At 39.2% G+C, this 72,089-nt stretch overlaps 3 pseudogenes across 3 annotated transcripts; 1 reads left to right on the forward strand and 2 right to left on the reverse strand.

Moving 5' to 3' along the window:
- The first annotated feature begins 6,258 nt into the window (after window positions 1–6,258).
- LOC308649392 (HLA class II histocompatibility antigen, DQ alpha 2 chain-like) lies at window positions 6,259–11,461 on the forward strand (annotated as a pseudogene). The gene is made up of 4 exons: window positions 6,259–6,345; window positions 10,031–10,248; window positions 10,784–11,065; window positions 11,299–11,461. The product of its transcript is annotated as an HLA class II histocompatibility antigen, DQ alpha 2 chain-like (transcript).
- Window positions 11,462–22,145: 10,684 nt separating this feature from the next.
- Window positions 22,146–22,842, reverse strand: LOC308649393 (eukaryotic translation initiation factor 4E-like; annotated as a pseudogene). Its single transcript has one exon. The product of its transcript is annotated as a eukaryotic translation initiation factor 4E-like (transcript).
- Window positions 22,843–28,954: 6,112 nt separating this feature from the next.
- Window positions 28,955–45,749, reverse strand: LOC308649394 (rano class II histocompatibility antigen, A beta chain-like; annotated as a pseudogene). The gene is made up of 7 exons: window positions 45,728–45,749; window positions 43,168–43,488; window positions 38,009–38,278; window positions 36,779–37,059; window positions 36,107–36,217; window positions 29,188–29,282; window positions 28,955–29,071 (listed from the first exon to the last, which is right to left on the reverse strand). The product of its transcript is annotated as a rano class II histocompatibility antigen, A beta chain-like (transcript).
- Between the last annotated feature and the right edge of the window lie 26,340 nt (window positions 45,750–72,089).

Raw genomic sequence — 72,089 nt, forward strand, 5'->3', positions numbered from 1 at the left:
CTTCAGATTGTCAATATCCTAGGCACCTTGAACTTCTCCCAGCAAATCAATGTATTTTAGCACAACTTTTAAAAAGAAAGACCAAACATAACTCAAAAAAATGTTTACTGTAATTTGAATCTCTGAGAGTGTGACGAGAATTTTGAATCTGCCACGCAAGGAAAGTTTTGAAATAACGCTCTCCTTAGCAATACTTTTCCCCACTATTTCCCATGGTTGTTGCTCAGTTTTTCTTCTTTCAGAAAAGAAATAGTTTCTGTCTGGTTCTTATCCTTTTACAAATAATTATTGGCCTATTTCCTTTCTGAAAGTTTGTAAAACATTTTAAATATTTATTTTCCTTTTTCATTTGTTTCTGATCTTGTAGTCAAAAGAATTCATCACTACCTATGAATATGCAGCTTTTCATTATTACTGTTTAATTCCTGTAAATTATGAATTAATCTGTTCCATCCAAAGACTTTACTCAGGAAAAGTTTTCTATTATTTTTTTTCTATTTTATTCCTAGTGTCTTTTTCTAGAATACCTGTTACACAGCAATATATTTTCTTAATTGTATGTGTTTCAGTATAGATGGAACAGGAGTCTAGTTTTTATTTCTTCTTTCTGTCCCATCCTCTGGTTTTTCATGACTGTGACACCATTACCCAAATATTCTAAATTGATAACTGTTTAGTACTTCTGCATCTGCCTTAAAGAGTGCTTCCTTCTTATACTCAAGAATGAAAGCAATTTAGAAATGAAATAACCTTAACACTGTCTTATTCTTTCCTCTCTTCTTTGTAGATTTCACTATGTGAATGCTAATCTTCTTTGGCCTGTCCTCCGTACCAATCACTGCAACACTGTGGCAGATTCACCACAGGAAGATCAAATGGTTAGAGGATTCAGTCACACAGAGGATTCTCTCACCTGTCCTCTCAGCTGTTGTCCCCCAACCACCTCAGCAGAGAGCACACAGAGAAGAGACTGTTTCAAAAAGACTGATGGATGTGGCTTTTCACTCTACTTGAGTGAATCCCCCTGAAATACACTGAAAACACACAAAAGTTTAAGAAATATGTTAGCCTACACTGAATGGGAGAAAGCACAGGTAAAAGCAGCCTTGTGGACTCTCAAAATTCCACTAGCAGGAAGTGAACTGATAAAACTATTCAGTTGCAAACACATGCACCTCCCATGAAAAGAGAAGGATGATTCAGGGCAGACCCAAAATCCAGAGAATACTGCCAAGAGCCACTGAAACCTGGAAGAGTAAGTGGCATTGCCATCCTGCAGGAAGGAAGCTGGCCCTTCCCTTCCACATCTGGGAAAGTGAGGGTGTGGATTAATCCCAGGCCTTAGAACCTAACCAAAGGTGTCTTGTTAGAGTTTTCCCATCTGGAATTCAGAACTGGCATGGACCAGTGACTCCCTTTTAACCTTCTACTTTCTCCCTTTTTGAACAAGAATGCCTGTAGCTATTACCCTATGCCTGCCCCACAAGTATAAACTGGGTATTTTGGAGGTAGATAATTTGTCCCTAGTCACAATTCCACATATGGAGAAGAATCCTATCCCAGGAGTTGTACTGAATTTTTCCCAGGAGCCTCATCTTAAGTTGGACCTGACTTATGTAAAATTTTGGACTGTGGGCTGTTGTTACCATAGAATGAGACATAAAATGAATGTATTTTACACATGAAATATAAGCCATTAGGGCTAGAAGGTAGATGCATGCCAAAGTGACCCCTAATGAGTAACACCCTTGTGTAACCTCCTCCCCTCTATTGCCAATGGAACCTGTGACTTGAATTTAACCAGAATGATGTGGCAAAGGTGATGAGGCTATGCTACATGACAAATGTAATAGGATGTCCTTACTTTAGCTAGAAGTTATAGGGCAAAAGTGATAGAATATTGCTCCATGGTTGTGTTTTGTTATGTGAGACTTTATATTAGCATGCTTATTAGATTTTCTCTTGCTGCCTTTGAAATAAATTTCATGTTGTGTTAGCACGTGTAAAAGTCCATGTGGCCTATAGCAGCTGAGTGTGGACCCTGGTCAGCAGTCTGCATGAAACAGGACCCTCAGTGCTTCACCCCTAAGTAGGTGGATCTTGCCTACTTGAGCTTGGAAGTGGATTCTTCACTAATTGAACCTCCAGTTAGCAATGCAGCCTGGCCTAGCTTGATTGTAGGCTGGGAGACCACAAGTAGAGGACCCAGGGAGTCCTACAAGAATTATGAGGAAATATATTTGTGTTATTTCTAACTGCTGTTCATGGTAATTTGTTTTACAACATTAGGAAACTCAGGCAATCACTGATACTCGTTTACCTATTTATTTCATTATCTATTTCTATACTGTTTTTATGCCATTTTACAATGCCCTTTGTTACGTCTTAATTTCAAAAAATTATTAATTTGTCATTTAGTCTTCATTTTCAATGTGAATTTTATCTTTTTTTTTTCTTTCCTGAGTTAACTCATGTCTTTCTGTATTCTGTTCATTTCATTTCTAATTTGAATTTTCCTTCAATTCATGAATGCTTGATTCCATCTGGGGCCAGGTGTTACAGTTCCCTTGGGCTTCATTACTGGTGTTAAAGTCATTCTTGTTCTTCCCTTCATTCTTGTATTGGAGACACTATATGCTAGCTTACAGAGGCTTTAATAGATCACATCTATTAAAATAGTTTTTGGTTTATTCTGTGAAGTCTATTTTCCTGTGCCATGCACAGTGATTTGTATATTAAGGGAAGGATTTTTGTGGATTGCTGAGTTTCTTAGTTCAAGATCACCCTCTGGTGCTAGTACAGTGCAGTGCAGTTTCAATAATGTATCAGAAGTTAATTGGTCTGATTTTGTGATTCCTTTTTGTTTCTAAAAATACTTCAATCCCTCCACTTACTTCCTTTTTATTTTTACTGCTATGTCTCTTACAGGAGCCCAAATCATTGAAGTCCCCTCTCTACTCCCAAGATCAACACCTTCCCAAGTCTATCACCTCTCATTCTCTCCACATTCAAGCCCCTTTCATTAAATACCACAACAAGTGTGGAATACAGCATCCTGTATTCTAGGTCCAAGGCTAGTTTTCAAAATGTCGTTACTCAGAATAGAAGGTTATTTTCACAAGGTTGATTTACTGTCTATTCTACTGAAGCCCTTCATGCACTACCTTCTTCTCCTGTCAGTCTCCATTAGATTAGTCATTAAACCAGTATCCAATGTGACTTTGATAGATTTGGGTATTTATTTCCCTACTTATACATTGATTCAAAATACATAGTACTTTCTGCCTTTTGGTTATATTGTAACAGTGGGTTACATATGAGTTTCTTGTCTACCTTGGAACATAAATCAGAAAAGGACAGTTAGAACATTGTTAGCAAAGTGAACACATCAGTTGGACCAACACTATATCAAAATATATGAGAATCAGTTAAAGTTAGAGCTAGAAGGGAAATTAATCCCTTTAAAATATGTACACTGGGACTTAAGAAATGTTTAATTAGTGATATGAGTTTCAACCTTGAGAAGGTAGAAAAAAGTCATAGACCTAAAGAAGTATAAGAAAATAAATAAATAAACTAAAAGCAGATACCAATGAAAAATAAAACTGGCAAAAAGCATTATCAAACACTAAAGATGATACTGTATAATGATTAATAAAAATATATAAACTTGCAGGAAAGAAGAGAGAAAGGGAAATTACCAGTGAGAAAATGAAAGTAGGTCTATCATTACAAATTCTACAGACACCAAAATGACAGAAGGAGATTTATGAAGAGCTTATGCCAACTAAATGAACACCGTATTTTTACATATGATTTAGATTACATATCAACTAATTATAAGGTAAGACTTACCATTTCTGTTTTACAGATAAGATCACAGGGCTCAAATTATGTACATCAATTGTCCAAAGCTATGTAGCTGATAAATGAGAGAGAACTTAAATTCCTGTCTTTTTAAAAATACACTTTTAGTTCTAGATGGATTCAATACCTTTATTTTGTTTATTTATTTTATGTGATGCTAAGGATCAAACTCAGTGCCTCATGTGTGCCAGGCAAGCGCTCTACTGCTGAGCCACAACCCCAGCCCCAAATTCCTGTCTTTTTAATATGAAGTCCATGCACTATCCTCAGTCTTGCTCAAGTCTGCTACCATGATGAACTTCGACCTCAGGTGGATGCTGTGACTACAAAGAGGTTATGGAAAAAATACAGATTTTTATTTTATTATACATGTTGACTGATACTAACTTGAGTGCTGTTCAGGGAATCACTCAGAAAACCTGCATTAAAGAAAAGAAGGATGAGCATGGTATACCATTCAGTTTGAGTACAACATTCTATATCAAATAATATTTGCCTATAGTATACTTCTTAATGTTTGAGAATACTAGCAAATTGTTAGAAAATTTTACATGATTTAACCTTCCATCTCCTTTTACTAAATTAGCAAGAGAAACACTTTCTTTCCTCATCAAATAAAAGGGAACCTTGTGTTAGTCATTTTTCAAAATGTTATTCATTCTTTTTACTCAGATGATTATGTTAAGAACTTTGTTTTGCTGGATGTAAAGCTACCACGTTAAACTCAAAACATCGAAGAAGTGGTTACAAGTGTAGTGGATACCTGGTGATGCACACCGATAATCGCATCAATTTGGGAGGCTCAGACAGGAGGATAAAAAGTTTGAGGCCAGCTGTGGCAAATAAGTGACATCCTGTGACAAAATAAAAATTAAAAAGGGCTGGGGGTGTAGATCAGTGGTAGAATTTTCCTGGGTTCAATCCCCAGTACCAAAAAGGGGGAAAAAGTGTAATGGATAAAGGAGACAGAAAAACAGAAAAAGTAACTAATCTCCCCCAACCTTCCTCAAAGTTGCATGCACAATACACACACAAATGCATGCATGCACATACAAATCTGCCATCTATTATTTGGTAGCAGAAATTTGCCTGGATTTTCCTTTATTCTGTCTGAGCTCTGAAACTAGACACTGTTTAATGGTGTTCAGATCTCATGAAATAAAATTTTCAGGCTACTAAACAAAATTTTTTATCAAAAACTAATAGATCAAATTGCAAAAAGTGTTTGGTCTACTACTATAAAATCAAGAGATTTGTAAAGACAGCACGTAAGTTATAATAATAAAAGCAACAATTATGGTGTTTTATACAGAAAGTTAGAAGCTACAAAGTAAACGGAATAGGTTCTCAGTGGATCCAGAAATATCTTCTAATTACAGAGGCATCTATGGAAATAGTGAAGCATAAGATTTTCATTGGCTTTAAAAATCTATGCCAAAAGTTTTAATGCTAACTTTAGATAGATGTGAAACTCCACAAGGGTTCATAGTTTCTGGGAGGCATAATTAATGGAGGCAGTTATCACTAATGAACATATCCACAAACTTCAACTTAAAATATGTAACACCATACACAGACAGACCATAAGGAGCACATAAAGCAGAAAAAAAATCAGGAAGATGTAGAAAAGGACATGTCAGTGTGGGTGGCTCTACTTGATACTACAAATTTTTAAGTATTTGAAAATAGAGATGTTTAAAATTCTGGGGCTTTTGAGACTATGAATGAAGAACTTGCTTAATTGGAAGTACAGAAGTAGGGCAAAATAAAATGTTCCTTGATTCCTACTAATCGAGATCTTTTTGAGAATAAAGCTAACCCAAAATATAGAAAAACACATGGAAAACAAAATTTTGCTTATTTGGTTTCTCTAATGTCCCAGTCACCAAAAACACTAGGAGGAGGGATGTGAAGTGGGGTGGAGTGGGACATGACACAATGAAGATTTCCTGGAGCAGTCATAATTAATATGGACTCAATGGACACCATACAGTGACCATCCATGAGGCTTCCCAGCAACATCCACCTCTAGGCTCCTCCCTAGATCTGCACATTCTGCCAGGGTCCATGGAGGTTTCTGTTCCTCTCCTCCATCTACAGAATGAAAGTTCCCTTTGCTCCATTGTGAATCTGTGCTCCTACAGCATTCAAAACAGGGGAAGTTCACAGGCTCCTTCCAGGTCTCTTTGTAAAAGTACTTCAACTGGCAACTGAGGTGTCAGCTCCAGGGGTTTCTCTAATGGGCTGAAACCCCAGACAGCAAGGGTAGCTCTGGGCTCCTCCTAATGCTTTCTTCCAGGAGTTCTCTTTAGGTCACTTTCTTGGACAGTTATCATCCCTTCCCCCATTCAGAAAAGTGACTTCTGAGGTTTCCCTTGGAGGAGGGTGGACATGAAGAAAGCTCTGATTCTGGGGGCCCTCACCCTGCTGGCCATTGGGAGCCCCTGTGGATGTGAAGACATAGTGGATGAGTACATGGTTGAGGATTAGGACTGGGAAAGAAAATTGAAATAATTTGACTGAATTTGTTGCCCCATAGTAGTATATGAAACCACGGTTCCCCTGAATCTGAATTGTTATACTTATTTTCCCTCCAAGAAACAAAACCCCTAAAACCTAATCTTAGTAGACTAAACTGAATTCTACAATGTCCACCTCTCACTGAGTATTCACGAAGGGCATTATTGTCTTTCTAAAGTCAGAACCAAATGATATACTCAAGCATTATTACAGTATTAATTTATGATTACACCATTAATTTATGATAACTCCTGAAATCAGAGATTTCTCCAAGTATATTGCTTTCCTTTCACAGCACCCGAGTAGGAACCCACAACTCCTCACCCACATTAAAGTCTTTCTCAAAGCAATTGTTGATTTATTCTTTTTTATCCATTTTCTTACCATAACTATGTCCATAAATGTTTCTGCCATACAGAAAATAGTATGTCACTTTTTAGTTTGTTTCCAATATAATTTATATTTTCCAAGTTTGGGCTTTAGAGGCAAGTAGAATAAATTTGTCTGAAGATCATTAGAATGGGAAAAATTAAAATGATTATTAGAATGACATTGAGCAAGTCAATTCCATATGTTGATCTTCAGGTTTACCATGTGTATAATTAATTAACACAATATTTGGAGAAACACACAAATAAAAATAAATAATCAAATATGTATTCTAAGTAATAATGAGCTCTATAAGTGCCAAGATTTGGCATTATTATAATTGTAACATCTTGGGTTTTTTTTTTTTTTGTCTCAGAAAACTTGAATAATGTGTGATGGAAACCCTAGGGACTTAGAAATAAGTTAGTCTCAGCTGGTCAGCCCATACTCCAAGTCCTGTCACACCTAACCATCAAAGCACTAGAAGGAGGGCAAAACAGATTAAATTACATCATTCTTTAACTCTCTCTGATTTCCTGTTCCATTTCCACAATACCTTCTTAATCTATAACTCAGCCCAATACATATCAGCCTCCTTTCTAGCCCTTTATACGGTTATGTCATGGTCACTGAAAGAATCATTAAAGTTTAACCTCCCCCAAAAAAATCCAAGCAAAGAAAAGAATTTTAAAAATGAAACAGAGTGAAATCTTTAAAATATTTCATAATCATCATCTATTTATTTATCTAACAAATGTTACTGAATTCCTACTATGTGCCATGAAGTTTACTAAGTACTCAAGGTACAGAAGGGAATAAGACATAACATACCTATTTCTCATCAAGTATACAATATCATGGAAAAGACAATTTGCATGAAAACAAATATAATTTTGGTTAATTAAAATTTAAAACAGTCAATTTTTAAAACTTGTCTCTCAATAACTTGAAGAGGGAAAAGACAGAAATGGGGACTTTGACATCAGACTATGCAAAATAGGAAACCACATGCTATTAGTCCCTTTACCCAAATTTGTATGTTCAAATCCTACCTTCTGAAGTGATGGTTTAGGAGATTGGGTTATTAGACTGAGACAAGTGCCCTTTTAAGATATTTCTAAGAATTCTCACTGGCTTTTTATTTTTTCTTTCTTTTGTACTAGGGATTAAACTTTGGGGTATTTTACCACTGAGTATATCTCCAATTTTTTCTTTATATTTTTGCTTTGAGACAGGGTCTCATGAAATTTCATAGGCCTTGCTAAATTGCTGAGGCTGCTTTTGAACTTGTAATCCTCCTGCCTCAGCTTCCTGAGTCACTGGGATTACAGGTATTCGCTATTGCACCCAGCCTCACTTGCCCCTTCTGCTACATGAAGTTATAGTGAAAAGATGGCTTTCTAGAGAATAGGCTCTGCAAAAGTGACATCTGTTGGTGTCCTGATCTTGGTTTTTATAAGCCCCAGAATTAAGAGAAAGAAATTTCTGCTATTTATAATTCAACCAGTTTATAGAATGTTGTTAAAACAACCCCAAATGGACTAAGATAGAAAATAGGTACCAGACGAGATCGGGCGCGTTCAGGGTGGTATGGCCATAGACCATATGATTTGTCAAGAGCTTTGTAATGTTGTGAACATCCAATAATAATATATATATATATATATATATATATATATATATATATATATATATATATATAAAAGAAAATAGGTACCAGGAAAAGGGTACAGTACTAGTGTAACCAGTATGGAAAAAGCTTTGGAATTGCAAAATGAATACAGGCTGCAAAGATTTTCTGCTGTGTGCTATAAAAGGTCCACACAATCATGGACAGAATGTGAAGGACGATTCTTCTGGAGGCCCAAAAGAAAAAGAAGAGAGCTATAAAGAGTGAGCCTCAGTCTCCTTAGTGAATACCTAAGAAATACCTAAGAATCAAAGTAATCCTGAAAAATTGCTTGTAGATTTTCAGAAGTAAAGATTAGTCTGATGAGGCCTCACTTGGAAATGAAGAAAATGTTATTAGGAACTGTCTGTGGTAAAGGTGACCCTCATTATGGCAAAGAATGTGATTGAATTGTGTTTGTATCCTAGGGTTTCCTAAAAGGTAGATCTTGTGAGAAATTAAATTGTATGTTTGAGTAAGGAAATTTCTGAGCATAGTGTTGGAGGTGCAACTTGAATATTCTTGGCTATTTGTACTATATGATAAATGACTTAAAATGAAGTTGATAATAAAAAATAAGCAGAACTTCAATATTTGGATAATCCTCAGCCTATACATATTGTTAAAAATGAGAAGGCCTGTTTGGGAAACATCAGGCTATTGCCAAGGGACCATTTGATAAGGAGATTAGTATGGATTAGTCATCTCAACCAAAGCCAGGTGCTACTCTAAAGACAATGGCAAGATTAGTCAGCCATCTAAAGAGAAGCCAGGACCTGTTATCCCAGGCAATGGAAGAGTGACCTCAAATGCATTTCAGAGGTCATTGGCATTGCTACCATCCAGCAAAGGCCTAGAGGGAAAGTGCCCTGGAAACACTGAAGTCACTGCAGAAAGCCCCAATTAGAGTAATGCCCAGAAGATACAGGGTGGTACAACCCAGGCACATAGCCAATACCTAGATAGGGCTGCCATAAAGAACTGGCATAAAGGTGGAGCCTCCCAAAGTCATGGGGTCAGTACCTTCTGGAGCCTTGTAGGCCCAAATACTACCCCGGGAAAGACCCATGAGGTCAAAATGTCAAACCAAAGAAAATTATTTTCTATCTGCAAGGTTTTGGACTTGCTCAAGACCTGCCACTCCTTTCTTTTTTCCTACTTCTTCATTTTGGAACAGGCATGTATATCGGATGTCTGCCCCGCACCCCCACCACCATTGTACTTTGAAAGAACACAACATGTTTGATTTCACAGCTTCACAACTGGAGAATAATTTTCCTCAGAATACCTTGAATCAGTGATATCTAATTTAGATAATATTTAGATGGGAGTTTGGACTTTAGACTTTTATGTTGGTGCCAAAACAAGTCAAAACCCTCTGAGACCCTTGAGATAGAATAAATGCAATTGGGAAAGATGAATTTGAGAGCCCAATAACAGAATAATACAGATTGTTTATGATATTTTGTTATAGCAACCAAATAGAGAAATACACTGCAATATTCACAATATTTCCTATGCCTTCTTGTTTATGAAGTTTTTTTCCTCTCCCTATATCTCACCTGCCCACTCTTATCATCATGCTCTGGAATGGTTATTCTTCAGCACCAGACATATGGTGACTATGGCCAGTTTACCTATGAATTTGATGGAGATGAGCTTTTCTATGTAGACCTGGAAAAAAAGGAGACTGTGTGGAAGCAGCCTGAGTTTAACAATTTTGCGACATTTGAAATTCAGAAGGCCCTGAGAAACCTTGTTGTGGTCAAATAAAAACTTGGACACTTTGATTAAAGATTTCAACTTTACACCTGCCACCAATGGTAAGTGTCCACATTCTGCTTCTCTTCACTGCAACCTACCTCACAGTCCAGGTCTGGTCTCTTCCATTCCTGAGGGTAGCTGTTCTTTCCATTACATAGTAAATTCTTCCCCCTTTTTAGTACACATATTGGTAAATACTTAGTCCACATCATATTTATTTAATATTTAAATATCCCTCTGCTAGGTTCCATGAGATGCTCCTTGAATTCCTACACAAGGATATTCCCAACTTCTTAGCCTAAGAAGTTCTAAGCTGGTCTCTCTCTCTCTCTCTCTCTCCCTCTCTCTCTCTCTCTCTCTCACACACACACACACACACACACACACACACACACCCTGTGGATTCCCAAAGAGAAGAATGTGCTCTATATTTCAGAGGGAAAAAATAGAAGCCGTAACTGGTATAAAAATTATTCTAAAAGGACAAGAAAATATCTCATTAGTATCTGAGGAATACTAGACTCCTCCAAAATGATTAAAAATCTCAAGGCACAGTTATCATAAATACCAATAAGTGTGCTATTTTTGTTGTAGAAATCCCTGAAGTGGTTGTGTTCCCCAAATCTCCTGTGAACCTGGGCATTCCCAACACCCTCATCTGTCTAGTAGATAACATCTTTCCTCCTGTGATCAATATCACTTGGTTTTGCAATGGACATTTAGTTCCAGAAGGTATTGCTGAGATCACCTTCTATCCCAAGAGTGACCACTGCTTCCTCAAGTTCACTTACCTTGCTTTTTTCCCCTCCACTGAGGGTTTCTATGACTGCAAGGTGGAATACTGGTACCTAGAAGAGTTTCTCCTCAAGCACTGGGGTATATTGAAATCCCATCATCATTTGTCTACCTTCCAATTCTATCCCCAAGCTAAATTCTCTTGCCTTAACCCTTTAACCCCCATTGCCACAACTTTATTTCCCACAATTGCAAAGTTGTCCAATAAGTGACTTCACTTTCCCAAAGTCTAGGTGTCTTGTGCATTTTCAAACACATGCACCATTTTCCCCACAGACACACCCTGTCCTTGACTATGTTTCTTTTTTTCTCAGAACCTGAGCTTCCAACCCCTATGGAAGAGCTGATAGAGAGGTCTGTGCTCTGGGGTTGGCTCTTGGCCTCATGGGTGTTGTGGTAGGTACCATCCTCATCATCCAAGTCCTGCACTCCCGCGGAACTTCCAGCCACCAAAGGACCTCATGTGTGATAACCTAGAAAACAGACAAGTAAGGACTCAGATATGTCATATCTGGAACTGGAGATGGGGAGGCTGGGAGTGCAGGGTTTGCATCCTGTATGCCTGAATGTATTTGGAAAACTTCTGGGTAATTGAAGAATGGCTTGACCTTGGGACAGGGGCACAGGCACCATCAACCTCATACTGTCTGCTGTTTCAGATAATCACAATTTACAAGAAAGAAGAGGAATGGTTGGCTGACTCTAGCTCTCTGTGCAGGCCTTGCTATATGACTTAGACCCACTTCCTGCTCTAGTTTATTGTATTGCTCCTTCCATGCCCTCCTCCCTGCCCTGCTTGAGTGGAATTCATGAAACATTTTTTTCCCATAGAGATTCCTTATTCTTATAAAATCTTCCAACTTAGTCTTATATGATTGCCTACCTTTCACAGAGAGAACTGTCCCACCCATTTACCTACTGGTCTTTTGGTCACCCTCATCCAAAATCTGTGTGAAAATTAAATAAATATTTTTCTGTGGTGTCTTTGCTTAGAGTGTACTTTTCCTGTCTTTTTCCTAGAACTTATTTAAGTCATGTTTAAGAATAGAAAAGCTTTTGTTGAAATTTTATCAGATTTATTAGGTTCTTAACTTCTTTATCAGGCCATATTAATAACAAAAACAGCTGAAGTAGCAAAATGATATTGTATCATAATAAAAGATTTTTTCACATTCTGTATTTCCTTTTTGCTCTCACTCTTTCTTTGCCATTTTAAAATTCAGTGAATATAGTGAATAATTTATTCCCTAAAAGTAGTATTTTTATGAAAAAACAAAGAGCAATGCTTAAGTTTTGAGTTTTCAAATAGCATTCTAAAATCTCTGGAAGAAATAAAAACATGAAATAAAATAATTTTAAAGTCATAATTGGATTTTCAAGAACATAAAGTCAAAATGTTCTCCACAAATGTTGGATTTGTGAAGATGGCAAAATGGTGCAAGATGTCTGATCCCATATTTCACCCCAGATGAGATGGAAGCTTTCTGGATTGGTCAGACAGAAGATAGAAGTGAGAACAAGAAAATAATAAAATGCTATGTGTTTCCCAGAAAGTGCCCCATACTTTGCTCCTTTTGTGGCTAACATCAATGAAAAAAACAGAGAGGCAATATACTGGATAAAGGCACCTATAGCAGAGGCAGCTAGAGCCTCATCCCCTATGGACATTTATAATAGTATAAAAACATTTAAATCCACTCCATGCTCAAGCTCATAAATTGAGTTAGGCACTTTTATTATATAAAATATTGTATATTTCCTGAACATGTTAATCACCCAATATTTTAAATGTATGCCCTTCAGTAACCTCAAAATAGGTTTTTGAGGATATGGTGATGCTAACTCATACCATTTTCACTAAAGGACCTAGTCTAGGTGCATGAGATATTTGCATATGGCAGCATAAGATAAAATACTCTAAAACTGTGGAGAGCAGTGACAGAGAATGGGAAAGCAGTGACTGAGATTAGGGGGTCTCTGATGACCTTATATCTGTGGCACACCAGGTTCCTGTGCGAGGATACAGGATGCCTAGCTGCTATAGTAATGCCCTGCCTGGGGAGGCTCTGTGCAAGAGGCTTATCAGCTTCAACCTTGATCTCAGGTACACAGCTCCTGGGAATAGAGGAATTCTCATGCTAGACAACAACAATGTTTCACCAGCTCTGCTACTTTTGAGCCTGCTAGCTTAACCAATGTACCCTCTTGAGCACTGCACAATTGCTCCTAACATTGCACATTGCGGTATGGATTGCAACTATGGAGAAGCTGCACAGATGTTTTTAATTCTGTAATTTTCCTGACTATAAAGAATAATGCTTGCATAGTCTTTATCCTAATAATGAGACATACATAAATAAATATTGCTGGTGTAACTCTCTAGATCTGTTCTCCATCAGAGAGCAATGCTCCACCAGTTGCCAGCTTTATCTGCAAAATATGCATGTGTGAATCTCTATATTTTCTAACTCCCTATGGCCCCTCACCAGAACCACCAATTTGGCTGTGCTGGTCATAGCATATAATTTCTGAATTTCTTATGATGGAAAATAGTCAAAAAAATATCCCAGTGTTTTTTTCTTGTTTAAAATACAATTCACTGTATACATTTTATTTACCATTTTGTACACTGTCTTAAAATGAGTGGGACTGCTTTTTTACTTGAGCCATTTTTAATCAAAGCAATATTATCTAAGTAATACAAAGTGTTAAAATACAGCATAAAGATATGAAATCAGGAATATTAATTCTAGTTAGAAATGTAACTATGGGGCTGGGGATGTGGCTCAATCAGTAGCATGCTCGCCTGGCATGCGTGCGGCCCAGGTTCAATCCTCAGCACCACATACAAACAAAGATGTTGTGTCTGCTGAAAACTAAAAAATAAATAAATATTTTTTAAGAAGATGGCGGGGACTTCCGGGCAAGATGGCGGCTTGAATGCAGCGGGCAGCGATGGAAAGCTTAGATCAGCCTTTCCACAGCTCCTGTAGCAGCATCTGCCCCGATTTCAGCTGAAGACTGAGGGTCCCCAGGGACTGGAAGAAATCACAGTGCCGGCTTGGAAAGAAGAAGAGGAGCCACAGCCGCCGCCGCCGGCCGTGCCGCCGCGCTCCCCTGAGCGCCGCCGGTCCCTCCCCGCTGCCCGGTAACAGGCCGCCCCGCGCCTCCGCGCTCCCACCACCGCCGCCACAGGCCCGCCGGAGCCGGAGCCGGAGGGAGCGGAACGGCCCCGCACCCCGACCGCCGCCGCCGGCGCCTCGGACCGGGCCGCGCCAAAGCCGCGTCCCGCCTCGCGCGAGGAGGAGGAGGGCGCGTCGCCGACGTGGGACCTGGACCTGCCGAGTCCGCGGCGCCCGCGCCGAGCAGTCCGCAGCGCCCGTGCCGAGCGGCCCCCGCCGCTCGAGCACCCCCGAGGTCCCTGGGCAGCTGAGTGTGGTTTCGCCGCTGCCAGGCCCGCACCACCGGAGCCCCGAGGAGCCGATGCCTGGGACGGAGCCTAGGCCTGTGATTGAAAACATCAAGTCATGAGCCAAGGTGGAGGGAATCCATCACGACTTCAGCGCGAGCAGTAAGGCGGCAGCCCCAGGTGCACGGCTCTATCGGCCCCATCTCCTTCTCCTCTCCGCCTCTCCGCCTTGCTTCTCCCCAGCTGTCTCTCCTCCCAAGCTCAGTCTCTAAATCTAGATTTCAATTTCTTTCCCCCACCCCGCCCGCTCTCCCGCGTGTCCGGTACCCGGCCCCCACGGCCTGAGGCGCCGCCTCCCCTCCCCCAACCTGCACCCCCTCTCCGGGGGTCCCGAAGGCCGCTGCCGCCGCCGCTGCTGCCACCGCCTCCCACAGAGCATCATAGAGCAGACTCTTCACCGCGCGAATGAGCTGCCGAATTAAATGAAACAGCTGATAAGATGAGAGACAATTTAAAATCCAAGTGAACCGAGAACACGCACTGAGCCCTGATCCGCTGAATTCAAACTCCCGGTCACCTGCTTCCTGCAGACAAACAGCTATGACTCGGCATTAATCCATCCGGCTGAAACAACTGGTCAGCCCTTCTCATCATACGAAGCCCAGCAAAGGGAAACAACGTCATCAGACTGCTGTGGAGGAGATAACTTCGTTGAAACCGACAGCTACAGGTGTGTGATCCCACAGCTTTCCCTCTCCACACATCGGGAAAACCTTAAGGGCCACTCCCAGCTCTCCCGCAAGGGCCCCTCCCAGCTCTCCCACGAGTGCTGCAGCCAGCCCGAGGGAATCAGAGGTGGTGCGGGTCCCCGCGGCGCGGATCTACCGCACCCACCAGGGCTGACTGCTGAGGTCTCTTGCACCAGCTACGGGGAAGTGGATACAGGAGGGCAAGTAAAATCCGCTGAGGATTCTCAGCCCCAAGCTCTACAAACTTAGGGTCTGAGGGAATGGCAAACTGGAAGAGTGTGCCCAGTCGTTCATGAAAACAGGGCTCCCGGGAGCAGCAGACCTGGCTTGTAGCCAGTATTGTGGTGAGAGGGGCCTGGCTAGAGAAAAAGTGGGAAGTGACTAGACACAAGAGGAGGCCCTAGACACTCAGGATTGGAGACTCGCCCAGTCTGGGAGGAGCTGCTGCACAGTGATTGGTTCCCGCGTATTGACAGGAGAAACTTGGCCTGGTGGACAAAGTGCCACCTACTGGAAGAGAAGTTAATCAAACTCTAAGACGGCATTTATTAGTTTCTTTTTTTTTTTTTTTTTTGATTTGGATTTTTCTTTCAGTTTCATTTTTTTCTTTCTTGTTGTTTAATTAATTTTTTTTTACAAAATATTTTTTTAAAAATTTTTTTTGCTACTAATTTTAATTTAAATTTTTTTTAATTATTTTTTTTAATAATTATTATTATTTTTTTTAAATTTTTTTTCTTTTTTAGTTCCTATTTTTTTCTTCTTTAGTCTTTTCATTTCTCTTATCCCCTCTTTCCTTGAATTCTACCTGCCTACTCTCATTCTCTTTAGTGACTACACCCCTTCCCTTCAAATACCTTTCCTCCCAAACATCAAATTAATTTATAGGAGTAAACAGTAACCCAGCAGTCAAACAGAACAAGAAGTAACATGAGCAGCTTCAAAAAACAAGGAAGAAAAGGACTACAAACAATGCAGGACAGCCTAAATATTCAGGAGGACGTGGAGTCATCAGAAAAATGGTCATATAAAGAACTCAAGGAACACCTTAGACAGATGGAATGGAACCTTAAGGAGGATACAAGACAGCAAATTCAAGCAGCGAAAGAACACATTCAGAATGAATTTCATAAACAGATAAAAGAAGAAGTTAAGCATCTCTATCAGGAGATAGAGATTATAAAAAATAATCAAACAATAATTCTAGAAATGAAGGAAATGATAAACCAAATTAAAAACTCAATTGAGAGTATCACTAACAGAGTGGAGCAAGTAGAAACCAGAACGTCAGATAATGAAGACAAAATATACCATCTTGAAAAGAGTCTAGCCAACTCAGAAAGGCTGGTAAAAAATCACGAGACAAACATCCAAGAGTTATGGGATAACATGAAGAAACCAAACTTACGAGTCATCGGGATAGAAGAAGGTACAGAGATTCAAACCAAGGGAATGAGTAACCTGCTGGATGAAATAATTACAGAAAACTTCCCAGAAATAAAAAAGAAAACAGATATACAAATTGAAGATGCATACAGGACACCGAGCACACAAAATCACAGTAGACCAACGCCAAGACACATTGTTATGAAGATATCCAATATACAGAACAAAGAGAAAATATTAAAAGCTACAAGAGAAAGGAGACAGATTACATTTAGGGGTAAAACAATACGGTTAACAACGGATTTTTCAGCACAGACACTGAAAGCAAGAAGGTCATGGAACAATGTATTTCAAACACTGAAAGACAATGGATGCCAACCAAGAATCCTGTATCCAGAAAAATTAAGCTTCAGGTATGACAACGAAATAAAAATCTTTCATGATAAACAAAAGTTAAAAGAATTTGCAGCCAGAAAACCAGCATTGCAAAGCATTTTGAGCAAAACACTACATGAAGAAGAAATGAAAAACAATAACCAAAACCATCAGTGGGAAGTGCCTCAGTAAAGACAGAGGGCGAGGGGAAAGACAACCATGGTGAAACAAACTAAATTTTTTTTTTTTAAAAAAGGATAAACAATCAATCATGGATGGAAGTTCAAACCATATATCAATAGTAACTCTGAATGTTAATGGCTTAAACTCTCCAATAAAGCGACATAGGCTGGTATCATGGATTAAAAAAACAAATCCAACAATATGCTGCCTCCAGGAGACACATCTGATTGGAAAAGACATACACAGGCTAAAGGTGAAAGGATGGGAAAAAATATACCACGCACACGGTCCTCGCAAGCAAGCAGGGGTGGCCATCCTCATATCGAATAAAATCGACTTCAAGACTAAGTTAATCAAAAAGGATAAAGAAGGTCATTATATACTGTTAAAAGGAACCATTCACCAACAAGACATAACAATTATCAATATTTACGAACCAAATAATGGTGCTGCGACATTCATAAAAAAAATTCTTCTCAAATTCAAGAATCAAATAGACCACAACACAATAATTATGGGTGACTTCAACACACCACTCTCACCATTGGACAGATCCTCCAAACAAAAGTTGAATAAAGAAACTATAGAACTCAATACCACAATCAATAACCTAGACTTAACTGACTTATATAGAATATATCAACCATCATCAAATGGATATACTTTTTTCTCAGCAGCACATGGATCCTTCTCAAAAATAGACCATATATTATGCCATAGGGCAACCCTCAGTAAATATAAAGGGGTGGAGATAATACCATGCATTTTATCTGATCATAATGGAATGAAACTGGAAATCAATGATAAAAGAAGGAAGGAAAAATCCTACATCACATGGAAAATGAACAATATATTACTGAATGATCAATGGGTTACAGAAGACATAAAGGAGGAAATCAAAAAATTCTTAGAGATAAACGAAAATACAGACAAAACATATCGGAATCTATGGGACACAATGAAAGCAGTTTTAAGAGGAAAATTCATCGCCTGGTGGTCATTCCTCAAAAAAAGAAAAAACCAACAAATAAATGAGCTCACACTCCAACTCAAAGCCCTAGAAAAGGAAGAGCAAAACAACAGCAAATGTAGCAGAAGGCAAGAAATAATTAAAATCAGAGCGGAAATCAATGAAATTGAAAGAAAAGAAACTATTGAAAAAATTAACAAAACTAAAAGTTGGTTCTTCGAAAAAATAAATAAGATCGACAGACCTTTAGCCATGCTAACGAAGAGAAGAAGAGAGAGAACTCAAATTACTAACATACGGGATGAAAAAGGCAATATCACAACAGATGCTACAGAAATACAGAAGACAATCAGAAATTATTTTGAAAACCTATATTCCAATAAGATAGAGGATAGTGAAGACATCGATAAATTTCTTAAGTCATATGATTTGCCCAGACTGAGTCAGGAGGATACACACAATCTGAACAGACCAATATCAATGGATGAAATTGAAGAAACCATCAAAAGACTACCAACCAAGAAAAGTCCAGGACCGGATGGGTATACAGTGGAGTTTTACAAAACCTTTAAAGAAGAATTAATACCAATACTTTTCAAGTTATTTCAGGAAATAGAAAAAGAGGGAGCTCTTCCAAATTCATTCTATGAGGCCAACATCATCCTGATTCCGAAACCAGACAAAGACACCTCAAAGAAAGAAAACTACAGACCAATATCTCTAATGAACCTAGATGCAAAAATCCTCAATAAAATTCTGGCGAATCGAATACAAAAACACATCAAAAAAATAGTGCACCATGATCAAGTAGGATTCATCCCTGGGATGCAAGGATGGTTCAACATACGGAAATCAATAAATGTTATTCACCACATCAATAGACTTAAAGATAAGAACCATATGATCATCTCGATAGATGCAGAGAAAGCATTCGACAAAGTACAGCATCCCTTTATGTTCAAAACATTAGAAAAACTAGGGATAACAGGAACTTACCTTGACATTGTAAAAGCTATCTATGCTAAGCCTCAGGCTAGCATTATTCTGAATGGACAAAAGTTGAAGGCATTCCCTCTAAAATCCGGAACAAGACAGGGATGCCCTTTATCTCCACTTCTATTCAATATAGTTCTCGAAACACTGGCCAGAGCAATTAGACAGACGAAAGAAATTAAAGGCATAAAAATTGGAAAAGAAGAACTTAAATTATCACTATTTGCAGATGACATGATTCTATACCTAGAAGACCCAAAAGGGTCTACAAAGAAACTACTAGAACTAATAAATGAATTCAGCAAAGTGGCAGGATATAAAATCAACACGCATAAATCAAAGGCATTTCTGTATATCAGCGACAAAACTTCTGAAATGGAAATGAGGAAAAACACTCCATTCACAATATCCTCAAAAAAAATAAAATACTTGGGAATCAACCTAACAAAAGAGGTAAAAGACTTATACAATGCAAACTACAGAACCCTAAAGAGAGAAGTAGAAGAAGATCTTAGAAGATGGAAAAATATACCCTGTTCATGGATAGGCAGAACTAACATCATCAAAATGGCGATATTACCAAAAGTTCTCTATAGATTTAATGCAATGCCAATCAAAATCCCAACGGCATTTCTTGTAGAAATCGATAAAGCAATCATGAAATTCATATGGAAAAATTATAGACCCAGAATAGCAAAAGCAATTCTAAGCAGAAAGTGTGAATCAGGCGGTATAGCAATACCAGATTTCAAACTATATTACACAGCAATAGTGACAAAAACAGCATGGTACTGGTACCCAAACAGACGGGTGGACCAATGGTATAAAATAGAGGACACAGAGACTAATCCACAAAGCTACAACTATCTTATATTTGATAAAGGGGCTATAAGCATGCAATGGAGGAAGGATAGCATCTTTAACAAATGGTGTTGGGAAAACTGGAAATCCATATGCAACAAAATGAAACTGAATCCCTTTCTCTCGCCATGCACAAAAGTTAACTCAAAATGGATCAAGGAGCTTGATATCAAATCAGAAACTCTGCGTCTGATATAAGAAAAAGTTGACTCCGACCTACAGATTGTGGGGTCGGGCTCCAAATTCCTTAATAGGACACCCATAGCACAAGAGTTAACAACTAGAATCAACAAATGGGACTTAATTAAACTTAAAAGTTTTTTCTCAGCAAAAAAAACAATAAGAGAGGTAAATAGGGAGCCTACATCCTGGGAACAAATTTTTACTCCTCACACCTCAGATAGAGCCCTAATATCCAGAGTATACAAAGAACTCAAAAAATTAGACAATAAGATAACAAATAACCCAATCAACAAATGGGCCAAGGACCTAAACAGACACTTCTCAGAGGAGGATATACAATCAATCAACAAGTACATGAAAAAATGCTCTCCATCTCTAGCAGTCAGAGAAATGCAAATCAAAACCACACTAAGATACCATCTCACTCCAGTAAGATTGGCAGCCACTATGAAGTCAAACAACAACAAGTGTTGGCGAGGATGTGGAAAAAAGGGTACACTTGTACATTGCTGGTGGGACTGCAAATTGGTGCGGCCAATTTGGAAAGCAGTTTGGAGATTCCTGGGAAAGCTGGGAATGGAACCACCATTTGACCCAGCTATTGCCCTTCTCGGACTATTCCCTGAAGACCTTAAAAAAGCATGCTACAGGGATACTGCCACATCGATGTTCATAGCAGCACAATTCACAATTGCCAGACTGTGGAATCAACCCAGATGCCCTTCAATAGATGAATGGATAAAAAAAATGTGGCATCTATACACAATGGAGTACTATGCAGCAATAAAAAATGACAAAATCATAGAATTTTCAGGGAAATGGATGGCACTAGAGCAGATTATGCTTAGTAAAGCTAGCCAATCCCTAAAAAACAAATACCAAATGTCTTCTTTGATATAATGAGAGCAACTATGAACAGAGTAGGGAGGGAGAGCAGGAAGAAAAGATTAACTTTAAACAGAGACATGGGATGGGAGGGATAGGGAGAGAAAAGGGAAATTGCATGGAAATTGAGGGAGACCCTCATTGCTATACAAAATTACATATAAGAGGTTGTGAGGGGAATGGGAAAATAAACAAGGAGAGAAATGAACTACAGTAGATGGGGTAGAGAGAGAAGTTGGGAGGGGAGGGGAGGGGGGATAGTAGGGGATAGGAAAGGTAGCAGAATACAACAATTACTAATAGGGCATTATGTAAAATTGTGGATGTGTAACCGATGTGATTCTGCAATCTGCATTTGGGGTAAAATTGGGGGTTCATAACCCACTTCAATCTAATGTATGAAATATGATATGTCAAGAGCTTTGTAATGTTGTGAACAACCAATAAAAAATAAATAAATAAATAAATAAATAAATAAATAAATAAATAAATATTTTTTAAAAAAAGAAATGTAACTATGATGTTACTTTTTTATAATCCATAATTATGTTCATGAAATCACACAAAGTCCCTTATTTGAAAGAAATGCATATATTTGTAGCAAAGTTTTGTAGTTACAAAAAATAAAATATGCATAAAATTAATACTTATTCCACTTTTGTGTCATATTCCTAGATGCTTCACCCAAGTTACATGAGGGAAATGGAAAACTGAAATTAGAATCATCACTGTTATCAAGTAGAGAAACAAGAGTACAATAAATATAATGCTGTCAAAAGAAACAAAGAAAATTTCTAGAAAACTGTATGAATCATATGCTTTCAAACCAGCAGAATAAGCCTTGCATACAATGGAACATAAACTCAATTTTTTCTTATTAAAGTATAGAAATGCAAGTCCTTTTGAATAGTGTCAATGGGTAAAACTTGTTTGTAATGGCAATTCTATTAAGCTAATACAAAATGGGCCAGGAATGCATTTATGGAATCTGGGGGATTGTGTTGATTGTAATTCTTTGTTTGGAATATTGGACACTCTATTTTTAATTTTTTTTAAATGAACATCAAAACATTAGATAAAGGTAAATGAGACTTCCTTGCATCTTAGCAATATTTAGATGGAATAAAAATTAAATGCAGTCCACTCTGCTTTTGAAGAGGCTTTGCCTCAGCCCCAAATCTCTATTTCTGAAGGCAGTCTTCTTTGAAAACACTCAGAAGGCCTTTTCTTAAACACAAATCTATTTTTAGAGGTAGAGCCTCTCTTAGTAGCTGTGTCTTCATGAGACTGATAACCAATCTCTATCTTTGTTGTATACTCTCTTTATATGTGTAACAACCTCTATGTTTTCACATTCAGTAAGTCAATGTTGCTGTCTTCTCACCTTTAGCTCTAACATGAACAACAGCTCCACATATGTCATCACTGTGGTAATCAAAAGTTGCTCCAATAAGACACAGCAGTGTCTCTAGACAAAAGCGGTCAAGGTCACTTTGTCTTTGCCTTTTGTTCAGTGTCATGAGCCATCTTCTACCCCATTTGTTTTTCTCATCTTCCCACACAGGCTCAAAACCATCCTTAAAATTTGAGTAGTCATAGCCAGGCATTAAATTACTAAACAACTAGGTATGGCTTTATACAACCCCAAAGTCTTCAACTGTATCAAATCTAGAGATCAGTAGAAGGTTTTCTTGCCAAGTTTTACTTTTATCTTTAAAAAAAAAAACCAGAATGCCCATCTATTCTGTAGAGGATGCTTTACATAGGGTTCTGGGTTAGCAACCTCCTGATGAGAGTCTGTTTTCTCCTTCTCTGAAGGCAGGGGATTAGCAGTAGGGGTGGTTCCCAGTTCCACAGTCACCATCCTACATGAATCTCCCCAGTGATGTTTGAGGCTAAGTTACAAATGCCAAACTTAGACCTGAAACTGGAAGTGGCAGGTCTCATGTGACACAAATCAAAACAAGAGGGAAGAGGTGAGTACTTCATGGAAAAGCAAAAATCTTATAAAGAAATAAGGAAAGAGGGAAGTGGTATAGCAAGTTACTAAAAAGCAGGAAAGCAAAATTTAAAAATAATAAATTAAGGTTTGGTATCCTGTGACCCAGAAGATCTGTTTGGTTCAGATTTCATTCTTGGAGATATTCATTGTTAAAAGCATGAATGTTATATTCTAATTTTTGGTAGCTTCATCAGAATCACTTTCTTTCAAGGTTTGTATTGACAAAAAGAACAAAGAAATGATTTAGATCTAAATAAATTGTTTTCTCTTGTGTTGCCAAAGTGTGAAAAAGAGGTATCTTGCATGTATTGATAATAAAATACCAAAGGGGTTGATAAGTTATTCCTTTGCTTCTAGACTCTGTTTATGGGTTCTGTAGATCATGTAAAGGGGACACATGTCTCTCAGATAAGCAATGTAGGACAACAGTTTCAACAACTCCATCATACTGAAAAACTAGTGACTTCTTGTCTTTCTAAATTAACAAGGGAATAAATGTTACTGTAAACTTGTTACTGATCTTGAGATAAGAAATAATATTAGAAAAAATAATTATAGATTGAGGGGGATAATTAAGTAGGTCCACATTCTTGGTAAAACATAAAGTTTAGCATATTTCTCTTTGGCCTTTAACCTGTCCCTTAATGACGATCACACAGATAACTAACTGTTTAAGACAAGGACTTAGGTACAGGTGGTTTTATTGGAAACAAGAATGATGGAAAAGAAAAGGGAAAGGGTAAAGGAGGGGAAAACACACAAAAAAAGGAATGTGTTGTTAAAATTGCTACTCTGGGCAATGGAGATGATATTGCTGCACAGTAGGCAGAACACCTTCCCTAACCATCACATGAAGGACAAAAGTCTTACCTATTGTCTTCTACCCCTATTGGTTGACGACTGCCTCCAGGGGCACTGATACCCTTAAGTTCCTAGGCTACACGTTAACATAGGCCAGATGGGCTCCTGAAGATAGCTCTGAGTAGCAGGACAAGATGTGCTTGAGGGAGGGAGTCTGAATTTCCTCATAACCTCCCACAGCAGCTGCAGCTGACACCACATGGACCACAATGGCATGGTGGAGGCACCATATTCCAGCCCTTCTATTGCCAAGATCCAATGACAACCCTCATTAAACCTATTTTATCACTGAGTCTTCATGCTTTTGGATGATTATAGTCATTATATAAGACCTAATAAAGAAGGTAATTAAAGGATATTCCAATCCCTGATAGCCCCAAAACTGCTGTTGGTATTCATAGTCTTTTGACTCTATCTCACATTTGGGCTTTCCCTCATTCTGGGTCAGCATTCCAACCTGCCCAGCTGGTTTCCCTGATGGGAACCACAGGTATCATCACCTCAGTCGCCTCACCTTGCTATCATTGTTGACTTATATTTAGTTTATCATATTTCTCTGGCTCTTTTGAAGACTTCTTATCTTTAATCTTTAGTAATTGGATTAGAATGATTCTGGTGCTTGTTTTATTTTATTTTATCTTTTCTAGGGTTCACTGAGCCTCTTCAGTTTATAAATGTCTGTATTTGAATATGAATTTATTTCTTTTTCAAGTACATTTTATGCACCTAATCTCTTTTTCCTCATCTTTGGGGCTCCAGTGACATGAACATTAGACCTTTTGCTATTGTCCCACAGGTCCCTGAATCTCTTTTCATTTCTTTAATTCTCATTCTGTTCTTCAAATTGTATACTGGATATTCACCCATCTTCAAATTCATTTGCACTTTTACCTGTCATTTCCATTGTACTATTAAATTTGATAGTGAATTCTTATTTTATTTAAGTCATTTTTTATTCCAAATTATTTGGAGGGTGGGAGTGCTGGGGATTGAAACCAGGGACACTTAACCACTAAGTGACATCCCCAGCCAGTTTTTTATTTGTTATTTAGAGATAGGGTCTCACTAAGTTGCTTAGGTCCTCGATAAGTTGCTGAGGCTGGATTTGAACTTGTGATTCTCCTTTCTCAGCTTCACAAGTCACTGGAATTATAGATATGTGCCACCACAACAATCTCCATTTTTTAAAATAATTATGCTAAAAACTTCTAGAAGTGGTCATGTTACCCAGGATTATTTGTGTGCCAAATAAATTCAGATTATATTCTGCATATCTTGAATATACATGTCAGCTCTGTGTTCTATTAAAGCCTCTGAGAAATGTTGAAATTTTTGCTTTAGCAGGCAACTAACATCATCAGAATTAGAAGGCAAGCTCTGTCTGATCTCTGTAGATGGTAGTACTGATGTCAATACAGTTTCTTAATCCTTTGCAATGCTGCTCTGTGCCTGCCCTGAGCATATGCCACTCAGTGTTTTGTCTGGCACTTGGATGGTGGTTATTTCATAGCCCAGTTACTAACGCATTTGGTGAGCTGGTGGAAGACTGTGCCATTCAGGTGCAGCCTGGGATCCCCAAGGTTTATGGTGAAGAATTCATAGAACATCTCTCTCCTCTGTGTCATTTCTCCACACACTTCAGTTCCTATGGGTCCCTTTACCAGTTTCTAAGTCCAGAAAGATGAGCTTCTCTCAAAATAGTTTCCAGTACTATTATATAATTCCACACAATTAGAGCTGCTTTTGAGGCAAAATGGCAAAATAGAAGAGAGAAAAATGTGGAAATATCCTCAACCTCCATAAATCACAGTTTTTATGCCTGTCAAATGGGTTTTGCTCTTGGGTTTTTTAATGCCTCCACCACTGCACCTTAGTGCAGCTTCTTGGTTTTGGTCACACCCAGGACAGAGCTAGAACAGAAAAAGAAAAAAGAAAATAAAACAAAAACAAACAAGGTGTATTTCCCACATACTCTCTATAACTTTCCCCTTTCCAATCTTCTGGCTAGAAACAGGGAGTGCCTTGGGAGTTTCTTCTCTCTGCTCCATGACCACAGTTACCGGAGCCAAAGCCAAGAGAGAAAAGAGAGAAGAACCAGGACCCCCTCCCTGACTGCCATTTCTTCAGATTCCACTTCCCTCCTGCTACTGTTTACTTTTCAAGGTCCATGGGTGGCACTTTACACATTCTGTTCAATATTTTTCATTATGATCACTGGGAAAGAGAGACTATAGTGGGCTATGTTCCAACTTAGCCAGTACAGAAAGATTCTGAGCATTACTGCTAAAGAATGTTTTAGAAGATTTGGGGATTCTAGGTTTCTCTGGAGGCCAAGGATGATCTTGATGGATTTTAATGATGTCTTCCATTGTTTTCTGGATTCCATTCTTTTGTTGAAAGTTAATCCTAACTCATTCATTATTGAAAATAATGCATTTTTCCTCTCATAAATTGAAAGCTTTTCCTTTTATTTTTGGTTTCCAGCAAGTTATTCATACTATTTAAAGGCATTTTTTTGCCTATGTTATGGTTCAAGTTGAGTTTCTTGAACCTGTGTTTTGTCTTTAATTGTTTTTTAGAAAGTTATCTGCCATTATCTGTTTCCTTTCCTGCATCCTTTATCACTTCTTTCTAGAATATTTTTAATGATATTAAACCATTAGATAATGTCCCACATATCTTCAATGCTCATTTCCTTCTTCTGCATTTTATTTTATGCTAATATATTATAGTGATTTGTGTCATTTAAAATCGGGGTTAACGTCTTAGTGAGATTAATGTATACATATGTTACTTGTTTTATTACATAATATGAGCCAGGTAATATTCCAAGTTAGATGGTAATGAATGCTCCCTTAAGAAAAAAAATATAATTGAGGGAATGAGTAGGTATGGCTAGTGTCATATATACTATTTGAACTGAAACTTGAATGACAAGAAAAAGCCAACTATTCAAAATCTATAGCAAACCACTCCTGTCAGCAGGAACAGTAAGTGCAACTCCTAAAGCAGGGACCAACTTTGCATGTGAGAGCAACAAATATGGAGACAATATAGCTAAGTTAATTGGGAGACAAAAAGAATGCCATTCATGAATTAATAAAACCATAGAAAAAGACATAGTGAGGGAAGTTACTTGGATTACTCTGTTATTTTCTGAAAACTCCTGGCCACAGCTGACTGAGAGGGAAATTGTGGTAACGCTGACTTTTCTCCACTGAAACCATAATTTATGGTTTGAGAGATGAAAAAGGAAGAAGGCCATCATTCATTAAAGAAAACAAGTCGTAAAAATATATTAAAATAGAGCATAAGACACAGACAAGTCAATTATTTCTTGTAAAGAATTATATTTAAATTAATGTTCTGTGAGTTTTAAGGAAAAGATTAACTTTAATTTATTGTTTTGTTGGAGTGGTTGCTGTTTCATTAAGTAGAAAAGGCCTGTTGGGCCAAAAAACTATTGATTTGCACATAATCTAATCTAAGACCATCACTCGTAATTTCCAAGGAAGAAGATTTGATCTGAAAATTACTTATACTACTAATAGAAGTGGAAAAAATTTTAAGAGTGCCCTATTCCCTTATGTAGTGGGTTGGAATAAAACAACCTCTTCAACCTCTCAACCTCTTCCAGTGCATTCTCCTGACTTCAGAAGGTGCAGCTTTGAAGAGGATGCTTCCTGGGTAACCTTTGGTGTCATTTAGATTGAGTAATCAGAAGCATTCTGGTGGTAGTTGAACATGATTAGATGTTCTTTCAGCTGAAAAGTTACCTTATTTTTCTGTGTTGGAATGAGAAAAGATCCTCATATCTGATAAATCACTTTAGGGATGTAAAGAGGCAACACACAGCAAGTCCCCTTTACCAATGCAAATTGATCAGAGCAGCTCACTAAATGGAGGGGCTTCCCCATGTGGCTGTCCCAACCAATGTGGTTCCCTGGTTAGAGAAGAGGGAGTGACTTCTTCAGTGGCCTTATTCAGTTCCTCCAGTTCCCCTGGTAATTCTCTGAGCTATATTAAACTTTATAATAAACTCTTATCTTCCTAAAATCAGCTAACGAAAATTTTGCTCTGCCACTGTTCTTTTATCAATATTCAATGTCTATAAGTTGAATAGAAGAAAAAATCCTTGATGGCAATTCAGCTCCCTCTTCTGCAGTACCTATGACTTTGAACTCCTTTGTTGAACACTATATTTAATAACATGGTTTTGGGGGTTTTGTGTGTATCAGTGAATGAAAGACTTCAGCAACATTGAAGAACTAACCATCTTCTGAGTCCACATAAAATTTAAATCAAAATGAAAAAGATATCTTAGAGAACCCCCTCTTTTTAACATGCTTTCTCTGGTTAATAGAAATTAGAAAACAATCATATTTTTCTGGCCTCTGGAATAGTCAAGAGAAAGCCTTAGAATAAGAACTTCAAAATAGGACAATTTTTAATGAAACAAAAATGGCAGCTACAGCAACACCCTCTTGGAAGTTTACTGAATGTCTCTCCCAACATTACAGAGAGTTAGAAAGGGAGACAAAGCTAAAATAGGAGAAAAAGAGGAAACAAAACTATCTTTTTAACAGATAATATAAATGTGATACAAGAAATGCCAACAATTGTAAAGATGGCTCATGAGATTTATAAGAGTTCAGCAAAATTATTGACTTCAAGATCTTATATGAAAAATCATTCTATTTCTGTTGAAAACACAGTATTGAAGATTTTTTTTTCTTCCTACCAGAGATTAAACTCAGGGGCACTTAACTGCTGAGGCACATCCTCAGCCCTTTTTATATTTTATTTAGAGACAGGGTCTCACTAAGTTATTTAGGGCTTGGCTGAGGCTGGCTTTGAACTCACCATCCTGCTTCCTCAGCCTCCCTAGCTGCTAGGATTACAGGAATATTGAAGATTTTTTAAATAAGGTTATTGCAGAATCAGTTCTGGCAGAGAGAGTGATGAGAAACGGAGCACGACCTGCTCCTGGGGACTTTCTGGGGCCCTCTGCCACAGGCCAGCAGGTGAGCTGAGGGCCTGGGGACAGGTCATGGCCTCTGCCCTGCAGACCCTGGAGCCCTGGCCATGCCTGCTCACTGGCTGACCCAGGCTGTCAAGGCTGGATGACCTGAGGGCTGCGGCGACCTGTCAGACCCAGACCTTGCTGCTGCCTGGTCTGCTGTCCCAATCCTGTAGGTTCCAGGCAGAACCGCCACTGAGGACCTGGCGCCTATGGATGGAGGCAGGCAGGACTAGTGGAGAAGAAAGGCGGTCCTCCAATGCAGTGGAGGCAAGAGGGGACTTCAAGGGCCAACATGCTAGTAGACGCCTAAAGCTCAGACACACCTTGGACAGCAGAGCAGCGCAGACCAGGGCCCTCTGTGACCCCTTGGTGCCGGCTTCTGGCAACACCACCTTGTAGGACAAGGCAGAGGCCTTAACTGCCCTGGAAGGTGATTAACGCCCAGATGACCAGGGTGGACCGGTTAGTGGCCTGGTGCTCTGTGTTCGTCCTCACAAAGAGGCTGCAGAGCAACAGGCCGCAAGTGACCCACTGGAAATTCCACGGCCCTGAGGGAAGATTCCGTGGCCGTTTGTAGAAGCCTGTGTGTATAATATGAAAGGCCGCTCTCAACTCCCCCACCTTTAAAACTAGTGCTATGTCTGGACCTTGTAAATGTAAAGAGGTTGCCCACGGTTGTACACGGTGACGTCTGTAAATGCCCGTGTTAAAAACTCAGAAATGTCTTCTGGAAGGGACTTTGAAATGGGTTTGTTAGACCAGCTCTAGTAAGTTAGAGGACGTGGAGGTACCTTTGATGGCGAGACAGAGGAGGTCCCATGCCAGATGGTTTTGTGTAAAAGACACTTTTCATAAAATAATGTTTTCTGTGCATTTTATTCCTCATTACTATATATATAGTTGAAAATGCCAAGTACTTGTTTTGAAATATCTAGACTTTCGAGAGGTTCTAAAGTGCCAGATATATGTTAAAAGTAGAAATGCTAAAATATAATACATTTTGTAAGTTTTCTATAAAATGATTTGGGGGGAAATAGTCAAACCCCCTGTTGAGTGGTGCAGATTGTGAGCTGCTCCTCAGGAGCACCATGCCCTTGTGGCAAGGGTTGTTCCTGTGTCTATGGGTTTTGTTTTACTTTGCTCTGTATGTAGAGTATATAAAGGACAAATGAGTCCTAATCTAATCATTTCTAGATGTTAAAGAGCTTGCCAGTATATGACAAAAGTAGAATTAATAAACAAATTGTGTATATTTTATGTTAAAATTCCTAGGGAAGATTGTCTTCTGAAAATTTGAGTATTATAGCCCACTGGGTCAGTGAAGGGGCAGAAATCTCACATTTTGAAGACATTTTCAAATTAGAACTATTGTTACATGTGTGCAATTTATTTAAGACTCTTGGGTACACAGTGAACAAATTGAGTTCTTACTTGAAACTCCTAGTCTGTCTAGATGTTTAGAAGTGCCCACTGTATGTTAAATATAGAAGTAGTAAAATATCATTTTGCTACAATTCATATAAAATGTTGTCTTTTGGGAATGAAACTGTGAAACTATCTCTGTGAGCAGTATAGTACTACCTGTACTTGCTGAGTGATGTGGAGGAGGGCGGGAACAATTGCAAAGGGTAGTATGTTCATGTGTTCATACTTAAGACATGTTCAGACATCAGTTTTCTATACATTTTGTTCATTATGTTTTGTTGTGTATCTAGTATATATGATGGACAAATGAGACCCGGTTTTGCAACATCTAGTCTCTAGATGTTAAAGAGTGTATGACCAAGTAGTTAGTAACATTAGCACATTTTGTACATTGTGTGTTGAAATTCATAGGAAAGCTTGTCCTCTATAAATAACTTTTGGAAGTGAATTCGTTCAACCATCTCTAAGCATTCATATGTTTCTACTTGTTCACTGGATTGAAAGTAGAGAAAAGGAAGTGAGGACCGAAAGGTTCAAGGACAAAATATTAGACGATACTTCTGATTATAACCATGGTTGTGTGTGCAATTTTATTTATGTGTGTGCACAGTGGACAGGTTCTTATGTGGAATATCTAGTCCTTCTATATATTTAGAAGTGTTTGATGAACTTGGAAGTAGTAGAATAAAACTTTTTATAAATAGCTTTTAAAAATACTGTGTCTGGAATTGTTAAACCACCTCTGAACAGAACACTGTCTGTACTTGTTCACTGGGCTGAGGGAGGCAGGAGGGAAGTTGCAAAAGGTTTTGTTAAGTGTGCTGGACAATTTCAGCTGACCCATTGCCCTGCAACGTGCATTTTATTTAACTTTGCTTTTCTGTATATATTGTGTATATACTGGACAAAAGAGTCTTAATTTTGTAATATATAGCCTCTAGATATTAAAGAGGTTTCCAATGTATAACAAAAGTAGAGTTAGTAAACTAACACATTTTGTAGACTTTATGTTAAAATTCATAGAAAGGCAGTCTTCTGAAAGGGCCTGTTGGAATTGAAATTGTATTATCACACTATATGACACTCAGCTATGACACCAGTAACATAGGAAAAAGAAGTGGAAGAAATGAAGGATACTAGGCCAGAATGATCTTACTTAGAAAACACTTTCAGATATAACCATTGTTATGTGTGTGTGTGGTTTATTCAACACTTCTGTGTACATAGTGGACAAATTTAAGTCCTTATTTGAAATATCTAGAATTCCTGGATGTTTAGAAGTGCACAAAGGATGTTGAAAGTAGAGGTAGTGAATGAAACATTTTGTAGATTAAAAAAAGAATATTATTGCATATTCCAAAAAAAGAAAATATAAAAACACAAAAGTTAACACTGAAAAATAAAAAATAAAATCCTGCTGTATAGAGATACCCCACCATCACTACCACTATATGTGTCAAAGTAAAAAAATAGCCAAAACAATTTTGCCATCATGAGTGAGGGAAAGAGACACTATGTACATCAAAGTATATGATTAAAAAATGTACACAAAAAAAGTTAAAAGATTCCAGGAATAGGCTAACCCATGAAACAGAGGTCTTCATGAGCAACCAGCGAATATTTACTAAGCACTTACTGAATACCATAAGACACAGCATTTCAAAGTATGTGATCTGATTATTTAAACATAAATAATGCAGGACTCTGAAAACCTGAGATACTACTGATCTCTTTTTAGAAAAACCCAAGTAGTAGGACATCCTGGGGATCCATACTGTAAATGTTTACCATCAGACTTACATGGACAGAACAAATCTCAAATGTATCAATACCTGCCCTAACTTTGACAACTTTATTTTCCCTGATGACCCCTCCAAAGTAGATAGTAGTGGCAGATATATGTTGGAAATGAGTGTGGGGGTGTTCTATTATATAATTCCAGAAGCTACTGCATTTGTATCTCAGTGGCTTCCCTCCTCCTCATCTGGTAATAGGTAGCATAAATAAGCAATGGGGAACTGACTTCACCCAGATTATCAAATAACACTTTATGTGAGCAAAAGTGATTTATGATTACACTTTTATTGTTATTATGCTATTATTTCCTCATGTTTTGAAGGTAGATGAGTTTATCCTTCCACCATCATTTACAGAGTCAATAATGAACACTCAAAGCAAATAAAGATAAATTCATGTAACCAGAGAGCTTGGATTTTGAAGTTAATATGATTTGAAATTCTCTTTCTATAATGGCAAAAATGAAACTTTCATTGCATAAAAACTACATAAATTATACTTGAAGGGTGTGGGGCTGAGGATCAAACCCAGGACCTCTTGCATGCAGAAAAGGGCTTTAGCACTGAGCTATTCCCTTGGCAACAAACTTTTAATGAGTAGGAAAAGAAATAGAGAAGGACACTTCCTATATAGAGGGAATGACCATTGATATTACTATTATTATAATTATTACTATTATCATCTATCCAGCCTTGCTTTGTTTTTCATACTTTCCTTTTTTTGAGGAAAATAAAATCTGTCTTTCTGCACAGAAATTGGTTCAAAACTAAGGCCTGACTTAGAATCTTATATCTCATGGCTAAAATGATTGGTTAAGAAATTGGAATGTCACTCTATCAGGGATTTCTCCAGATTGTTAAACTGGAGTTGACATACTTGAACTCTTGCTATTCAGGTGATAGGCTGAAAGTTTGAGATGTTCCTCTACATACCCATATTTCCAGAGGAGAAAATAAGAACTATCAGGAAAAGCAGTACTCAGACAAACACAGAGAGCAAAGCAAGAGAGAAAGAAACACATGCAAAGATGGACAAAGAGAGGCAGAGAGATAAACATAAAGAGAGAATGCAGACAAGGAGAAAGAAGACTTTAGAAGGACAGAAAGAAATGATCATGTGCACCATGAGCACAGCCCAATGGATGGATTGAGGGAAAAAGAAAAAAAAGACAGCAAGACATTCTAATGCAGGTAAGAAATAAAAGACGTGTGAGAGAAACATTCATGGAGGAATGCAAATGGAAGAAAGTGAGAAAAACCATTTAATACATGAACAGAGAGATGATCCTTCAGATAGAGGGAGATCGAGAAAAATGTATGATAATAAAGAGACAGCCAGGCACAGTGGTACACGCCTGTAATCCCAGCTGTATGGAAATATAGGGGGCTGAGGCAGGAGGATCATGAGTTCAATGCCAGCCTCAACAACAATGAGGCACTAAGCAACTCAGTGAGACCCTGTCTCAAAATAAAATACAAAATAGGGCTGGGAATGTGGCTTAGTGGTTGAGTGCCCCTGAGTTCAATCCACAGTACCAAAACTGGATAGATAGATAGATGATAGATAGATAGATAGATAGATAGATAGATAGACAGACAGACAGATGAAGACCTACAGAGTAGAAAAAGAAGTACACTGAGAAAAGAGAGTAAAGACAGGAGGAAAAGGTCAGAGAGAAAGGAAGGAACTAAGAGACAAAGGAGAAAAGAATCTCATCTTAGTCTTTGATATAAGCATTTTTCAGAAGCCAAATTAATTTATGAACTTTTAATTTATATGCCAAATAATTAATTTTTTTTCTTGGGATGGTATTAGTAGAGTTTCCATCACATGCAATCAACATATTATTTGCTAATAAAATTCCCACTGGCAAGTGTATAACCTGGTAGTTCAGACACAACCCAAAATCATTGTCTTTTACCTCCATGTACATAGTCAACAATGACAGGAGACATTTGTGGGGCGAGGTTGGTTAACTTATAGTGTTAGGTGTTGTTAGGTAACATAATGGCACAAAATAATTCCAATAGCTCAAATAAACAATCAGGCTGCAGCAGAAGCCAGGAAAGAATGCTTTACACAACCCCAACTTCCAAGCCCCCGGATGGTGGACAATTGAATGTTTTCATACTTTTTCACATTTTTACATGGCACCGGAATTAGACCAGGTATGGGGACCCATGACTTCCCCTAGTCTCCTCCCCTTTGGGGCATCACTGAACTAGCCCTCTAGAATCTGCTCCTTTCTGTGTCAGTATCTCCCACCACCACTTTTACTCAATCAGAATCAGAAACACAAGGGACTCACAAATCTATTTAATTTTGCAATATATATATATATATATATATATATATATATATATATATATATATATATATTGAAAGATAAAGGAGTTTGACATTTAATTCATGGGAAGTCTTCAGACAGCACAAGATCAGAAACGTGTTGAAAGTACTTGTGGCCCAAACAGATGTGGCAGGCAGCACAGGGAGCAGAGCTCCCAGTGTCAGGTGGAAAGCAGTCACAGAAATTCAAGAAATACCAGAACAAGAAGAGGGCCAGGGGCCTGGGGTTTTGGCTCAGTGATACAGTATGTGTGAGGCACTGGGTTTGATTCTCAGCACCACATATAAATAAATGAAAATAAATGAATAAAATAAAGGTCCATCACAAATAAAACGTGTGTGTGTGTGTGTGTGTGTGTGTGTGTGTCTGTGTGTGTCTGTGTGAGCACACGGAGAAGAAGAAGGCCTTGCATCTGCTGCTCAGGCACTGTGGGACTCAGGTCTTGATGGGGGACAGAGCTGGCAGAGGTGGATTCCTCACAGGCCAGAGAGAAGGGAGGCTAGGAACTGTGCACAAGGATGAAGACAGCAGTAGACCATGGAACAGGGGTAACAGGAAGAAACATGTTGGAATCAGTGCATGAGCCCTGAAGGAGAGAGAAAAAAATAAGTCATAAGATAAATCCCTAGAGAAAGTCAGCCCCTGCCCAATACCCCTGGGGCCTCTCTGCAACTCAGAACACTAAGGGTGATTTTGTACAACCACCCACTCCTCACCATCTCTCCTGGTATCTGATTAAAGAGGATACCATGCTAAAGTGAACACAAAGCTTCTGCAGGGGCATGTGGAGAAGGCCCCAGTTCTATCAGCAGTCAAAGTGCTTTGGTGAAGCACAGGTCACATACTTAACTGGACAGGTAAGAACTGTAACCTCTTGTCATCTCACCTAACATCCAGTTCAGCAGCACTCTGTAATCTGGGGGTCTGGGAGCATTGTGCAAGCCCCACTCAGTGCCAAACGTTTGGTGTTGTTCTGGAAAACAGTTCCTGAAATTTCCTGCAGAGACCATGTGGAATGTTCCAAAATTTTCCTCCAACCAAACTCACATGAGAAAGAGTGTAGCATGAAGCCAAGAACAAAGTAACTGAAGTATATTAGGGTGTCCAGTCAAACCCAGCCAACATTTTTATCTATCTTACATGTGTCACATTTCTGGGCAAGAGGAGTAGGGCTCTGTCTTGTGGGTGGAGCTTTGGGTTGTTCCATCATCAGCAAAAACAAAAAGAGAAAGGGACAGAAAAGCTCCTTAACATGGGCAAAGGAAGAGTTGCTTCTCTGTCTCTTTGTCCCAAGTTCCAAAAGAAAATTCAAAGAATGTCCAGATTGCTCTCTTTCCCACTCCAGTCCATGTGACATCACCCCAAAGTCGCTGAGTCAGTCGCTGAATGTAGTGAGCAAAGACTCTGCATTTTTAAGGAAGTCACATGTTAACAAATGCTTGGCATAGGTAAGGATGAACTGAGAGCTTCTCTGTCTAAAAATCACCCTCAACCACTGTCCTCTGAGATGAAGCAAACTTGACTTGGGACAAGGAGGACTCAGGCCTTTCTAATTTCTGCAATCTACTTCTATCCCTAGTTTTGCTCCCCCTTTTAACTGAGATAAGATAAGTTACAACTGAAACACTTAGTCCTAGCACCAGTCTTCCCCATTTTCTCTACAGGTGACTTACCTTTCTTATTCCAAAAGTGGACAATAAGGCCCAAGCCAAGAAAGATCAGTCCCAGCACAAGACTCCCAATGCCACTCAGCATCTTGTTCTGGGCAGATTCTGACAGTGCCCCTGGGAAATAGAAGCCTGTGCATCAGTGACTGTCCCCACATCCCACAGAGTCCTCATCAGAAACCTTAGAGTCCAACCCAAGATATAAGAGACAGAGGTGCCCCACTACCAAACAGAGGAGGGTGAAGGGCATGCAGAGACCCCAGGAGAACAGTGGGTGGATGAGGATTTAGGGGAAAAAGGGAGAGTGGATCCTCAGGGTAGGTCCATCTGAAAATCCAGAGACCATCCCCAAATACCAGCCTTAATGTTAAAGCCTAAAATTTCACTACTGCAAAAGATAATGCTGCCAAGGTGAACCTCAGCCTGGGGATCAGGTTACATAATGCAATAATATCTTGCAAAGAAAAGAGGGCACTACTCAGTGTCTGCCTTTTGACTTGAGATCTCAGGCCTTCATGACTCTAGGCACAGAAATGACACCATGATTTGTGTAGGAGAGAAGGTATGAATGTGTCCAACAGCAGAGGACAAGAGGGACCCCAAGCCCATAAGACCCAATGTCCTCTCTGCCTTTGCTTCTTTCTGCTGAACCTCTGGTATCAATGAAGTGGCCCTTACACCATTCTACAGTGATGGGGCTCTGGAGGGTGGGGTGCGCCACATGGCTAGTGTAGACATCTCCATGCTGGGGTATTACTTCCAACATCACAAGAATCTGGTAGGTCCAATCCCCATTCTGAATAAGTGGTGTGGACACTACTCCAGAAGTCTCTTCCTCTTTATTCCAGAACCATCTGACTTTAACTTGTCGAGAATAATATTTGTCATTGAGCAGATCAGCAAATTGTGGTGGTTTAGAGCCTCTGTCCTGGCAGGAGAGATGGTGACTATAGGCTCCACTAGGATGAATGACAGCAAAAAATTAAGTCAGAGAATAAGGCAGCAAAGAGGGTCTTGCCGTGGGCTTAAGTCCCTCCTTTAATATGAAAGTGGAGAAAATAGCACATATTAGTGTTCACAAATACCAAAGGTTTCACCCATTTGTGGAAGATAAAAAAAAAGTTGATCACATAGAAATAGGGGTAGAATAGAGGTGACCACAGCCTAGGAAAGGAATAGTGAAATGGTGAATAATGGGAATCAAACATACTTGGAGGGGAGCACTTTTAATGTTATACAGCTCAACAAAGGATAGTCTACAATAATTAATTACACACTTTGCAAAAACTAGAGAAGAAGAGTTTGGGTTGCCAATACATAAAAATCATAATATTTCAGGAAGTGGAAATACTGATCTCCCCAGTTTGATCTCAGCACATTGTGTTGAATTACAACACTATCCCTCATAAATAAGTGCCAATATTATATGTTGAATTTTAGATAAAAAATTAAATAAAATGTCCCTTTTATAAATATCTACATCAGCAATGCATATATCATCATGATCCCTTAAGATTATTTGGCCTAATGATGTCCTAGTTGTCTTGATTTAAGTGCAGTCTGATTTTCACAGAATACAATCAACTAACAATGCTCTCCTCCTCTGTATATTCCCACTGTGTTGTGCTGCTTCGCCATGGGCTCAAAGTCAGTGCTATCAACCAACCATGGACTAAAATAAATCTCTCCTCTATTTAAGTTAATTATCTCAAGCATTTTATTGCAGTAACTCAAAGCTGACTAACACACTCTCTCAACACTGTTTTGCCAAGTCTTGCAATAGATTTTCTTTGAATTCAAATGCCTTCCCAATTTTACCAAAATCCTAGGAATCCCAACAGTTGCCTTGCACACAGGCCTTCCACACTAGTTCAGAGGTGAGCGCACTTTGATCGGTCCTAAACTCGCCTCTCTGCTGAACAGTGAAAAAAGCTGTCTGGTAATAGTTGTGTCTGCACAAGGTGTCTATGTGCGCCCGATACTCAGCCAGGAGGTCTTTCTGGGCATTCCAGCTCTTGGCACTTGATAGCCCCAGCTTTGTTACAGCCACAAACACCCCCACATCACTGTCAAAGCATAGAATCTCCTCCTTGTTCTAGATTTGTGTGGCCATGAGCCTCACTCGCTGAGTCCCATTGATGAAATAGCAGGTGCCCTTAAACTGGTACATAAAATCCTCTGCAAGAGAAACAGGCCATGTTAGATTTAGCTCAGGCTGGCTCCCAACCAACCCTGTGTTGGGTGCCACAGGGAGACACAGGGAGTAAAGGAACATGACAACACAGACCAGTGACTAAATAAAATCTACTCTCAACCCTCAGAATTTTATTCCCAGGATGAATGAGTGATTTCTCTACCTCAAATCCTGCATTGATCATTTATTAGAGAAAATAAAAAATGTCAATCAAAGAAGATCATGGAATAATGTTTGGAATACAGAAAAAAATTGCCAGCATTTTCATATGCTGGATCTGTAAATAACAAAAATCCTAAATAATCCACTAACTAAAAGAATTTAAAGTAAGCAAGAGTTCAGCAAATGACTGGATACAATATCCATTTTTAAATATTGTACATATAGATAAGCAACAAATGTGAAATCAAATGTAAATTATGCCATTTATAATGGCATAAAAATTATGAAGAAGTCTTATAAAAATATACAAGAATTCTAAAAGGGAAATAATGAAATTTATTAGACATATCAAAAAGGTCCTAAATAAACACAGATACACTTGTACATGAATTGGAAGACTGAATATTATAAAGAGGGCATTATCCCAAATGGTCTTATGGATTATGTGGGTATAATTTAAAATTCCTACCAATTTGTGATTACTCAAAATTTACAAGCTGATTCTAAAATGCAATAAAGGTTCATAAGGCAAAGATGGTGATTAAACACAATGTTTTTGGCACAGACATAGACAAATAAATGGCATAATATATTCCAAAATAAGTTTCATGAATCCGTTTAGACTGAATTTACAAGGGTGGCACAACAGGTGGTCAGTGAGGAATGAATATTTTGTTAATAAATGATGTTCTAATAAATGGATATACATCAGAAGGAGCAGAAGAAATTAGGCATACTTCTTGCACCATATGTAACATAGACCTAAGTGTGAATGAAGTGCTACAAATCTGTTAGGAGATAAAACTAGAGAACATTTTCATGATGTTGGAATTGTGACAGATTTCTTAAATCATTAAAAGCACTAAACATAAATTTAAAAGATTGATAAATTCAATTCATTAAAATTAACAGCTTCTGCTCATCAAGAGACATCATTAAAAGACTTACATAATGGGCTGGGGATGTGGCTCAAGCGGTAGCGCGCTCGCCTCGAATGCGTGCGGCCCGGGTTCAATCCTCAGCACCACATACCAACAAAGATGTTGTGTCCGCCCAGAACTAAAAATAAATATTAAAAATTCTCTCTCTCTCTCTCTCTCTCTCTCTCTCTCTCTCTCTCTCTCTCTCTCTCCCCTCTCTCACTCTCTCTTAAAAAAAAAAAGACTTACATAAGGCCAAAAGTACAAATATTTGCAAAGCACATACTGATGATGGGCTTGATTTGAAATATACTTTCTATTTTTTTTTAAATAAGTGAGAAAAAGATAACTACACACTCACCAGACAGGGAAACATTAAATAGTCTAAGATACCAAAAGCTGTCAAGAATTGGATTTTCTTATGAACAGCTCATGAGACAACTAATGAGAATACCAGTTGGACTTTGTCTTGTCAGGTTGAAGATAGGCAGACATTCCAATTGAAGTATCTATTTCAGTCTAGAGAAATGCAGACCCAAAGGTTCCAGGATTCCAGGATACATTTTCTTTAAGTAAGACCAGCCCAAATCTGCATCCTCAGTGGATTTCCAGTCCTTTGCCATACATGATATATAAAGAATGAATAAATTTGGCAAATTAATTAATTCAAAGACTGACATGAAGATTTTATTTGCTTAATAAAAATTTAAAGGACCTACTCAGTAATTCATTAGGAGAGTGCAACTGAGGGGGTTAAAATATGAATGTCTTGTTTTCAAACATTATCAGTACTGTGAAAGTACTTGTTTTTATTCAGAGAGGAGTCTATACTGCTGCCCAGGCTGGTCCTGAACTTCTGGGCTCAAGCCATTTTGCTGCAGCCTCTTAAGTAGCTGGGACGACAGGTGTGTGCACCTGGTTTGAAAGCACTAAACCAGTTAGTGCCTATCATTAACTAAATTCATATTTGATACTAATATGTAGCAGAAATTAAAATTTGTTATTTGCAGGACAATTATAGAGTATTGTGGTTACTGTCACTCTTCCAGTTCCATCGGACAGCCCTCAGGCTTATTCTGGGTGATGTATTTGATGGATTTACACAAGCTGTGTTATTTGAAATTATGCGATTTCATTGTTTCAATATTTTGTTCAAACACTTATTAATATAAATGACTAAAATATTTATATGAAGTTTAAGACTGATTATCAAAGGCACACCTTTAAAACAAATGATAAACTGTGATGTTGGGCAAGTTACTCATACTGAAGCATGGTTTTCTTATCTGAAAATTTAGATAATAATAATTACCCTATTGTATGTTCAGGTTACTTGTGTCAAGATATTTTAAATGTGCCATGTCAGGCACATATTAAAACTTAAAAATGATAGTTATTATTGTTTATATTAAGAGAAACAATTGGTATAACTGTAATAATAGTTATATGTCTATTCTCTGGATTAGATTTCGAATTTTAATAACTCGTATTAACTTTCAGCTTAACCTGATATACTTCCTGTTAATCTATTTGAAATGTTCAAAAATCAAATTTTATTAAGCAAATAAAATCTTCATGTCAGTCTTTCAATTAATTAGTTTGCCAAATTTATTCATTCTTTATATATCATGTATGGCAAAGGACTGGAAATCCACTGAGGAGAACAGAGAACGCTCGTTAATCAGACATGTTCCTTGTACCACTATTGTATCTGGATAAATTTGGGGTTTACATAAGGAAATCTTTTCTATAGTCTGCTTTTGGATTGCCCCCTCCCTATTACCTATAGCATTCTGATTTTCTGTTTTTTTCAAACTTGAAATGTTCAAAAATCAACTGGAAAAATTCAATATGGATTCAATAACAATTTACTGAATGCCTAAAATGTGCTGCTCTACCTGCTGAAAACATAAATAAAATAGCTACCTCTGTTGTATAGGTATTCCATTGGGATACACATGCTACAATATTTTTCAAATAAAATACTTTGCCACCCATTACCACTCTACCAGGGGTTACAAAAGTAACATAGAAGAAAAACAGGCATGATTCCTCCCTCATGGAACTTGAGATTTCAACAGATGTGACAAATAGGTATATTTAAATCATGTTAAGATATCAGAGATGAGCGTTAGAGGCAAGAGAGGGTGCAAAGGGTGTGAGCTTTGTGTGTTTAAAGAAAAAGGCCAGTGTGGTTGGAACAGAGTACGTTGGTTGGATAATTATAGGGAACAAGATGGGAGAGGCAAGCAAAAAAAAAAAAAAAGGAAAAAAATTCGTAAGACATGTAACTCCCATTAGGAGTTTCTATGTCTTCCTAATGGTAATTAGATCAAATATCTCTACCCGAAAACATGACTGTAACATTTCATAAAAGTCATGAAGAAATATGGAAATTTTCACAGCATTTCTTTCTGGTTTTGTTGTTGTTGTTTCTAAGAAAAACTATGTATTTGTTTTTGCTAATTTTCCCCCCTTTTCTCCATTTTATTCTGGTTTTTTTTTTGGGGGGGGGTTGTTTTGTACTGGGATTAAACCTAGGGGCACTTTATCATTGAGCCACATCCCCATTCCTTTATTTATTTATTTATTTATTTATGACAAGGTATTGTTAAGTTGTTGCACATCTCATTAAGTTGCTGACGCAAACCTCAAACTTGAGATCTTCTTGCCTCAGCTTCATAGATTGCTGGGATTACAGGTGTGTGCCACTGCACCTGGCTGTATTCTCAATAACAAGGAGACAGCACCCAAGAGTAGAAACTGAACAGAAGTAAACCAGGGGGAAAGAAATAAGGAAGAAGAAATCGCCATGCATTTCCCTTTCAAGGTCCTGATCTCCACAGCTTTCAGGTCTCCCAAACTGTATCACACCATCAACAAATTTCCTCTATGTAGTGTCCATTCTGTGCCTCAAATCACATGCTCGAAACATTTCCTGAACCAGAGACAAATGGAGAATTCTGACCCGACCCCACCTTTTCTTATAGAACATGCAACACAATTTCTGTCAGAGAAGACAAATGCCAGTCATTCCTCAGATTGGTAGGATTCATACTCTAGGAGTTAAGAAAATCCTTAGGGAATCAACCAAATTCTGTTACATGCACGTATGAATATATTACAATGAATTCCACCTTTATGTAAAATTATAATGCAGAAAAAAAGAAAAAGAAGAAAAACCTTAGGACATGGACACACACACACACACACAACACATGCACATAAACTTTCAGGTGACAGACAAACATTCAGATAAGATGTAGAAACTGAATTCTTCATCTGGGGAAGACGACAGCAAAGGATAGAGGACTCTAATGAATATGGTCAAGATGGAAGAAAGGAAAAATATATAATCCAGGTGAGACCTTTCCAAAAACAAACAAACAAAAAATACGCTGTGCAGTTCTCTGCTCGCTAACTGCTCTAAGGGAGGATGAAGTCTTTCTTCAATAATTAGGACTAAAAGAGTCTAAATGAAAATACGATGGGAGTATACAAACTGGTGGAAAGAGAACCAAACAGGAAATCAAAAACCCTGAGCTCTAGACCTGGCCCTGCCACTAAGTGCCTGAAGGAACCCAGATAAGCAATTTAGAGGAGCAGGGCCTCAATTTTTCTACTTCACTCTTTCATTCAACAAATATTTATTCAGTGGAACTGCACTAGGTGATGATAATACATTAGTGGAGAAAATGTCGGGGTCGGTGGTGCAGGAGCCGAATTCCTGCGGGGGCGGAGCTCAGCTCTAGCGGGGACCACAGTGGGATCTACAGGATGCGCTGACTGACCCAGGTCGCCCACTTGTCCTCCAGCCTGAAGTCCTACAATTGGGTCCGCGGGAAGCAGGAGGACTTCAGGGGCTGGTCTGGAAAGCTGCCCATCACTTCTCCTGTCCCGGGTTTTCCATATCCCACCGTCACCGCTGTCAGAACCTCGCAGATTGATGTAATGTGAGAAAGAAGAGAGAGGCAAAGGCTGCGTGGGGAGAGCCCCTGTAAATAGTCGGGTTTCCACCGGGATTTCCGCAGCAGCAGAAGAAAAACAGCTTAAACTTCGGTCTCTGTCGCCATCTCTTGTCCGAAGTGCACCATTGCATCCCGGAGCAATGACTGGGAAGTTACATAATAGTGCAAGACTAGGCTTCTGAACTTTTTTAAAAAGATGTTGGCTCTCATTATATCAAAGAAGACATTTGGTATTTGTTTTTTAGGGATTGGCTAGCTTCACTAAGCATAATCTGCTCTAGTGCCATCCATTTCCCTGCAAATTCTGTGATTTTGTCATTTTTTAGTGCTGCATAATACTCCATGGTGTATAAATGCCACATTTTTTTTATCCATTCATCTATTGAAGGGCATCTGGGTTGATTCCACAGTCTAGCAATTGTGAATTGTGCTGCTATGAACATCGATGTGGCAGTATCCCTGTAGTGTGCTCTTTTAAGGTTTTCAGGAAATAGTCCGAGAAGGGCAATAGCTGGGTCAAATGGTGGTTCCATTCCCAGCTTTCCCAGGAATCTCCATACTGCTTTCCAAATTGGCCGCACCCGTTTGCAGTCCCACCAGCAGTGTACAAGAGTACCCTTTTCCCCACATCCTCGCCAGCACTTGTTTTTGTTTGACTTCATCATGGCTGCCAATCTTACTGGGGTGAGGTGGTATCTTAGGGTGGTTTTGATTTGCATTTCTCTGACTGCTAGAGATGGTGAGCATTTTTTCATGTACTTGTTGATTGATTGTATGTTCTCCTCTGTGAAGTGTTTGAGAACAGGGAGGAAGAGCAGGAAGAAAAGTTTAACATTAAACAGAGACATGAGGCGGGAGGGAAAGGGAGAAAAAAAGGGAAATCACATGGAAATGGAGGGAGACCCTCATTGTTATACAAAATTATATACAAGAGGTTATGAGGGGAATGGGATAACAAACATGGAGGGAAATGAATTACAGTAGATGGGGTAGAGAGAGAAGATGGGAGGGAAGGGGAGGGGGGATAGTAGAGGATAGGAAAGGTAGCAGAATACAACAGTCACTAATATGGCAGTATTAAAAATGTGATGTGTAACCTATGTGATTCTGCAATCTGTATTTGGGGTAAAAATGAGAGTTCATAACCCACTTGATTCTAATGTATGAAATATGATTTGTCAAGAGCTTTGTAATGTTGTGAACATCCAATAAAAAAAAAAAAAAAGATGTTGGCGATCCAAGCCAAGCATGCTCAGCAAGAACCCTGCCACCGAGCTACCCCTCTAGTCCAAGTTTCTAAACTTCTTTCATCCGGATTTTTTTTTCAGTATTTCATCTAGCATCTTGACTGTGCCGTTCATTATGACATGGAAAACCGTCTTCTTTTAGCTCATATGCCATGTAAGGATACTAGAGATGAGATCTTTATAAGCTCCCAAACACCACCCACAGAAGACCAGCTACTGTCTCTCCTTCACCTTACCTTCCCCGTCCCCTGGCACATTCTGGGTCAGAAACCTAAGAGGTCCCCACACCTCACTGGGATAATGAAGAAAATGAAACCTTCTAATGAAATAAGCTGACAGATTGCAGCTTCAAGCCAAATCCTGAACGACATCTTTGCTCTCAGACGCAGTTTACAGACTCTTATTCTGTCTGGTGATGTATTAAACATCAGGATGACAGGAAAAGATAGAGGACTCCAATGAATGTGGTCAAGATGGAAGAAAGAAAATATACATAACTCAAGTGAGACCTTTCCAAAACCAAAAGAAAATACCCTCTTCAGTTCTCTGCTGAATAACTGCTCTAACAAAATATGAACGGGCAGTTTACAGAATAGTGGTTGTGTTTAATACTAAATATGTATTTAATATGTATTTAATATTAATAGTATTAAACATATTTGGATAAGACATAAGAGCCCTCCTACTTTGCATGGACCTAATAATGGGGCATAAGGGGTCAAAAGGCCAATGTAGAAGATCTAGGTCCACCCACACATTATTCATATTATGATGTAAATCAATCACTGCTGAAAAGCAAGAAACATGTTCTTGGAGACCAGGAATCCATATCACTGACAATCCATCAAAAATCATGCCTCAAAACTGTTATTGGTGGGATGTCCAGATGAGGCCCAGGTTCTTGGCTTCCCAATCAAACAAGTGAGCAAGAAACACAGAAATAACAGAGCATAGATTTATTAAAAGGGAAAGGGAAAGTAACACTTCGAAAGTAGAGCAGAGTGGGTCAAGCTAGAGCATGACCCAAGGTCTCAGTGTCTGGTGAGTTTCTTACATGCTGACTTTCTCGTGCTCGGACCCCTGAGAGACATGATCCCAAAATTCTTTTGGGGTGGCTGAGGAGCTGGAGGTCTCACCTCCTGTAGTTGATTTAGGCATGTTTGGGGTCCTTCTCCCCACCTAATTAGGCATCATGACCCTCTCACCCTATCAATGGGGCATTTGGGTCCATTTGTGGGATGGGTTTTAAGCCCTGCTGCAGCACCAGCTGGAGTTTGACAGCCTCTAGATGAGAAGAGATCAACTGTGACAGTAGGTTTAACAGGAAGGGTCTGAACAACAGAGATAGAAGGAGCATCAGAAAGAATCCCACCAAAGATTGTACCAAAACACCCAGCTGTAAATTTTGACCATGATCCTTATGAATCTTACGGTGCTGCCTAATCCTAATGGATCTAGCAGAGGGACAGTCTGCTAATTTCTTTGTGGCATCTCTAACTATAACAGATTGGTTTACATAAAACTGCCATTTTTCTTCCAGAAAGAGACATGATCTCTTGGTGGTAAATAGATATAATTATTTCCACTTTTGGAGAGTGACTGCTGTTAGTGAGTCCACCTGGTTCTGCAGGGTAATTATGGCTGCTGCTATTTCCTCTAGACTAACACAGAGATCTTTAGATAAATCTAGATGATAGGAGAGGGAGGTGGATAGACCTCCTATCACTGTATCCACCCAGGAATTATTCCCAATCCTACCAAAATAGGAATGAGTGGTATAGCCCATTTAGCTCTGATGGATGCTGTGCTTTGGGGTTAGATTGAAAGCCAGAAACACAGTCCATCCATGTAGGAGGTGAGAAAATTTGGTAGATTTGTGAGATTAGGCTCAAATGGACTCAGGACAAACTTGTCACTCTATCAGAGTCCTTTGTGTTACTTACTAGGCTCTCCTGCACAAGAGTCCTCTTTTTATAACCACCTAGTTTACTGACTTTTAGGAGGACTGACACAAGTATACATCAAAATATTGTTTTTCCTTTTAAATGTCCATGTAATGTCTGTGCTTTGCTTATACTTGACTTCCAGGACTTAAGACTAAATTGTTCAAAAATAGACCTTGTCCTACACTCAGGGCAGTTGAGATTCCTCCGGGATCACTCTTGGGAACTGTGAGAAGAAGCTTGGCCTCTTTAGCTTTCCTCTACCCGCCATTTCATCTGCCAGGATGGGTCAGACTCTTGATGACTACTCATGGCTTCCTTTGGAAGCATCAGGAACATCTCCTTCTCCAATAACTCTCTGCAGAATATTCACTGGTTGCTTCCTGTTCTCTAGGGTCCTCACAGCCCCCTGATCAGGTCAGGTGACTTGCCAGAGTTGATATCCCTTAGAGTATTCCCATCATTCCCTGGGTCCTGCCTGACCTTAGAGGGCAAGGGTCAAATAGTGACTGATTTTTCCTTAGCCCTTTTACTTTCTTGGCTTTTGTCTTCAAGTTTTGATTTTAAATATCCAATAGGCCAGTTTCACCAATCTTGAGGAGGGAGTAATGGGTTTTATCTTTAATGTCTATAATTTTACAGTTATCTCTTTCATTGACTTAGGGACAATATTTAGGGTAACTACTAGTACTGGAAGTCAGCATTATATCCTCTCAATCCCGTAGGTGATAACTTATTGTCTTACATTAACTCAGGTTGATCTGTTAGAAGTAGTAATTCTGCACACAATGGTTCTAAGATTTTACAAAAGCAAAACTGTTGTATAATAACTTTGATCCAAGAAGCATAATTTCTATAATAACACTAATGTATCTTTGGTGTCTATTTAGCCTCCATAAAGATCCATGTATTTATTCTACAAAGATCCATATATTTATCAACTCAATCACATAAAAAAATCCTTTACAAATTTTTCTTTATTTTAAACCTTTACAAACTTTAAATACTTTTTAAAATTGACCCAAAATTTTTATTTTATTTTGTATTATATCCCCTTTATTTTGAGATCTCAGTAATCTTCACAACAAAAATCTATCTTTTGAACATACTTTATCTTTCATGAGTTTAACTTTTTTATCTGCTCTTTTCAAATATACATAACAGTATATAATATACAAGACAGTATATAATATGAACAAATTTGTTCATATTATACATACATAGAATATGACTCTCCATCCTTGTGGTTGTACATGATGTGGAATTACACTGGTCATATATTCATATATGAACATAGGAAATTTATGTCCTGTTCATTCTTCTTTCTTTTTTTATTCTCATCCCCGCTCCCTTCCCTTCACTCCTCTTTGTCTAATCCAATAAACTTCTATTCTTCTCCCACCTCATGTGTGTTAGCATCATATATCAGAGAGAACATTCAGTCTTTGGTTTGGGGGGTTGGCTTATTTTACTTGGCATGAGTGTCTCCAGTTCAATCCATTTTACTGGTGAATGCCATAATTTCATTTTCCTTTATGGCTGAGTAATATTCCACTGTATATATATACCACATTTTCTTTATCCATTCATATGTTAAAGGGCACCTAGGTTGGTTACATAGCTTAGCTATTATGAATTGAGCTGCTATAAACATTGATGTGGGTGTAACACTATAATGCTGATTTTAAGTCCTTTGAGTATATGCTGAGTAGGATAATTGAGTCAAATGGTGATCTCATTCCAAGTTTTCTGAGGATGAACATAACTTCAAATGAGTTTAATTCTAGTCTACTTTGGAGCCATCTCAACTTGTCTCATCTTGTTAGGGTGAGAGGCAGAGGCAGAGACTTATCTCAGGTGAGACAAGGCTCTCAAGGAATTCTAAAGTTGTTTTTTTTTATTTTTGAAGCTGATCCTTGCCTCTTTTTAAATGTTTTTCTCTACAAAGTTATCATATATTGTTTCCTGAGCCTATCTGAATATCATTTAACATAACATGACATTATATCTGAAGCAGGAAGCAAACAGAATTGAGGGCTCTAAACATCCGTTTTTTGAAAAAGTGATAAAGTATTTTTATGTTCCACATTGTCAAAACTTTTACTACTTTATTACTTTAAAAAATACATTTAAACTTAAATTTCCATCCCACTGTGAAGAGTGACACAAAATTTTTAAATCGCTTATTGATGACAGGTTACCTTTATTCAGTTACAGAACATTAAATGCCATAAAGAGAGCCAGAGTTATAAAAAAGATCACTTAAAAGATTTTACAGATATTTGTTAAAGAAGTTAATAAGCCAAGAGTACTTGAGTCTATATTTAGAACTTGATGTTCTGTATTTTAACTTTGCTAATTAATCAAGTATCTTCTCTAACAAACACATTTATAAATGATTATACCTTCTACACTGAATCTAGTTTGCCCATTTCAATTGTTGACTTTTGATTACCAATGAAAATGAATGCTAAGTTTCAAGCCATCTTTTTCTGATGAAGAAAAACCTTAAAATCACTGGACACAATACATTTTATAGAAACCAACACTGTTGACTTGATGATCACATAGAAAAACATGTGGATTAGTAATTTTTAAGGCATTTTGACTTTTATCTTTTTGGATAATTTAAATTGATCTTTTTGTTAAAAGTTTATTTAAGTCATTAGAACTAAAAGTCATTTGAATCCATTTTTTAAAAATTTATCTATAAACCAGATCATATGTCTATAAGACAGTTTGGTAGCATATAAATGATGCGTAGACACACCATGTGGGTAGACGTAGTATAGAATACACAGGTGTGCACAAACCTACATGAAATCAAACAGGAAATAGAGATTGCACAGCTTTTTGCAAAGTACATGCTCCCCAAGGTAAGAGACAAAAGAACTACAGGTGTTTATTACACATTTTCTATCACATTTAACCCTTCAGAAATTAAAACAAACCCTGTCACAAATGTCTTCAGTGTGACAGTGATCAATATATTGTAGAATAAAGGGCATAGACCTGGAGGAGTCCTGCACAGTTGGGGGTGGCTGGGACAGGGTCCATGGATGACACCTGGACACTGAATCAATGGTTCAGATGGCCACTTGTCCAGCCATGAGGTAGATCTATGTCAATATCATCACTGTTCATTCTCTGTTTTAGGACCATGTGAAGGGGTCCTACAGGGGTCTTTCCTTTTCTGGTGTATTTGAGAATTCACCTTTGAATAATTACCCTCTGAACAAAGACAGCAGTGTAACACATGACTAAAAAACTTCAGTTAGATTAAAACAACACTAATTAGAACAAAAAAATATTAATTTAGGTAGATGGAACAAAGGTGAATTTACCAAAAAAAATGAGCTTAAAAAAGAATTTAAAAATTACACACCTGTAATTACCCTAGTAAAGAGACACATGGAACATCCATCAGACCAGAGTGCAATCTGAGTTAGAGTCATCCAAATACTTAAAGACTGTAGAAGCTCATGAAGTCCCAGGAGAGGGTGGACCTCAGGAAAAGGTTCTCAAGAAAAAGAAAACTTGCACAGGGGGCATTTTTCCATTTTTCTTCCCTGTGCAATCATCATTTACAGAAGAACCTAATGAGAGAGCAGAGTCCTAGAGTACAAGTAAAGAGAAAACAGCCATTTAGGTCACACTGAAGCTTAAATTTAAAGTGACACTTTTTCCCTCTGGTCTCAAACCAGTTTTTCTTATGTAGCTGACCTCCAGATGCAAGCCTTGGAGGGCAGAGTATCAGGAAGGCAGCTAAGGAGTAAGGAAAGCTGTTGTTTAAACATGAGAGACAAACAGGCATCTTGACCCAGAGATGGAGGGCACCCCTCTGACCCTTGAGAGTCCCATGATGTTCTGTGTTCTGGAGATACAGATAAGAAAGTAAAGGGAATTGAAAGAAATCCTTATCCTAATAGGCACCGGGGTCCAAAATCTCATAATTACTGGGCTTAAGTTTCTACAGGGTGTCGCCCTTGCCAAGAATCTCTCAATTTCCAGTGAAAAGCTTTGTCTCCTCCAACAGGCTGAGGGGAAGGCCTCAACTCCTATGCCTAAGGGCTGCAGCATGTGAGCTTCAATCAAGAGATCTTTAGATTTATTACCAGAGCCAAAAACCCATCAAATATCTCAAGATTTTTCCTCTTGGGCGGTGGTTGTGGCTCAGTGGTAGAGCACTTGTCTCACATGTGTGAGGCACTGGGTTTGATATTCAGCACCACATAAAAATAACTAAATAAATTTATTTAAAAAAAATTCCTCTAGTCACCAAGAATCTGGGGTGGAAAATAGAGGTTCACAAAAGGCTAATCAGAGAAAGTAGCCAGAAAAGAATTGGGGTAACCAATGAGAAGCAGGTGGAGAACCCCAAATATTACAGGGCAAAAGATCATCACAAAACTGAGGCAGTTGTGAGGGTCCCACTGCAAGTACGCTGTGGACTCAGGATGTTTGAGGAGGAAGGGGCTGGCGAGCTAGTTCCTCTGGTGGGGAGTGTGGAGGGGGTTGTTGGTGTTCCCCTGAGAGACATGGGGGTGACTCAGCAAAGAGTCATCTATGGGATGGTCAAGAAGGTGGATTAGAGGAAGGCTGCAATCCTTCTTGCTCTGTGATTGGGATTCAGACAACAGGAATATGGCTCTTCAGTGAGATTGGTGAAAGAATCAATATTAGACAGTCAGAGTGTCTCAGGCCCAGAAATTTGGTTACATTAAGCAGAAGAAGTCATATGTTCTAGTTACACTTGTTGTGACAGTGGTACTGATAGTGGTACTGGCTCAACACAGAGGGAGGAATAACACAGAAAGAAAGTCAATGATCAGATTTGGTGTGGAAAGCAGATATCTAATAACTTACATAGTAATATATAATTACACATAATGAATCATTGGCATCATATCCTCTGAAATGCTCCCATGAATCTACAGATACACTAGAAGTCATACAAACCTAAATGGTTCCATACCTTTTAAACCCCATCAGGTATATCCATACTATGAAATAAAAAGGAATGAAATTCTGAGACATATATAAACTTGAAAACTCATGGTAGGGTTGGATGAGGCTCAGTGGTAGAGTGCTTGCCTAGCATTGTGCAAGACCCTGGATTCAACCCCCAGAACTGTGCATGTATGTGTGTATGTGCATGCATGTGCATGTGCATGCGCGTACACACACACACACACACACACACACACACACAAACACAAACACGATATGCTAAGTGAAAAGAAGCCAAACAGAAGACAAACAGACTATATTACTATTGCTCTGTAGTATAGTTTGAAATCTGGTATCACTATACCTCCTGATTCACACTTCCAGAATGGTACTGGTACCAAAACAGGCAGGTGGACCAATGGTACAGAAGAGAGGACACAGAGACCAATACACAAAATTACAACTTTCTGGCACAGCCCCAGCGTCTGGCGAAGTGCGCACCTCCCGGCTCCCACTCCAAGCTTCTCAGCCCGCCGCCCGCCTCTCTCTGCCAACAAGGGGCGGGGACGGGGAGGCACCCACTAGCATCTGAGATTGGCGCCGCCAAAGACCAAAGACCATTACCCAGTTCCGACGGCAGACTGGGGTGGGCAGCTCGGTCTGGCTTTGCGCCCTGGGGCCACCAGTTCGGAGGGTCAGAGCTGCCCGAGGGAAATGACGGGCGCCGCTGCCAACTCGACAGAGAGTCTCAGCACTTTGGGCTTGCTCCCTCCCGTTCTTGAAAAAGACTGAAGAGACGCCATCAGGGATCCAGAGACGCTGCCAGCATCCTCAATAGTTCGGAAATCTAGTCATCTTGGTTCCCTGAGATTGGAGGTGCAGGAACTAACAGTTGGCTGCCAGGAGACTCATCCAGGGATAGAAGAGAAAAAGTGAAGTATGAAATTTGGAATAATGTTTTCAGAATAGATCTTTTGAGTTGGAACCCAAGCTACTAGTGGATTCTAAATTCCTATGTTCCTGAGTTGCAGAAGGGATTAAGAAGAAAGGGACAATGACTAGCCTTATTGAAGCTTTTGCAGCACCAGTCAGACGGATCCAGGACAGTTCAGTCACCAGGATCACTAGGCAATGCTGAGCTGATGTGGATCTGGGGCCAACAGTCTGGGCCTCTCAGAACACACACTGAGCCCGGATCAGCTGAATTCAAGCTCCCATTCCCCTGCTTCCCGCAGACAAACAGCTGTGACTCAGCACTAATCGATCCGGCTGAAACAACTGGTCAGCCCTTCTGATCCTACGGAGGTAAATGCCTACCGAGCCTTCATAGGTAGTGGCCACAGGTTTGAAACGGGGCTTGGGAGAGACAGTAAGGACCCACCCGTTGCATTGGTCGCCCAGCAAAGGGAAACGAACTGTCGCCATTTGCAAGAGATACCACCATGACAGAGAACTGACATCATCAGACTGCGGTGGGGGAGATAACTTCATTGAAACCTGCAGCTACAGGTGTGTAATTCCCTAGCCTTCCCTCTCCACACATCGGGGAAAACTTAAGGGCCCCTCCCAGCTCTCCCGTGAGCGCGATAGCCAGACCTAGGGAATCAGAGGTGGCGCGGGACCCGAGGCGCAGAACTACCGCTCCCACCAGTGCTGACAGCTGAGGTCTCTTGCACCAGCTACCGGGGACGTGGCTACCAGAGGGCAAGTAAAATTCGCTGAGGATTCTCAGCCCCAAGCTCTACAAACTTAGCGTCTGAGGGAATGGCAAACAGGGAGAGTGTGCCCAGTCATTCATGAAAACAGGGTTCCTGGGAGCAGCAGACCTGGCGTGTAGCCAGTATTGTGGTGAGCGGCACCCATGAGAGGGGACTGGCTAGAGGAAAAGTGGGGAGTGACTAGACACAAGAGGAGGCCCTAGGCACTCAGGATTGGAGACTCACCCAGTCTGGGAGGAGGAGCTGCTGCACAGTGATTGGTTCCCGCATATTGACAGGAGAAACTTGGCCTGGTGGGCACAGCGCCACCTACTGGAAGAGAAGTTAATCAAAGTCTAAGACTGCATTTATTAGTTTTTTTTTCTTTTTTTCTTTTCTCTTTTTTTTTTGATTTGGGTTTTTCTTTCATTTTCATTTTTCTTTCTTATTGTTTTTTAAATTATTTTTTACAATTTCTTTTTAATTTTTTTCTTCAAATTTTAAATTTAATTTTTTTTAATTTTTTTTTAATTTTTTTTCTTTTTTTATTTCCTATTTTTTTCTTCTTTTGTCTTTTCATTTCTTTTCAATTATCTTATCCCCCCGTCCTTGAATTCTACCTGCTTACTCTCATTCTCTTTAGTGACTTCTTCCCTTCCCTTCTAATACCTTTCCTCCCAAGCATCAAATAAATTTATAGGAGTAAACAGTAACTCAGCAGTCAAACAGAACAAGAAGTAACATGAGCAGCTTGAAAAAGCAAGGAGGAAAAGGAGTACAAACAATGCAGGACAGCCTAAATATTCAGGAAGACCTAGAGTCATCAGAAAAAAAATGGTCATATAAAGAACTCAAGGAACACCTTAGACAGATGGAATGGAACCTTAAAGAGGATACAAGACAGCAAATTCAAGCAGCGAAAGAACACATTGAGAATGAATTACATAAACAGATAAAAGAAGAAGTTAAGCATCTTTATCAGGAGATAGAGATTATACAAAATAATCAAACAATAATTCTAGAAATGAAGGAAACGATAAACCAAATTAAAAACTCAATAGAGTATCACTAACAGAGTGGAGCAAGTAGAAGCCAGAACGCCAGATAATGACGACAAATTATATCATCTTGAAAAGAGTCTAGCCAACTCAGAAAGGCTGATAAAAAATCACGAGAAAAACATCCAAGAGTTATGGGATAACATAAAAAAACCAAACTTACGAGTCATCGGGATAGAAGAAGGTACAGAGATTCAAACCAAGGGAATGAGTAACCTGCTGAATGAAATAATTACAGAAAACTTTCCAGAAATAAAAAAGGAAACAGATATACAAATTGAAGATGCATACAGGACACCGAGCACACAAAATCACAGTAGACCAACGCCAAGACACATTGTTATGAAGATATCCAATATACAGAACAAAGAGAAAATATTAAAAGCTACAAGAGAAAGGAGACAGATTACATTCAGGGGTAAACCAATAAGGTTAACAACGGATTTTTCATCACAGACACTGAAAGCAAGGTCATGGAACAATGTATTTCAAACACTGAAAGACAATGGATGCCAACCAAGAATTCTGTATCCAGCAAAATTAAGCTTCAGGTATGACAACAAAATAAAAATCTTTCATGATGAACAAAAGTTAATAGAATTTGCAGCCAGAAAACCAGCATTGCAAAGCATTTTGAGCAAAACACTACACGAGGAAAAAATGAAAAACAATAACCAAAACCATCAGTGGGAAGTGCCTCGGTAAAGACAGAGGGCGAGGGGAAAGATAATCATGGAGAAACAAACTAAATTTTTTTTAAAAAAAGGATAAATAATCAAACATGGCAGGAAGTACAAACCATATATCAATAGTAACTCTGAATGTTAATGGCTTAAACTCTCCAATAAAGCGACATAGGCTGGTACCATGGATTAAAAAAACAAATCCAACAATATGCTGCCTCCAGGAGACACATCTGATTGGAAAAGACATACACAGGCTGAAGGTGAAAGGATGGGAAAAAATATACCATGCACACGGTCCTCGTAAGCAAGCAGGGGTGGCCATCCTCATATCGAATAAAATTGACTTCAAGACTAAGTTAATCAAAAGGGATAAAGAAGGACATTATATACTGTTAAAAGGAACCATTCACCAACAAGACATAACAATTATCAATATTTATGCACCAAATAATGGTGCTGCGACATTCATAAAACAAATTCTCCTCAAGTTCAAGAATCAAATAGACCACAACACAATAATTATGGGTGACTTCAACACAACTCTCTCACCATTGGACAGATCCTCCAAACAAAAGTTGAATAAAGAAACTATAGAACACAATATCACAATCAATAACCTAGACTTAACTGACATATATAGAATATATCAACCATCATCAAATGGATATACTTTTTTCTCAGCAGCACATGGATCCTTCTCAAAAATAGACCATATATTATGCCATAGGGCAACCCTCAGTAAATATAAAGTGGTGGAGATAATACCTTGCATTTTATCTGATCATAATGGAATGAAACTGGAGATCAATGATAAAAGAAGGAAGGAAAAATCCTACATCACATGGAAAATGAACAATATGTTACTGAATGATCAATGGGTTACAGAAGACATAAAGGAGGAAATCAAAAAATTCTTAGAGATAAATGAAAATACAGACACAACATATCGGAATCTATGGGACACAATGAAAGCAGTTTTAAGAGGAAAATTCATCGCCTGTGGTCATTCCTCAAAAAAAGAAAAAAACAACAAATAAATGAGCTCACACTTCATCTCAAAGCCCTAGAAAAGGAAGAGCAAAACAACAGCAAATGTAGCAGAAGGCAAGAAATAATTAAAATCAGAGCGGAAATCAATGAAATTGAAACAAAAGAAACTATTGAAAAAATTAACAAAACTAAAAGTTGGTTCTTTGAAAAAATAAATAAGATCGACAGACCTTTAGCCATGCTAACGAAGAGAAGAAGAGAGAGAACTCAAATTACTAACATACGGGATGAAAAAGGCAATATCACAACGGATGCTACAGAAATACAGAAGACAATTAGAAATTATTTTGAAAACCTATATTCCAATAAAATAGAAGATAGTGAAGACATCGATAAATTTCTTAAGTCATATGATTTGCCCAGACTGAGTCAGGAGGATACACACAATTTGAACAGACCAATATCAATGGATGAAATTGAAGAAGCCATCAAAAGACTACAAACCAAGAAAAGCCCAGGACCGGATGGGTATACAGCGGAGTTTTACAAAACCTTTAAAGAAGAATTAATACCAATACTTTTCAAGTTATTTCAGGAAAAAGAAAAAGAGGGAGCTCTTCCAGAGGGAGAGGATCATCCTTTTAACAAACAGAGGTGAACAATGAGACCCAAAGAGAAAAACAACACCATGTACAAAAACCATTTGAAATGAATCACAGACCTGAACATAGAAGATACAATTATTAAGCTCCTACAACAGTCCTATCCAATAAAACTATAATTTCAACCACAACTATGAGCCCTAGATGCAATCTTAAGTTTGCTAGTACATTTTAAAAGAAAAAGGAATAGATGAAATTATTATTTTATTAAACATAATACATTCAAAATATAATTTCTACTTGAAACCAATAAAAAAGAGTGTTGACAAGATATTGTGCATTGTTCTCAGTGTTGCTATTTGGAGAATCTTACGGCTACAAAGACTTTTATTTTATATCACGCCAGGTGGTAACTATCCCCCTACTCCAAGGGGGCATTTGCTGATCATGTAAGATTCAATTACACCTCAAATACAGTAGGCCATCTTCAACAAATGATCTGGGGAAATTGTAAATCCATATGTAGCATATGACATTAGGCCCTATCTCTCACCCTGCACAAAATTCAAAGTGAATTTAAAACCTGGCATTAGACCATAGACCCTGCACCTACTAGAAGAAAAAGAAAGCCCAGCTCACAACCACGTCAGCTTAGGAACTGAATTTCTCAACAAGACTCCTAAAGTGCAAGAAGAAAATCAAGAATCAATACATGGGATGGTATCAAACTAAAAAGCTTCTTCCCAGATTAGGAAACAATCAAGAATGTGAAGAGAGAGCCTATAGAATGGGAAAAAAAAATCTTAACCACCTGTACCTCACATAGGGTGTTAATTTCCAGGATATACAAAGAACTAAAAAAGCTTAACACTAAATAACCAAATACCCCAATCAATAAATGGGCAAAGGATATGAACAGATACTTCTCAGAAGAAGAAACACAATTGGTAAAAAAAAAATGTATGAAAAAAAATGTTCAACATCTCTAGCAGTTAGAGAAATGCAAATTAAAACTACACTGAGATTTCATCTGACTCCAGTCAGAATGGCCATTATCAAGATTACAAGAAACAAGAAATGTTAGTGAGGATGTGGGGGAGAAGTTACACTCATATATTGTTAATAGGACTGCAAATTGATGCAACCACTCTGGAAAGCTGTATGGAATCTCCTCAGAAAACTTGGAATGAAACCACCATTTGATGCAGTCACCTCACTCCTTGGTCTATACCCAAAGGACTTAAAATCAGCAAACTATAGTGACACAGCCACATCAATGTTTATAGCAGCTCAATTCACAAGAGCTAAGCTATGGAACCAACCTAAGTGCCCTTCAACAGATGGATGGAAAAGAAAACATGGTACATATATCCAATGGAATAATACCAGCCATAAGTACGAATTAAATTATGGCATTTTCTAGTAAACAGATGGAACTAGAGACTATCATGATAAGTAATATAAGCCAATTTTCAAAATCCATAGCTCACAATTCATGGGAGGGGGGAGAAGTTCATTGGATTAGACAAAGGGGAATGAAGGAAAGGGAGGGGGCATGGGAATAGGTAAGACAGTAGAATGAATGGGACATTACTTTTCTACATTCTTATATAACTACAAACCAGGGTAACTTCACATCATGTATAACCACAAAAATGGGAAGTTATACCCACATACATATGTTATGTCAAAATAGACTCTACTGTCATGTACAACTAGAAAGAACAAAAAAACCTCTGTAGGCAAGAGAAGACCACAGAAATGAAGTTGGGTGTGAACCCCACCTCAGCTTGCTCCCTCCTCTCCCAACCTTCCTCCAAATACCAAGAACTTCAGTTTCCCCAAACTTCAGGACTTCAGGAAGACTTCATGAGGCACAAAAGAGAAGCTGAGCCTTGAGCACAGTGAAGAGTTGCCTGATATGCCCTCTGTTAGCTCCCCCTTCACATGTTAGCCTGATTGTCTCCCCATATGGTAACAAACATTCTAGAGTATTCTATAGAGTTACTAGTGAGCTGTACCAGTGTTGCACATGCACACAAAAATACTGATTGTGCCACATTGCCTTCCCTTTGTCCTGGGAGGGCCCACTCCCATTCCTGCTGCAGCCAGTTGTTCCCCAGTACAGCCCAGAATGTGCAGGCAGTGACCAAATGTCACCTCTCAGGAAACCCCACTCTGAGGACGATAATTAAAATAATTACAACCATCTCCCTTATCCCTACTTTGTTCCTTTTCTCTAAATCACTCTACTTTCTGATGCTCCTTTTACTGCAGTCACCTCATTATTTATTAACCCCACCTGAAGGTTAGCTCCTTGAGGAGAGGGGATTTTGCCTGACTTTGGTTTAATGTATTGTAAGAGCCAGGAACAGAACAGAAAAACACTTTTTAATGAATCGGTAAATCCAAGGACAAGATCTCCTTGGAGCCCAGGAAAGGCAGGTAGTTTTCTTGGATGTCACTGGGCGTCTTCTTTGTGCATGTGTGCATGACAGGGGCTACTTACTACTTTATTCCCAACTGGAATCCCTCACTCAGCAGCCTTATAGCACCCTCCACACTCTGGACATAGCATGAAGTTCATGACCAGGGAGGAGTTCTGACCACTAACTGTGTTCACAGCCTCCTGGAGTCAGAAGGGGGATCCTAACCAGGCAGGATGATCCCAGCAGCCTAAGCTCAAGAATTCACAGCTGTTTCCCATCTCAGAGTCCTGCCCCAGTTGCAGACTGTGGATCCCTCAGTAGCCTCCCCAGAACAAAACCCCCAAACTCTGGTGGCACTTGGCAGGGATCAAAATAAACTCAGTACCACAGGACCATTAATTTGGAGAAATGGTGAGGATAAGGTGTTAGGCTTGAGGAAAGTAGCAACAGGTCTTTTTCTGCTTAGGTCCCAAAAAAGAAGAGGCAGGACGTTTGTGTCCTGGACTCTTGGGGTTGTGGAAAGATGGCTCTCCAGGCTCCAAGAGGGTGCCTGATCTGGTGTCTTGGAGAAGGGTCCACCCTTGACATCTAGAGGGATTGTAGTTGGACACCTGAACTTGAAGGTCTGGAGAAGTAGACTGACCACCTCAGCATCCAGGGGAGATGATGGGTGGACACCTGGGCTCCTACTCTTCACAAGTCTGCAGTAGCGCCCTGTGGTCTTCAGATACTGCCACACCTACTCTGGACCCTCTGTCTCCATGGCTGCCAGCTGTGTAGCCAACTGCCAGCCCATAGCCCCCTGTTCCTGCAGCAGCTCCTACCAAACCAAGACATCCAGGTAGACAAGGCTTGTTGCAGGATAACTGGGGTAGGCTGAAAAAAGACCATGACATTGGAGAATAATAAGTGGGACCCTGAGAACCCGAGAATCAGGGGCGAGAGGTGGGCACTTCACTTTGAGGCACAGGCCTTCTCTTCCCTCCCCTCCTTGATTCTGCCTGCACCCCAGTATTAGTGTGTGTGGCTCTGGAAGATGGGGATCCCCTTAGTCAATTATCCTCTTGCATCTGCTTCTTTTTGCATTTCTTCCCTGTGTGTGTGTGAATTACTCTATGCATGAAACACAGAAGACTGTCCAAAACATACAGTGGCCTACTGATGATAGACAGCTAATACCTGTGTAATGACCAGCCTAGTAAAAAATGGAGCCCTCCTTCAGCACACCAGCCAGAAGACCCTGAACCTCTCTCCAAACAGACCCATCCCCTCTCACAGTGTTCTCTAGGTTGGCCCTTCCCAGGGCTTTTTTTTTGTCTTATTCCTTCCCCTCCCCTCTTTGGCCTCCATTCCCTTCATGTCCCACTTTCTTCCCCATGTTCACCTCTTCAGGAGGCTCCCTCACCACCCTAGGCCAACACTTCAGGGGCTACTCTCACTCCTGCCCGATCAGTGTCACAGTAATGAGGAGCTAAAGCTCCAGGCCTCTATTCTTGTGCCCCATGAAAGAAAATTTAGAGTCAGACATGAAAAAGCCAGCAAGAGAATTTTATTATAAGTGAAAGTATGGCTCAAGCTAAGAACGCTCTCAAGGGAGAAAGAGAGTGAGTCATCCATCTCTCCAAAGAGAACACAAAGGAAACTTGATACTACTTCGAAACACATTGAGTTGGATGTTTACCAGGAGAACAGGGGTCCACCTTCTGCCATCTTCATTAATCTGAGCAAGGTATTGTTTTACCCTAGTTGATCCTCTTGGTAACTGTCATGGTGACCATCCCATTCAGGGGGGCTTCATCCACAAGTGAATTCTATGTTAATATAGGAGATGGGTCCACAACCAGGCAAACTGTACCTTAGTGCACCTGTGCTACTAAAGTCCCTTCTGATGTAAGGGTAAAATTTCTAAGCTGATTCTAAGCTGCAAAAGTCTGAGTTAAAGTGTAAAAGACTAGGGCATTGTAAAGCTTCTAGATTGCAAGGTCTGGGCTAAAAGGTAAAAGCCTATTGTTACAATTCCTCTGCTATCCCCGGAACCTGTAAGTTGTTAGGACAATGCACGAGCTGCTCAGTAAATATCTCCATTGATTCCCTGGTTGTTTAATAGCTAAGGGCTCCAGGTAGCATGGCACGTAGGCATCCAGGCCCCAGAACCAATCAGTTTGAATGTGTACCCCACTTAGCAGTGACCAATCACCCCTGCCCAAACTGTTCCCGCCAATGAATGGACTAATCATGTATCAGAATTGTTGTTCAATTTCCCCGCGCCTCATGATGATTTGTTCTGATGTATGTAAAGCCCCCCACCCTCTCCAAAAAGTGTACTTAAGCTCTGCTTGACCTCTGCTCTGGGCTCTGGGCTGCTCTCCCTTCTTGAGTGAGCTCAGAGTCCCAGCGCGCTGGAACGGATCCCCCTAATAAAATCCCCCTTGCAATTGCATGAAGTTTGTCTCGTGTGGTCTCTCCTTCTCCGACGCTTCGCCGGACCCTTACATTTGGTGCATTGGCCGGGAACTGCGCATCGCCGGACAGGGAGACCCAACGAAACTGCTTTGGGGGTAAGTAAGGCGCCTTTCTCTCTCTTTCTCTCTCTCTCTCCTCTCCTTCTTCTCCTTTTCTCCTCCTTGTTTGCTCAGGTGCGATCGCTCAGGTTTGGTCTCTGGCGGCTCAATGGTGGGCGTAAGTCCCCAGAGGGCATAATCTCTCAGAGCCTCGGGTGGGGTTGGCAGTGTGTGTGTGTGTGGCTGTCAGTGGAGAGCGTAAGCTCCCCCTGGCGGTGACAGGCAGACGTGCCTCTGGAGTCACAAGCCACCCCTCCTTAGGACGCTTTGGAGGGTTCGGGGGGGGGACAAAAGTGCTCCCCGTTAGGTAGAGGGGTGGGTGAACCCTCGTCGGTGTATTTTGCTGCCAACCCGTCTGGTTTTGCCGGCAACTCTTTCTGTTGAACTCACTGTCTTTAATTTTTGCCTCTAAATTTGTGTTAAACGTTTACTGTGTGTCAGTGTTTGCGTCACGTTTGTATCGTCTCTCGGCGCTTCAGAATTGCCCACCCTCGGAGTTGATATTGTCTTTCAGTTGGGCCGCATGGCCATCTAGGTTATGGCTTCTAACCTTTCAGGATCTTTGGGAATCTCTTCCTGCATGGGTGGGGTCCGCGCAGTCCGCTGGGAGGATTCCACCCGGCGGTATGGCGGATCTGTCCTGTCCCTGTTCCTCCCGGCCCCTCCACCCACCTGTCCTCTCCGCCCCCTGGCCGTCTCCCCTCCCGGGAGGGGAGAGGGGTGCTCCAGCGGGCGCGGTGGACGGGCAGACGGAATCGAGGTGAGGTCGGCGGGGGACCGCCCCTCCTCCCCCTCCTCTGCTGGCAACCGGCTGCCACCGGGCGTATTTCCACCACAGCGGGGCGGGTGGGGTTGGAGTAGGAGTCCGCAGGGGGCTGCGTCCCCCCCCCAGTGTTACAGCCCTCCCGGCCGCAGTGATATTAAATTGGTGTTAATTGGCTTTAGAGATGGGAACCAAATTTTCAGTCACAAATTTTAACACTCCCGAGGAGACTTCTAAGGAGTCTCCACTCAGTTTTCTTGAGGAAGCCTAGCACTTACAGCCTAACTGTAGGCAGAGGATGAGCTTTTTGGGAGCTGGCTACTAAAAAGTTAGGGAAAAAAAAAAAAAGCCTAGTGCCTAAGGTCAAACCAAACTGGAGGAGCTAATCCTGTGGGTGGGAGATAAGACTAAGGGACTCCCAGCAGCTGCCAGAGCCATTTTGCTTTGGGGAACTCCCTTATCTCTTATCTACATTTTAAGGATTACTCCACCTTTGTTTACTTAAAAAGAAGGGACACTGAATGCAGTAAAGCCAGTCACACTGAGACCCTTGATTTTATACTAATAGTTGCCCCTACGTGAAAACATCTGGTCCACTCGTGGGAAAGTCTATGGTGCCACTGATGGGAGTCATAATTAAATGAAAGTTCAAAACTTGGAGGGATATATTCTTATCTGGTTGTCTGATTGTTTCTTAAAGACAAACTAGGTTAAATGTGTGTCTAAAAAAATAATTTTTTATTGTAACAATCTGGTATCTGAATGGGTTTCTAAAGCATTGCACTATCTTGCAGTTAAAAGTTGGGTTTAAGCAATTGTTTAGTTTGATTTCAGGTAGTTCTAAAGAGTTTCAATTTTGAACTGGGAAGCCTAAGGAGATTTCACTAGGAGTACAGTGCATTGATTTGGGCAAGGATAAGTAAATTATGATTTGGTATCTGTTTCTCTCAGTGTATAAGATTTAGAAAAAAAAAGTGTTGAATTAAAACGTTGGTCTGGCTTATTAAAATAACATTAAATAATTAATTAACAACAGTCTTGGAAATTCTCAAAGCTTAATTTCAGATATACATGGTAGTGTGTAGGCAAATTTAATGTAACTTAATGCTACTTTAGAAACTTCAGAATAAGGAAAGTGGCTTAGAGGTCTTAAAGAAATTTCTTCTGATGGCAGAGATCCTATTTCCAGTTTTATGTGAGCAAGTTTTTCTAATGTAAAAGATATAAAATGTCGGGAATTGCTTCTTAAATTTGTATCATAATTTTCAACATCCAAACCTGGAAATATGACTTATGGCTAAAATGCCTCAGGCCTAAAGTGTCTGCTCAAAATAGCAGTTTTTCCCTGCTCCTTCCAGACCTTAGCCAGGGCTTAAGCTGATATGCAAACAGAAGCAGCTTGGAGCTCAGGCCCAAGAAAAAAAAAGAGTAAAAGTGTCTTTTTACCTGAACTCAAACTAGACCAGACCAAGAAGTAAATTGTATAATATTTACTAACTACTGGCCAGTCATCTTTTTTTAGGACTTTTGCCTTTTCTTAGATTCTGTGTTGTTTTGAGCTCATGATTTTTATCCTACAGACAAGTTAATGTTTTTCTGATAAGTTCTATTTTTTGATCAACTGGAGTTTTTTTAAAAAAACATTACAATGGAGATTTCATCTGCGAAAAACTATGAGGCCTTTATTATTGTTATGTGTACACACTCTTGTTATGTGTTGTATGTCGGTATGTCTGTATGTGTGTATGTCCATATATCCTGCAGTGATATGACAATTAACAAATGTGGAGCGCTCATAAAAAAATTAAAAATGGATCCAAATATCTTTGATTCACGTGATTCAAATGGCTCAATTTAAATTGGGTAAACAGATGAAAGTAAAGAGGTCTTAAATTAAGCTTATAAGTTTTTCTAGGTGTTCAAAAAAAGAGGCCCTAATAAAATGTTAACTCTGCTTAAATTTAAAAGTTTACAAGTAATGTTTCAAAATGTGAACAAAAGGAGGATAGTAGATAGAAGAAGAAACTAAAAGGTTCTAGGTATGGAACTGATGGAGAGAAAAAAAAAATTGTGTTTCTGGATAAGAGAGTCTATGTGATTAAGTAATTAAGAGGGTTTAAGTAAGTGATAAAAAAGGTCTGTGCAAGTTGGTTATAAGTAAGTTTTTAAATAAGTTACACAACTATGGTTAAACAACAACTGTTGTTTTTCAATACTTTTCTTGTGCTCTCTTGCTCTGCATAATGAAGTTCCTTCAAATCCGATTACTTCCAACCAGCTTCTGCTTAGGCACTACCAGCCTCTGATGACCGATGGACCCTCAACATCTTCAAGAGAACAATTCACTCAGTGCTGAAGCTCACTACCAGGCACGATGGAATGCAACGGACATGGGACAGCGGGAAACAACAAGTTCAGAGAACCTCTTAATCTGCCATCCTGGATTCATGAGTCTTTATGTCCTATTAAGCTTCCTCATGGCCCTTGGTCTCTTTTCTGTCAGCCCCCCAACATGGAACTTCTGCCAGAAATTGATCTTTGCTCTAATTTTTATCTTCATCCTGTTTTTGTTTGCTCTGATCTTCTTCAGGTGTTGGTGATGATATCTGGAAAAACCTGCCAATAGACGGGTAGCCTGCCATTTATCTAAGCCCTGCTATCTCCCCCTTAGTCATTTCTTTAAAAGCTAAACTTGGTTAATATAAAAACATCAATGTAATTATGGTGTTATTAATGTGTTCATATCTTTCAGGTATACAAGTCTGTAAGGTAGAAGCTTCAAAAGAACATTATATCAAGCTGGTGTTCTAAAGTTGTATGGTAATTTTAGGCTTAAAAAAACATGTTGGAAATTTATTTATCATTTGTGTTTTATAACTGGACTTGTTATCAGTAAGATATGTAAAGTTCTATGTTGCTTTCTACACTGAGATACAATTTAAATGTATTTTTAAGTCAATAAGAGCCTAATCTGGGTGAAAGTTTTATTGTAAAACACAGAAATACTTTGCTACTTTCCAACAAGAGGTTAGAAGCTTCCAGCCTTCCTTTAATTCATGTTTTAGATGTGATATTATGTTGTGTTAGCTAATATTCATGTGAACTTGAGCAATAATTTATATAAACTTTGTAAAATGATGTCTAAAAAGCAAAGATCAGCTTCAGAACTATAGTATTTAAGACATATGAAGAGCCCCACCTTACTTGAGATAAGGCTGTATGTCCCAACTCACTGCATGTGAAAGTGACTATGAAAGAAGTAGGCCAGATTTCAGTGCATTTAAAGTTGTGCCCAAAAGTTGGTTTTTGTCACGATTGCCAGGATACCAAACAGGGGATGTACTCTGCCAAAATTCTAGGTAGCTATTACATAGACTAAATATGTTTTTACCCTAGTTAGTTTTGTTTTGTAATTTGCTTTTAGATGGACTAAGGATTGCCTGTTAATATTTCAAAGAGGTACTGCTTTAAGAACTCACAACCTGGGTTAATTTAAGATAATGAGTTATAGGGAGTTGCCACCTACAGGATAGAGAGATAGACATTAAAGTTTAGTACCCTTAATATAAGGCTGTTGACTCATTTTGCTAGATGTTTAAGATTAAGTCTTAAAATTAAAAATTTGGCTCTTGCCCTCTGAGTCAGTCTGAATCAGGGAATAGGGAACTGAGCAAAGGGCTCTGCAACTCTAGGCCACATAACTTCCCGAGCAGGGAGATTAATGAGACCAGTGGAGGGCAGAAGGCCAATCAGTGCATTTGCTGTAAAGAGGAGGGTCATCAGAGAAGGGAGACATCCCTGATGCTTCTGAGGGAAGCCATATGGTCAAGCAAGGCCTGGACCCATCCTAGCGCAAATGACACTAGCAGAACTGAGAAGCTGCTGTGAAGTTCCCGAGGACTTCCCAGAGACTCAGCTGACTGTTAACAATAGGTAGAAACAGAAGTCAGTTTGACTTGCTTCATCTTAAACACTTAGCAAAGACAGTCAAAGCCAAAGCACAGCTGTTCCTGGACATCTTAAATGATAATAATAGTTAAATATAACCTCCAACAATAAGTAGACTGGAGGCTACAAAAGAAATTCTTAGACAGAAATGCCTGATAACTGTCAAAGGGACTGCTAGAATAGTTTTAGTCTAAGGCCTTTGTTTCTAACCAACGCAGGTAGGCTTGACGTTTGCTAGTATGGTTATTCAGCCCTAAGTAACAGAATTAAAGATTTCTCTATTAGACACAGAGGTCATACTAGCAAAGGATTTTGAAGGATCAGATGGCATTAGATTATTAGACTATATCTTAAGGGAAAAGACATCTGTAACCCTAAATGTTGTGTTGACATCCCTGACAGTTCTGACAATGTGACAAATATCCTTAAAGATTTACATGCTCAGATAGAAGCCATGTCCTCAGCAACTTTGTTGTGAAAACAATATCTTAGCTCCTAGTTCCTGGTACTGCCTGATGGAAAACATTGTTAATCTTTGTCTTGGTCATTATACTCATTGGCATATTTCTATGCTGTGGCATTTATTACTGCATTAATATGGTTCTAGTACTAATGAGTTCTTGTTTCTCTTATAGACCACCTATCACTCGAATGGCCCTCCAGCCTATTACTTCTCAATTGGACTTTTAGCATGGACCACTCGATAGACCCGATATTTTTAAGGGGGACTCCAAACTGCTTGCCCCACGTCGTCCCTTTTCAGCCTGAAGAAGCCAGAAAGATTCTCTTCGTCCCCCTTCCTCACAGCAGTAAGGAGTTCCCAAATTAGAGGGGGGAATGAAGCCAGATTTAAAGTTAGGTAGTCAGTGTAGTTAGATAAATCAGGGTCTAATATCGGGTGAAATCTAAAATGGAGGCCATGCTGAAATCGATTCTAGGAAACGCAGGACAACACATAGTGATCAGACAACAATATGCTCCACTGGCAGAAATAAAAAAAAAAATGAGACCTTCCAATAATTATGATTCAGTACTTTTAAGATTAAAAGTAGTCAGAAAAAGGAGTGGGGAATGTAAGGGTAAAATTTCTAAGCTGATTCTAAGCTGCAAAAGTCTGAGTTAAAGTGTAAAAGACTAGGGCATTGTAAAGCTTCTAGATTGCAAGGTCTGGGCTAAAAGGTAAAAGCCTATTGTTACAATTCCTCTGCTATCCCCGGAACCTGTAAGTTGTTAGGACAATGCACGAGCTGCTCAGTAAATATCTCCATTGATTCCCTGGTTGTTTAATAGCTAAGGGCTCCAGGTAGCATGGCACGTAGGCATCCAGGCCCCAGAACCAATCAGTTTGAATGTGTACCCCACTTAGCAGTGACCAATCACCCCTGCCCAAACTGTTCCCGCCAATGAATGGACTAATCATGTATCAGAATTGTTGTTCAATTTCCCCGCGCCTCATGATGATTTGTTCTGATGTATGTAAAGCCCCCCACCCTCTCCAAAAAGTGTACTTAAGCTCTGCTTGACCTCTGCTCTGGGCTCTGGGCTGCTCTCCCTTCTTGAGTGAGCTCAGAGTCCCAGCGCGCTGGAACGGATCCCCCTAATAAAATCCCCCTTGCAATTGCATGAAGTTTGTCTCGTGTGGTCTCTCCTTCTCCGACGCTTCGCCGGACCCTTACACTGATACACATTGAGAATCCTGTGGCTATAAATCCCAACTTTACAATGATCCTGCAAGATTCTGTCAGGAACTCCCCATAGATCTTTCCCTCTGGACTTATTTCTTAATTTGTCCCTTTGCTTCCCCCTGTTTATTCTCAGGGTTAGTACCCCTATTTTTTTTTCCTATGAGTTACTCATTTATATATTAGGTTTTTGGGATTTTTTGTTTGTTTGTTTTTGTTACTAGACATTAAGCCTAGGGGTGCTTAACCATTGAGCCACATCCTCAGCCCATTTTTTAGTTTTTACTTTGAGACAAGGTGTTACAAAGTTGCTTAGGGCTTCCATAAATTGCTGAAGCTCGCTTTGAACTTTCCATTCTCCTGCCTCCCCTTGTTGCTGGGATTACAGGTGTGTACCACCACTTTGGCTGTTCATTAGTATTAAAGGCAATTTAAAGAAAACCCCATGACCCTATGTCTCGAGGGGGCAAAATGTTGACTTATGCAGTCAATGGGAGAAATAAAGAATGTCCACGTGCTTCTGCCCCCTTTCAATGTCTTATTCACTCAAATTAATTACTTAATACAATTTCCCTCTATAGGTTCTTAATCATGAAAACAACAAACCTTAACGCTAGGCACTGCAATAGACACAGCAAACAATTCTAGATTAATTCTAAGCACTGCAAAACACACTTAATCATGACAGGCTAATGACAGACATTTCCTCTGCATGCTAAATTCAAAAGTCTTAAGCCTTAGGCTTTATATCCAGCAGATGCACACTTATTCAGACTGCGGTGACCAGGTCTGGAACCAAGGCAGGCTTTTCCTGGCATGGTGTGGATGACTGGTTGAGGAGAGGGTTGTAGGGAGAAGTTGTGGCTCTCACCAAGGACCAGATGACTCAGTAAAGTTTGAGAGTAGTGAGGATCATAAAGAGGCTCAGGAAATGATGACAGGTGATTGGATGTCAGGTCCTCATCAGGCTCTCCAGCTGGAGTCCATCATTGTTTTAGCTGGCTGAATTCCTGTTCATTTACTCTATCATTTATACTGCATTTTGGGGCTTTTGACCCTCCTTTCAATCTTTACCAGCTACCACCAGATTTCTTGGTGACATCATTTACCCTGGGGTCAGAAACATCTGGTCTGGTGGTCTCCACCCTGATCTTCTCCCCTTTCCCTCTTATCAGGCCAGGACAGCCTGCCAGGGGCTTCACTCTCTTTATAAGGGTGAGGGGAAGTAACTTGTTTGAGGCCATACTGGAGGACTCTGTGGGTGTGCCTAGTGAGACTGCAGATTAAACTGGAGTTTTTAAAATGGAGTTGCTTTAGGCTCAGGCCTAAGGCCATCCTAACACCCTTCTATCTTATTGTTTTGTATTCCACTGCTCATTACTAATTACCACCTAACACTAGGGTTAAAAAATCTGGCCCAGTAAAGGGGACCCTTGAACCTGGAAACAAGTCTCAGGGATTCAGTGGTACACGGCTCCATTCAGGAAATTGAGGACATGCATTTTGTTCAGGAGGTTCATCCATAACCTGGGAACCTGCCTTTATGGCATGGAGACCTGGAGGCTCCCAGGGACAAGAGGCCACTGTCGATCAACTGGGAGGAAATATATTTTATCTTGTATTTTCAGTAAGAGTTGGAAATTCCAAACCTGACATGGGATAAAAGTGCCAACTTGTGCACAGATCCCTGTACAGTTGCTGCAACCCTAGGGAGACCCAGGACTCCCAAATTAACACAAAAAATGGCAGTTCAGATCATCTGTGCTCATCCACATGGCCACACGGAGGCGCTGCTGTGCTGCCCTGCAAGGCTGCCAGAGCAGCTCTGAAGAGGATCATGCTGTGGAAGGACTAGGACAGAGATGGCTGATCTAATGATTCCTCTTTATTTTGGTTTTGTTTGTTTCTTTGTTTTCCTCTCCAGCTTCTACATATGAAAGAAAATTTTGCTCCTTGACTTTCTGAGTCTGGTGTGTTTCACTTGGCATGATATTCTCCAGTTCTATCAGCTTATTAACAAATAACATTATTTCATTCTTCTTTATGGCAGGGTAAAATGCCACTGTGTACATATACCATATATATATATATATATATATATATATATATATATATATATATATATAGACACATGCCTAGATCTGTTGTATAATATGGATATTGGGGAATTGTGCTGCTGTAAACAGTGGTGAGTGTGCATATCTCATTAGAGTATGTTGATTTTAGTTATTTTGAACAAATATCAAGCAGTGGGATAACTGGTCATATGGTGGTGCCATTCCTAGCTTTTTGAGGCATCTTCATACCAATTTCCAAAGTGGTTGTATTAATTTGCAGGCCCACCAACAATGTTTTAAGTGTACACTTAACCCCGTATCCTCCACAGCATTTTTTATTTGTATTCTTGATGATATTCTCTTCTAATAGTTGTGAGAGATAAACTCTCAATGGAATTTTGATTTGTATTTCTCTGATATAGATAGATAGATAGATATAGATATATACATATATGTATATATGAAATGCCATTTGAATTTCTTCTTGAGAAATGTCTGTTTAGTTCTTTTGTTCATTATTTGGCAGGGTTACTTGCTTTTCTTCTGGCGAGTGTTTAAAGTTTTTATACATTCTGGATATTAATCCCTTGTCAGAGAGTATCTGTCAAAGGTTTTCTCCAATTCTACAGGCTCTCTCTTCATTCTCTTATTTGTTTCCTTTTTCTGCAGAATTTTTTTTTATTTGATATCTACTTATTGATCCCTGGTTTTATTTCTTGAGCTGTAGGAGATTTATTAAGGAAGTTGATGCCTGAGCCAACATATTGGAGTGTTGGCCTGTTTTCTTCTAGCAGTTGCAATGCTTCTAGTCTAATTCCTAGGTCTTTGATCTGCTTCCAGTTGATTTTTATGCAGGGTGAGCGATAAGGATCCAGTTTCATTCTTCTGCATATGGATATCCAGATTGCCAGGTACCATTTGTTTAAAAGCTATGTTTTCTCCAATTTGTTTTTGCCACCTTTGTCAAGGATCGGAAGACTGGATCTCTGTAGGTCAGTCTATATAGCTTCTATTCTATTCCACTGCCCTTCCTGTATGTTTTTATGCTAATACCAAGCTGGTTTTGTTATGACAAATCTGCACTGTAATTTGAGATTGAGTATTTTAACGCCTCCGGCATTGCTCTGATTAATAGCTAATAATTGCTTTGGCTATTCTGGGTCTTTTCTTCTTCCATATGAAATTTAGGACTGTTTTTTTTCTTTGAAAAAATCATTAGTATTTTGATGGGGATTGCAGAGAATCTGTACATCACTTTTGGTAATACGGCTATTTTGACAATATTAATTCTGCCAATCCAAGAACATGGGAGATCTTTCCATTTTCTAATGTCTTTAATTTCTTTCTTCAATGTTTTTATAATTTCCACTGTACGCATCTCTCATTGTTTAGATGTATTCACAGTTTTTTATTTGTTTGAGGATATTGTGAATGGAATTTTCCTGATTTCTTTCTCAGTAGGATCATTATTGGTGTCTAGGATAGTTTGACTTTTGCTAGTTGATCTTGAATCTAGCTACTTTGCTGAATTTATCAGCTCTAAAAGTGTGTTGTTTTTTTTTTCTCTTGGGGTCTTCTAAGTATAGAATAATGTCATCAGCAAACAGGGATATTGAATCCTTTTCTATTTTTATCTCTTTAATTTTCATCTTTTGCCAGATTGCTCTGGCTAGAGTTTCAAGTACTGTATTAAATAGGAGTGGTGAGATGAACTTCTGTGTCTTATTTCAGTTTTTAAAGAAAATACTTTCAATTGTTTTCCACTTAGTATGGCATCAGCTTTGGGTGTGACATATATAGAATTTCAATGTTGACACAAGTTCCTTCTATTCCTAGTTTTTTCAGTGTTTTTAACGTGAATAAGTACTGAATTTTGTTAAAGGGATTTTTTATATATTTACTGAGATGTTTATGTAATGTTTTTCTCTAATTCTATTTATGTGATACATTGCATTTACTGATTTTCATATATTGAGCCAACCTTGCAATGTTGGATGGAACTGATCTTCTTAATGGGTTTTTGAATGCAAATTGCTAATATTTTATTAAGGATTTTTACATCTATGTTCATCAGGCATACTGATCTATAGTTTTGTTTCCTTGATGTGTCCTTATCTGCTTTGGTATCAGGG

Source organism: Spermophilus citellus (assembly GCF_964194105.1).
Source record: "Spermophilus citellus genome assembly, chromosome: 5".
In the NCBI taxonomy this organism is placed as follows: domain Eukaryota; kingdom Metazoa; phylum Chordata; class Mammalia; order Rodentia; family Sciuridae; genus Spermophilus; species Spermophilus citellus.